At 31.4% G+C, this 58,872-nt stretch overlaps 3 protein-coding genes, 1 long non-coding RNA gene and 1 pseudogene across 7 annotated transcripts; 1 reads left to right on the top strand and 4 right to left on the bottom strand.

Moving 5' to 3' along the window:
* Positions 1 to 9,844: 9,844 nt before the first annotated feature.
* LOC112776970 (uncharacterized) lies at positions 9,845 to 16,390 on the bottom strand. The gene is made up of 7 exons (XM_025821246.3): positions 14,611 to 16,390; positions 13,795 to 13,833; positions 13,178 to 13,315; positions 12,431 to 12,570; positions 12,181 to 12,272; positions 11,671 to 11,786; positions 9,845 to 10,621 (listed from the first exon to the last, which is right to left on the bottom strand). Exons 1-7 carry the CDS (start codon positions 14,815 to 14,817, stop codon positions 10,211 to 10,213), a joined length of 1,143 nt encoding a protein of 380 aa, XP_025677031.1. The 5' UTR covers positions 14,818 to 16,390; the 3' UTR covers positions 9,845 to 10,210.
* A 3,253-nt stretch (positions 16,391 to 19,643) lies between these two features.
* On the bottom strand, positions 19,644 to 22,712 carry LOC112779398 (uncharacterized). Of its 2 annotated transcripts, XM_025823639.3 has the most exons (8): positions 22,276 to 22,712; positions 22,151 to 22,183; positions 21,451 to 21,549; positions 21,183 to 21,309; positions 20,940 to 21,011; positions 20,708 to 20,780; positions 20,562 to 20,616; positions 19,644 to 20,016 (listed from the first exon to the last, which is right to left on the bottom strand). In XM_025823639.3, the coding sequence occupies exons 1-8, from the start codon at positions 22,402 to 22,404 to the stop codon at positions 19,942 to 19,944; spliced, it is 663 nt and encodes a 220-aa protein (XP_025679424.1). In that variant the 5' UTR covers positions 22,405 to 22,712; the 3' UTR covers positions 19,644 to 19,941. The 2 variants fall into 2 exon arrangements, with proteins under 2 accessions (XP_025679424.1, XP_025679422.1); XM_025823637.3 differs by having other exon boundaries at positions 20,708 to 21,011.
* A 1,740-nt stretch (positions 22,713 to 24,452) lies between these two features.
* On the bottom strand, positions 24,453 to 42,379 carry LOC112776135 (glycine--tRNA ligase, chloroplastic/mitochondrial 2). 3 transcript variants are annotated; one of them, XM_025820158.2, is made up of 36 exons: positions 42,048 to 42,379; positions 41,836 to 41,886; positions 41,363 to 41,430; positions 40,904 to 40,985; positions 40,732 to 40,795; positions 40,561 to 40,616; positions 40,366 to 40,443; positions 40,027 to 40,101; positions 39,869 to 39,939; positions 38,926 to 39,042; positions 38,708 to 38,809; positions 36,773 to 36,899; positions 35,625 to 35,708; positions 35,363 to 35,449; positions 34,251 to 34,352; positions 34,108 to 34,171; positions 33,375 to 33,430; positions 32,569 to 32,640; positions 31,972 to 32,054; positions 31,478 to 31,526; positions 31,020 to 31,082; positions 30,824 to 30,913; positions 30,658 to 30,744; positions 30,026 to 30,097; positions 29,887 to 29,945; positions 29,255 to 29,348; positions 28,810 to 29,028; positions 28,610 to 28,704; positions 27,996 to 28,086; positions 27,736 to 27,840; positions 27,574 to 27,612; positions 27,052 to 27,141; positions 26,291 to 26,392; positions 25,434 to 25,515; positions 25,131 to 25,216; positions 24,453 to 24,758 (listed from the first exon to the last, which is right to left on the bottom strand). In XM_025820158.2, the coding sequence occupies exons 1-36, from the start codon at positions 42,291 to 42,293 to the stop codon at positions 24,660 to 24,662; spliced, it is 3,207 nt and encodes a 1,068-aa protein (XP_025675943.1). In that variant the 5' UTR covers positions 42,294 to 42,379; the 3' UTR covers positions 24,453 to 24,659. The 3 variants fall into 3 exon arrangements, with proteins under 3 accessions (XP_025675943.1, XP_072083570.1, XP_072083571.1); XM_072227469.1 differs by having other exon boundaries at positions 41,346 to 41,430; positions 42,048 to 42,355; XM_072227470.1 differs by having other exon boundaries at positions 41,095 to 41,430; positions 42,048 to 42,345.
* A 2,284-nt stretch (positions 42,380 to 44,663) lies between these two features.
* LOC112777380 (uncharacterized) lies at positions 44,664 to 46,376 on the top strand. Its single transcript, XR_003190399.2, has 4 exons — positions 44,664 to 44,974; positions 45,459 to 45,547; positions 45,788 to 45,858; positions 46,095 to 46,376. It is a non-coding gene; the product is annotated as an uncharacterized lncRNA (long non-coding RNA).
* Positions 46,377 to 56,280: 9,904 nt separating this feature from the next.
* Positions 56,281 to 57,840, bottom strand: LOC112779255 (septin and tuftelin-interacting protein 1 homolog 1-like; annotated as a pseudogene).
* Positions 57,841 to 58,872: the final 1,032 nt, after the last annotated feature.

Here is a 58,872-nt window from a genome sequence, read left to right as displayed (position 1 = left end):
TAATTTGTGATTTAACAGTGGAATATTGTTCATTCAAACCTCTCAAAAATTTAACAACATATTCTTCAGATGCATGATCTCGAACGATTTTTAATCCACAAGAGCAACCACTCACACAAGCAACACAATTAGGGATGGCATGTAAATTTTCTAATTCTTCCCAAATAGCCTTCAGCATTGTAAAATAAGAGATGACAGAGAGATCACCTTATTTGAGCGCATAGAATTCCTCTTTCAACTCACCTACTCGAAAAACATCTCCATGCGAATGATGATGCTTCAAATCGTTCCATAAATCTGGAGTTGAACTAATCCACATCACGCTTTTAGCGATATCAGGACTGAGAGAGAGGTTAATCCAAGAGAGAAGAAAATTATTGCACCTATCCCATGCTTCGAAAGTAGGATCGCCTTCGGTCGGTTTCGGAATCGATCCTTCAAGGAACTTCACCTTATTCTTTGATCTCAGTGCTCTCCACATGTCGTGCGACCACTGGTAATATTTTTGAGGCGTTAGCTGGAGCGGAATCAGAGAAGCTTTAGGACTTTCACCTGGATGAAGAAAATAAGGACTGATCGGATCAGAAATGGCAGAAGAGGAGTCGGATCTGCCAATGTGTGCTTAAAACTGAGAGAATTGATGCATGAAAGTAGTGAATCTCTCAAAATCTGCAGCGGAATTCGATGAATGACTCGCATTCGGATCTGATGACTGATCTGCCATTTCTGACTTTGGAGGCTCTAATACCATGTAAAATGGTATCAAGCTTGTAATTTAAATAATTTGCAAGAGCAAGCTTGAAGAGAAGAAGGCTTGTGATGCAGCTTTGAGTAGAGAAAATAGAGGAGAGAAGAACGAGATTGTGATTGAGAAAGAAAGGAATTTTGGAATAATTTAATTGATTCAAAGAGTCAAAGCTATATGCAGTATATATAGCTGTACAAATAGAAAAAATTAAATAACTAACTAGTGGTGTAAAATTTAAATCTAACAAACTAACCAACCTACTAACTATACAAAACAAACTCTACAGCTATACAAAACAAACTCTAACAGATTGCTATTTTGCTGCATTTCAGTTTTATTGGGCAATACAAAGTATGCAGCTGTATTATGTTACACTTTTATTTATATAGTTATTTTGTAGTCCTATATAACTGCTATTTTAAACAAGAAAAAATTATCGTAATTGTGACGGTTTTAATTGCCGTTTTAAATATTTAAAAAATCATCATTTTAATAATAAAAATTATTACGATTTTTGAAAAAACGTTGTTTTTGGATATAATGACAGTTTAAACTGTCATAATTATTCCAAAAAATTGTCATAATAACCAATTTTTTATGTAGTGAGCTAGTGGTTAATTCTAGTATTTTATATAATATTGTTGTCAAATATATTAATGAGAAACAATTAGAATTTTTGAGTTGTATGCATACGAATATTTTATAATGTATTGTCTAATTAATAAAAACATTTGCAGCTATCCACTAATATAACCCATCTTTTCCCTACATTGTTAACTAACATATAGTGATTAATAAGCTCAAATAAATAACATACCATAAAAATTAAAAATAATTTTGTAAATATATATTAAGATGCAAAAATATTTTTTATTTTATCTGCATATGAAAATGATAACCCCAACTTTCAGAGAGGAAAAAATCTGACTGTATGATTTTAAGTTTAAAATTTTTTGGACTTTTTTCTTGTCTTCAGCTGTTTCTTGATGATGACTTATTCTTAGGTTTGCTGGAAAATACTGGACTGATCTTAGCTTAGGAATCATATGAAGGATTTAGTTTTATATGTGATTGGAAATCATAATATGTAAACACTATTTTGCTTTTTCTTTCATCAGAATCAAATTAAACTCATGTAAACCTATCGTTCAGCTCTACAATTCACTCTTTTTTCAGCAATGTTTTTGCCAGAAAATATATTCAGAGCAAAGAGATTTCAAAGAGCTATAGCTAATAAGAGATAAAGATAGGTATCAAGGAGTGATTTTAATATACAGAAAATTATTCTTTTTTTGTTTTTCACCGATATTAAGGACGGAACTAGAATAATTTTTTGGAGGGGCCAACATAAAAAGTATAATTTTAAAAAGAGAAAAAAAAAATTAGAGGAACAATGTAAAAATTAAAGGACTCTGTAGTAAAAAAAAAAATAATATTAAATTGGCCAAATGTACTAGGCTCCACCCCTGCACGGTATCCTTTAATTTGGTAAGGCAAAGATTAATTTGTAACAAATCAAAACTTCATTTAAGAGTTTGTTATTAGATAAAAAATTGTTGGAAAAGTATATGGAATCAATTTTAAATCAATCAAAATAATTTAATTAATTATAAATATAGTAATTAATTTTATTTATTTATGATTTAAAATATTGATTATTAAATATTTTACCACATTCAAATTAGGAGGAAATACGTTCAGTATCATTGCAACGTGAATCACGAAAACTGATTTAATTAGCTTCCGTCTTTTCACCCTCTTTCCCTTTCTAAATGCCTAAAACATGATAAATCAGAAAACAAATTTAGAACCATCCAATTTACAAAGAAAAAAAGCACCCTAATGCCTAGCATAAACACCATTCACGTAGAGGTTTTGAATTCACCCAGAGGCATTTGGCTGGTTTTTGGCTAGAATCATCTTAGTTCCCTAGCATTATTGAAAATTGTTATATGCACAAGATGAAAATCGAACTTTTAACACTTACTTAAATAGACTAATAATTTAATATTAGACCAATCCAACTTAGTTACCCAGCAAATTATTCTTATATGCTCTAAATTGAATATATATCATTATATTCATCACTCAAATTAGGGTTTTCTAATAATTTTTTCAGCTTTTCTAAATTTTGTATAGTGTATATATGTTATGACACTGATTTACTTAAGTGGTATGTTTAATTTTACGGTGTAGCTTGAAGTTGTATAGTGGAATAGAATAAAAGAGAATAAACTAAGATGTTGATTATTTAAAAGATTCCGAAAAATGTATGACGATAAAACCTAATTCACCGGAGTTAAATATACACCGGCAAAACGTATTGAAATATTATAATCAATAATTTGTTAATAGTTTATGGTGTAAATTTTAACAATTTTAAAAGAGAAAAATAAATATAAAAAAATATGGTCAATGATACATTCTACGGTTAGCAAATGATAATTTAACTGTAAGTCTAAAATAAATTTCAAATTATAAAGATGTACATTATCTAAAGATAAAGTATAAAGTAACTCTCACTTTTTAAATTAATTTTCTGAGTTTAGTTAGATCAACTTAATTTTTATACAAATATTTTTCTAATTTAAATATCTTATATATTTTATATAATTATTTTTTAATTAGAATTTAGGAATTAAATTCTTCAACAAGAAAAAAAAGATAAAATTAATTAAATATTAATCGAACAAACACTAGTTTCCAAACTTTTTTCACTTGAAATAACATTTTTGGTGTATTGACTACTTTATAATCTCTGTTTCTATGGTTGACAATAAAATTAAAGGCATATATACTCAATACCAAAAATAAATAAATTGTTCCTTTTTCCTTTTTCTTCTTTTTCCACTCTTGGTCTTGACAAAGAGAGGAGAGCATTTTCCTTCTATAGTGTCAAATCATGTAACCAACCTTCTGTCGTGCAATAACAATGCTAGAAAATATAAAAAGTGAATGTTATAGATTCTAAAAAGTGGTACCTACTTATTAAAAAAAATTAAAAATTAATATTTAATTTAAAAGATATAAAAATAAATAATTTTAAAAAATTAAAATTTATTAAAAAAATTAAGTTAAGTAAAATTTAAGTACCAACACACTATAAAATTGACTATATTAAAAAGTTACTATAGTGTCTAAAAATAGCGTCTAATTTAAGAAAAAAATTAAAAATTAATATTTAATTAAAAAATATTAATAAATATTTTTAGATATTTAAAATTTATTATAAAAAATAAATTAAATAAAATTTAGATACTAAATAATAAAGACTATAAAATTTATCATATTAAAATAATATATTCATACCTACAAAATCTATTATTTTTGTTGTACGTGGATAGTATAATATTATTAATTAAAATTAGTAAAATAGTATTTGAAAATTTACAGTTAGTTAAAAAAGTTGAGTTGATTAATATGAATTTGAATCCTCTAAATTTTAAATTTCTATTTTAGAGTGAGATTTCTCATCATTAAATATTTTTTTTCTCATATTTTTTTTTAGTTTCACTTATGAAATAAATAGTAATAGATCGTACTTTACCTTCTAAAATAAAATTCAAAATTTAAAAAATCCAAATTCGATTAACAATTTAACATACACCTATAATAAAATAGCAAACTTATCTTCAACTTTTTTCTAATTCTCATCTCTAATTATTTAATGGAATCAAAATCCCTACATTATCCCTATTGCCTATTACGTATCTATCATCACCCTCTTCTTCACTTTCATAATCATCGACACTACCTTCTGGACTCCCTTTCTCAACCATTACCTTCGCTCTTTTTCCATTTCTCATCTTTTATCACCAAATTAAGATTTGGTCCCCTATCACACCACTTTCACCACCACCACTAAATATTTGTCCCAAACAAAAATAAATGCCATTAATGTGATCTAGCATTTTTAAGTTCGAGTCCACACGAGCATTTTTTAAAGAGACTTTTTGTAGGTGTTTCTAATGTGATCTAGCATACTGCTGGAGCCGCACGGTTCATTGTTTGACTGTGACCGATTCGAGTTCACATCATAGCTTTTTTTTTAAAAAGGCTTCATGCAGATGCTTCTAATGTGATCTAGCATACTGCTGGTCTACTGGTGGAGACACATGGTTCATCGGTTGACTGCGATCGATTTGAGTCCACACAAGAGCATTTTTTAAAAAAAGCTTCATGCAAGTGTTTCTAATGTGATTTAACATACTGCTGGTCTACTGGTGGATGTGCGCAATTGTTCGTTTGACTGCGATCGGTTCGCATTTGACCCACCCAATTTGACTGCGATCGGTTCGCATTTGACCCACCCAAGTTATTTTCTGTCCGATCGGATTAACAAACTGAAACGCCTAAACTACCGGTTTACCAGTTTTTAGTCGAACCGGTCAATCCAGTTCGAAACATAAAGAACTTAAGGACGATAGGAGAAGTACGGTGGCAGAATGACAAAGGAACGACGCAGAGCGTATGCACAAAAAGGATAAAATTAATTAAATATTAATCGAATAAAAACTTTTTTTTTCACTTGAAATAACACTTTTGGTGTATTTGACGACTTTATAATCTCTGTTTTTATGGTTGAAAATAAAAGCAAGGCATATGCTCAATACCAAAATAAATAAATTATTCTTTTTTTTTTCTCTTTCTTTTTTTTTCCCTCTTGACAAACGAGGAGAGCATTTTCCTACTATAGTGTCAAATCATGTAACTGACCTTCTGTCATGCAATAACAATGTCAAATAACTTATGTGTACCTATAAAATTTATTATTTTTGTTGTATGCGAATAGTATACAATTATTAATTAAACTAGTAAAATTATATTTGAAAATTTATATTATTGATCAAAATAATTTTAAAAGATATAAGGGAGGTGGGCGAGGAGGAGAAAAAGGAGTGAGAGTAGCAAATGATATTCAATGGAGGTGGGGTTGTGCAGGAGGCCATGAATGGTTGTGAAGGAGAGACAGAGGAGTGGGTGTGGTAAGTTTATGATTTCTATATACGCTTCCACAAATGTTAATGTCTCAAATAAAGTAGAAAGTACGTCGTTACTTTGAAAATGACTCACTATTAGAGGATAACAAATAAAGTAGTAAGTTATGGACTTGATTTTTTTGTTTTCTTTTTTGTAAAAAACAAATATATGTAAGTCATTTGAAATTTAAAAAAAAAAGGGGATGGTTAGGCAAATTACTCTTTAAAATCTCTGTATTTCATGTAACATATACTAAAATAAAGAGTTAAAATTTATTTAGTTAACAAAGAGTGAATGCTTCTTATTAATAATAAAAATAATAAGCTATGAATCACGGACACTTTGCTAAATTATCGTGTTCACATGTCAGACACATTTTGGATACTACATTTATCGGGCTCAGGATTCGGTGGTCCCAGAACCTTTAGACCACTTAGTGGTCCCATTAAAAAACATGTTTTTAGAGTTTTTTTAATAATTACTACATAGTCCTCGAACTAATTTTATTTACAAATTAACCCCATATCTTTTATTTAATTATAGAAACTGTTTTTTATTTTATAAATTATTATTTTATCAATTATCTATTATATTTATTAACAATCAAATACAAAAATAACAACCAATTATATCCTCCATTGATCCTAATAAAGCTTTTGGCCATTCCAATCTATTAAAATATTAAATTTGATCTCGTGACGTTCGTCCATGGCTTCCAAATCGTGTTTCCTTGAAATTCAATCAATTGGTTTATCAAAACAATCGATTGATTTATCAAAACAATCGATTGAATGATAACTCAATCGATTGGATTACAGTGTATCACAAAACAATCGATTGAAAGTTGTAAGGTAGAATGGTTTTCGCTTAAACCAATCGATTATTTATACTTTCCAATCGAATGTATGCCTCAAAACAATCGATTGTTTTTGTTACTCAATCGATTGAATTCACGAAAACAACATGGATTTGCCAAATACAATCGATTGGAAAGTGATGATATTGAAGTTTTAGCCAAATTCAATCGATTGGTAATGTAATCCAATCGATTGGAAGGTGATGAAGTTGAATTTTTTGCCAACTTCAATCGATTGTAATGCTACCCAATCGATTGAAATGTGATGACTTTGAATTTTTTGTCAAATTCAATCGATTGGTAATGAAATCCAATCGATTGAAAAGTGATGACATTGAACTTTTTGCCAAATTCAATCGATTGAAATTTGAAACGTGCTATGTATTAAAGCAGATAACCCTGCATATTCACACTCACTCCCCCTTTTAAACGTTCGAACGCCATTTCTGCACCTCTCTCCTCTCTCTAAAATCCAAAAAGCTTATGTCTTCTTCTTCTCCATTCTACCCACATCCACTCCAAACTATATACATAATTTCAACCCTCATCAAAATCCCTACAAAACCCACAAAACCAGTATCCCCATAATGGCCAGAACTAAGAACGCCAAAAGAGTCAGGGTTGAGGGAGAAAGCTCTGCCCACGCCAGACTAATTGCTTCATCCCATTACATGGCAAGGTGGCTGCCGTCTCGCAGGGCACTGAACAACTATGCGGAGAAGTTCGAGTCCAGGGCAATTGTTCCTCCCAGGTACATAACAGCCGAGTTCATTCAGGATAGACATTATAATTTGGTGTGGAATGCATTGCAAACACAACACTTAATTGATTTTGTACAAACTAGGGATGATTATTACCCGCACTTGGTTAGGGCTGTTTATAGTACTTTAAATTATGTTGTTCCTGAACCTGATGAAGAGGGTGAAGAGGGTGAGGAGGTAATGCCGCTGATTGAGTTTGATTTAGGAAAACAATATTATAGAGTTACTTTGCAAGAACTAGCTGAACAATGGAGTCTAGGTTATCATGGGGCAAAATTTACTGGAGGTATTGCGGCAGATGAGGAATGGAGTGAATACAATAGATTAGTTGGTTTGCAGAGTTTACAATATGAGAATCCACACATGGATGCTAGAGGTAATATAAGTTGCAGTGGGATGGGCAATATTTACTTTTTAGTATTTCTCAATTTCTATGAATTAATAAAAGATAAAAAAATATTTTTTTCTTACACAATCAATTTCACGAATAAAGTATCGAAACGAATAATTGCAAAATTAGAGATTCTATTCACTGACCTCGATTTTGTAATCAAAATAATGGTTTATTTTTTGAACACTACAATAAAAAACTTGATTGGACCTTTGCTGATTGCTGCAACGGTGATTAACGATGAAGAAATAGTGGATATTAAATAGACGGATAAAAAAATAAAAATAAAAATTGAATATTGAGTAGATGGATGTTCCAAAAAAAAATAATTAATTTTTTTATAATCAAAGAAAATGATACACGATTTCAATGGTGGGATTGAATAATTAGTGATGGATTATTCACCAATTTATAATGTTAATATTGAGGAAAAGATAAGATTAGTTTATTTACATCAAAATAAAACAGCAAAAATTGAAGATAGAATTTTAAAGATAAGATAGATGAATAATAAGATAATTTATAAAGAGATAACAAGATTGAAATATGCGCAGGACACATTTCAATCGATTGGGTAGCATTACCAATCGATTGAAGTTGGCAAAAAATTCCACTTCATCACCTTTCAATCGATTGGATTACATTACCAATCGATTGAATTTGGCTAAAACTTCAATGTCATCACTTTCCAATCGATTGTATTTGGCAAATCCATGTTGTTTTCGTGAATTCAATCGATTGAATAACAAAAACAATCGATTGTTTTGGGGCATTCATTCGATTGGAAAGTATAAACAATCGATTGGTTTAAGCGAATTATACCTTACAACTTTCAATCGATTGTTTTGTGATACACTGTAATCCAATCGATTGAGTTATCATTCAATCGATTGTTTTGATAAACCAGATTGAATTTCAAGGAAACACGATTTGGAAGCCATGGACGAACGTTACGAGATCAAATTTAATATTTTAATGGATTGGAATGGCCAAAAGCTTTATTAGGATCAATGGAGGATATAATTGGTTGTTGTTTTTGTATTTGATTGTTAATAAATATAATAGATAATTGATAAAATAATAATTTATAAAATAAAAAACAGTTTCTATAATTAAATAAAATATATAGGGTTAATTTGTAATTAAAATTAGTTCAAGGACTATGTAGCAATTGTTAAAAAAGCTCTAAAAACATGTTTTCTAATGGGATCACTAAATGGTCCAAAAGTTCTGGAACCACCGAATCCTGAGCCCACTCACCGACACTCGTCCGACACGCGTGTCTACTGTCTCTATATCTAACCGTGTCTTAATAAAAAGTAAAAAAATTTTCTCCAGGCACGCTTGGACACACTTAAATACCATCACGTATCAGCGTGTCCAGTCTTATTCTTAACATATATTCTTGAAATACATTTAGATATAGTATATATTGTTATTTATTAAAACAAAAAATATTTTAAATACTTGATATAATTAAAATAAGATATTAAAAATAATTAAAAAAATTAATTTATATTTTAATATCAATAAAATATCAAAATATTATTACGATTTATTTAAAAAATACTTTATATTTTATATGTATACGTATTCCCGTGTCTTATAAAAATTTAAAATTCACATGTCGGCGTGTCCCGTATCCATGTTAGTGTCCGTGCATGATAATTAATAAGTGTTTCCCATTACAAATATTTTTACTCAGATTTATTTATCGTTTTTTCATCATTTTGAAAACAGAACATTGTGAAAGTGTAGAACATTAAAATTATGACTTTATAACTAATATTAAAAACACAGAATAAAAGCAGAAAATATTTTCTAAAATCATATGGGCCATTATACTGTTTTGAACTTGATATTTGTCCTCATTCCACCTCAATTTTGAAGAGAACCAAAATTAGATATTTGGAAGAAAATAGGGGGCTAAAATAAATCTCAGTCATTTCACTAGATAGAAAATTGCAATAGTGCTGCAATTTCATGGAAATTCACTGCAAAAACTGGAATAAGAGATTTATATATCAATTAGATCAACAGGATATGCCTTAAACTTATGAAGACTGAGGGACTCGTGTGGCAATTAGCGACCAGAGAATAACAATTCATTTCACTACTAAATTTTCATTATTAAGAAAATACCATCAAGAGAAAATGTATGCTTGATGTTACAGTTCCATAGCGAACCGAAAGTAGATTACAAGTATTGACCTCTCTAAATACCAAAAAAACTATGATAAGAACAAATAAAAAAATAAAATAAACCACAACAACATAGGATGGCGCAGATAAATTAAGCACCATATGCACATATACCACCAACTCAAGAAAAAAAAAAAAGAAAAAAAAAACTATTCCTGTCTTTTTCTATCTTTTTTGGTACCTTGCTTTGTTACTTCAAATCATTGCTGCCTTAAATAACTTTATTTTCTAGGATAAAATGACGTATAAAGATAGCAGTAAGAACATGACTGTTATTGCTTTCGGTTAGGATTATCTCTCCTAACCCACTGTTGGGCTGGTTTTCTTGGATTTCTTACAGTTGAATTAGAATGGGGGTTACCTGCTCTCTGCTTCCTTGCACCAAAATTCCTATGTCCACTTGAGCTAGGCCTGTTTGAGCTAGGTTCATGTTTTCCTGGCGCGACTGCAGGTGAATCCTTTTCTTGTTGCTCATCAGATTCTTTCGTTAGCGTGGAGCTCGACGCTGCTAGTGATTGCGGAAGATACATACCGGGCACTATTACTATATCTCTCTTGGATTCAATCAAGCCATTGTTCTCCTTCTGTAAATTTAAGATGGTTTCAAATTTCTTCCTCCTAATGATCTCATCCTCAGATTGAAGGAGGTTTTCCTCATCATTGGCTTCATCATTTTCCAATCTCTGAATTCCAATAGAAAACAGAAATGAGTAACTTCAAGAGCAACACAAAAGGAGTTAAATTTATCAATTTGAGTTTATGGTAAAACCAATTCACAAGAAATCAAACTGTCCTTAATCCTAAGTTTGCAACTGAAATACACACTTAATTTTAAGAACTATCTATAATCTATAATTAATAAATGGTGGACGAAACTTTACTGCTATACTAGAAGAACAAAATTTTTGAGGACCAATCTTTGCATGCATCTAGGATTTTTAATAATTCGTTTTCAACCTTTCTTTCTTTCTTTCTCTTTCTTTCTTTTTCTTTCTTTCTTTCTTTCTTTCTTCTGTAAACTGGACTCAGCATTCTTTATTGCAAGTCCAGCCCATTAAGTTTTGACCATATATTTTGGATCCATGTGAGGATGTCTTATCCTCTTATGTACATTCTCTTAATATGAACCATTTTCTATAATAATAAAAAATTTGAGCCTGTTGTAGGCTAATACAAAGCTTCTGAATCATCTTTCTCTTCTGAATCATTAATAATAATAGGCTCTCCTAAATCAGACAAGCCCTACCATATTGCAACTTTGGTTGCTAAGCCAACGCACCAAGTTCTCATTGATATTTGATACTTTGCAACTAGTATGAAATAAGATATATTGTAGCTGCAATTCGTCGATGGATCCCTAAAACTAAGGGGTTTGTTTATGTAAATGATTATCTATATTGTGGTAATGTGTTCATGGACAGTGAAGATTTCTCTCATGGGAAATCAGTGATTTCAAGTTGGTATATAAGAGCCTTGCAAGTTCTGGCTATGTAAAACCTAGGGTCATGTTCTTGTTTGGCCATTCTCAAGGCAAGCACTTAGATGAGTTAGATCCAAACACCCTCACTCATGCAAATAAGGGTATAATGTGAATTATAATGTTGCAATCAGCCATCCTTATGAATCACACACATTAGCAATTAGTGATTTCAAGTTATGTAATTCTGGTGACCGTAAACAATAATACTTCGAAACTAATACGCTCATGTTTATATAAGAATAAACAACTTACCAATTGGGAAGAATGCGAGTCAACTAGGTCAAGCACATGATCCAAATCCTTTCCATCAAAAGGCTTACGACAGACTGGGCAGTTTCCAACTCCCTCTTCCAATTTTCCATTTTTATCTAATAACACAAACAGAAATTCCTTAGAAAATTGCACTCCTCATTTGTCATGGTATTCACTAAGATTGTATTACCGGAATGACCAAAGAAGCAAAAGTTCTCAATGCAAGGAGATTAGTATAGATGCCACAATGTTAGTTAACTACAAATAGTAAACTACAATCTCAAATTGTAAACATTTGAAAAAACTCTATCAAGAAAAGAACTCCTAAGGAGTTGTTTCTGAGGTGGGGTCTTGGAGGAAAAGGGAAGGAAAGGAAGGTTAGTAGTGTTAAATTTTGAATTTTTACACCACAAAGCTTGTAGATTTAATTTCATATTGTGGACTATATCTAGATCTAATTTCATATTGCAAACCATATAATGTCAAAAGTAAATATCTGATTGTCCATACCTCGGTTAGGGTGCGTAGTTGCACTTGCTGAATAAGCAGAGTCTGCTTCTTTAGAAGTTTGAAGCCAGTTCCACCATTGAATGATGCATTCACTGTCAATTATCAATAAAAATTAAAGATAAATTAGATGTTAAAATGGCAACCAAAATAAAGTTAACTACATACAAATTCTAAAACTCTAATACAATGAATAATGAAAATAAGAACCAAAAGATCAGAACTCAAAATGATACAATTAATAAGTGCGCACCTGTGGAAACAGTGAAAGCAAGACATTAGCTTCATAAAAGGCAATTTTGTACTCTGTTGATCTTCAGGGACCAAAGGGAACAAGCACAACGGACAATCCCCATCAGGATGGTTCATAGTTGACAGCTTCTCTGCTGCTTCCTACAAATATATTTTACATGGTAAATTATAAGTTATGAGATTACAAATCTATTTTGATGTGCTATCTATTTAAAGGTTACACAACTTTCATGTTACCCAAAGCAAAATCACAAATTAAACAACAACAACAAAGCGTTTTCCTATTAGATGGTCAACTACATAGATCAAACGGCACTATTGTGCCCTAAAAAAAAAAAAAAAAAAAAAAAAAAAAAAACCTATACTGAAAAAAATGAATAAGTCACAGTCAAAATAAAAGAGGGAATCAATGAGTAGGTTTACATTTTCCAACAGATTAAATATCATTTGAACAGATTTTAACAAGATGTGTGATACAAACATCTTTATGACTTAATGGTGATCTATATCCTCAAGTTATAGATTGATAGAAGTCCTATAACTAAAGTACATCGCCAAAGGAGCAAGGTGTGAAGCAACAGATCATTGACTGATCATTGGTAGTATAACAAGGAAATCAAATCTTATTCGTCATAGGGACGTGAAGCATGACAAAAATGGACGTGGGAAAAAGAGGGAATAAAATCCATAATTATTGAAGTTACTAGTTCAGAAAGTGCAGCAGATATATCAACAATGAAACCGTTACCTCGCAAAGAGCTACAAGCATTAAAGAAGGGGAGAGCTCGTTAGCTTTACTTCGTATGTAATTCAACAGATACTTTTGTCTCTGTTCATCCAGACCCTTGGAATCCACAAGATTGACAGAAGGCGGTTCTTCCGGATACTATCACAACAAAGATGCAAAAGAATATAAGCTTATCTATACTGATTTAAAAAGAGGAATCAAGATTGCACATGATTTCCAAACTAATTTAAGAATGAGATGAAGCTGGAAGATAACTAGTTATATCCAACAAAATTAAATTTCACTAAATTATTCATGCAGTCTCTCAGCAAAAAGAGGACTAGGAAAGTGCATCAAATATCCTGATCAACTTTATTTTACAGCACCCAGATAACTTTATTCAAATTCCCCTTTTTTTATTAAAACAAGAAATTCATTAAGACATCAATGAAGTGAAGCTTCCTAAAACTGCAACCTTGTTATAAGGGTACCCCTTTTCAAATGACAATGAACTTTTACATCAAGTGGAAGCCAACCACAAGACCATGCTTAAGATTCTAAAATAATATCCTAAGATACCATATTCAAAAGCAGCTAGCAAACTCTATTTGTATATGCAAATTTGCAACAAAGCATACCTGCGGGCCTGCTTTTACGTCTACAGTGGCTTCTACAAACTGTAAAGAGAAATAATACAAAAATTATTTTTGAAAATCAGAATGATACATTTGCTCCACGGGCAGTATCATAATTCATAAGTCTAAAAATCAAAACTAACAGACCAAGGGAAACAAAAATGCATTAATAACTGTAATATCTAATCATCATAACCATTAGAATCCCACATCACAGAAAAATAACAAATAAGGCCTCAATAATCTTTACAAGTCTTTGGCAACCTTCCCCTTAAATTAGTTGCACTCGATTCTAATAACATCACTATATCAGCAACACACCATGAAGATTGAATGATCCCAGGGTACTTAAGCCTTTTGCATAACAATCATAATCCCAATCAAGTTTGATGGCAAATCAAGAAATTAACATAATCATCGAAATAAATAACCAAATAATAATAATAATAATAATAGTTACTAATCCTATCAACTAATCACATCTTTTTGTGTACCACTGCCAAACTTCCAGCTCATCGAATTCATATTGAGATTATAGTATATACACTAATACCATTACTGAACCAAACTCATCTTTTGGAAATTGATTCCTATGATTTCAAAAGCATGCTTATGGTACCTACTCGAACATAAATTTAATTTCTTTTATTAAAAAAAAAAACCGCAATCAAACATAGCTCAGTTATACGGTTGCTGAACTAAAACAATACAACTGATCATCATACATGAATCGAAGCCAAAAGAAGTAAGCATACATAAAACGAAAAGAAAATAATTTACAGAAAAAATGACGATGCAGAAAGAGGAGGAAAAATTGACCTGTTCGAAGGAAACATCAGCGGTTCTTGGCTTGACGGAGATGAGAAAATGGGGAGGGAAGGATTCCAGAAGGACGCAATCGGTTCCATATACGGCCTCCACAGCTTCAACTTCAGCCACCACTTCTTCTTCTTCCGTCGCCATTTCTTTCTCAGATTCCTTGGAATGCACACGCGTATCAACAATTCGATTTTGATTATTTATCATTTATTTATTTCGAGTAACCAACAATTAACCGATTATCTGAATGGGTCGGTATTGGCTGCGGGTGCCGGGTGCAACTCTCGAACTTTGTTTAAAAAGAAAAAATTATTACGGTGGATATTTTGGATTTGGATTTACTAAATTTTATATTTTTATTCTAGAGTGAGATTTTTTATTATTAAATATTTTTTTATATTTTTTTGTTTCATTTATAAAATAAATAGTAATAGAATATATTTTACTTTTCAAAATAAAATTCAAAATTTAAAAAATTTAAATTCAAATACTTTTACCGGATGATATTGTAAATCTTTAAATAATTTGATATATTAAAAATGTTTTTTTTTTCATCTTAAAAATGTTATTTACACGTTAAAAGTTAGTCAATAAACCAAATATTATATATTTAAAACAATTTGGTTAATCAAGTTGTTTGTTTATTCTTTTCTTTTGCTTAAACAAATATGGAGATCAAATTTTGTATGCAACAATTTATTACTTAATATTATATTTTTAAATAAAATTTAAATTTATAATAGATTAATCTTTAATTTATGAAATTAGAAGATATTATAAGTAATAAAAAAATATTATATATTTATGTATATATAATATTTAATTTATTTTAATATATATTTTATACAAATAATTGATTTAGTGACTAATTCTTTATTTATACCCATAATATAATTATTGATATATTTGACTAAAGTATAACTAATGTTATTTCTATCAGAAGACATGTTCATAAAAGTAATCATCAATGACTATAGTATTATACTCACACCTAAAATTGGTGCATAATAAATTGGGATTGAATCCTTTTTAAGGAGAAAAAAATTAGATGGTATTCAGTGTTCAATTTAATTATTTATTGTTTTTTTTATTTATTTTTGGTTTCACTCATAAAATCAAAGATGAGAGATTATACTGTATTCTATCAATTGTTAAAAAAACTGGAGAGAATCATTTTCTGAATGTTTGTTTCAAATATTAGATATATTAGTTTTTATAAATTAAAATAATAAAAGTTTCTAGAAAGATGATAAAATAATCTTTAATGTTCAAAAAACATTCGGTTGGTATTACGATGGGTAATCAGAGATTAGTGGGCTGGACTCGTTGGGTTGGCCCAATCGTCTGAAGGAGGGAGCCCTTTGATTAGGTTTACGTCTGAGAGCCTCCGTCCGACTTGTGTATGTGAGAGAATGGGAGTGGTACCTGCAAAGACACTCTGATGCCTAAGTCAGCAGGGTCTAAGCAATTTTAGATAATATTAGAACTTAGAGATACCTGAGGGATGTCAGTGTATTTATAGTGGTGAACCAATAACCACCGTTGGAGTAGTTCCACCTTTTAAGGAGGATAATCGTCCCTTTATCTTAGAGAAGTTGAGATATGGCTCCTAGAAGTGAGTGAGAAATTTTGGGAGCAGTTACTTATTTGAATAAGTGCTATCTGCCAGCTAATCTTCACTTCCGACTTCCTTAATGCAAGTCGTGGTTGAAACCGACTTCTTGAGAGAAAGTCGATGTTGAGTGATGGTCAATCTTTGGATTGAGCCTCTCATTTGGACCTGGATTTTAGTGTTGAGTCAGGATATGAACAATTAAAAAATAAAATTATTTAAAATTACAAAAATAAAGTATGAATTTATTTAAGATTAATTGCCTAATTGGTCTAATATTTTAAAATATTAAACATAAAATTTGTTTTTTTTTTCTAAGAATTAATTTATCTAAAATAAAAATTATTATGGACCAGTCTAGATTATTAGTCAAATTATTCTTCCATATTTCCATCTGAACGACTAAAAGTCAAATTGGGTTGGAACTACAAGGGTGGTGGATTGGCCTCCAAGATTTAAAAATGTTGGGTTGACAAAATTTACCAACTTTTTCTATTTCTGGGACTCAGTCGCAAATTATTTTTTATATTGGGATGAGAATGATACTTTTTATAACGGTTCAACTAGGTATCCTTTAAAAATAGTATAATATTCAGTCTTTTATTACAATAATTAAAAAAAATTAAAATAAATACAACTAAAAATTATGAATAGATTTACTGTCTTTTTAAAATTAAATACACATTCAAAATACAATATAAAAAAATTGAAATTTAAAATTTAAATTTTAAATTTCTGTTTTAGATTTAATATATTTAATTATTAATATATTATAATTTAAATACATATCTAAAAATCAAATTATTCAAAATTCAAAATTTTGATTTTAAAATTATAAAATAAACCTTAAACTATCAAATTATTAATTAAACTCGTACAAAACACTCAAAGAAGCAGAGAAATCACGTTTGTGTCATGTCGAAAATCCAGGCGCACATGGAAAACTCAGAGATGCACATCGAGAAGGCATCCTCCGCTGTCGTTCATCGGTGCCACCTTCCTCTTCCGCGCTCATCCTCAACGCTGCCTTCCTCCTTTTCGGCGCTCATTTACAACGCTGTCTTTTTAATGTTTAAATTTAAATTTTAGATTTATGATTTTAGATGTGTTTTAAAAATATTTTCTGTATAACTTCATAATTTTAGATGTGTTACAATTATTTTTTAATGTTTAAATTTAGATTTTAGATTTATAATTTTGGATGTGTTTCAAAAATATTTTCTGTATAACTTCATAATTTTATATGTGTTACAATTATTTTTTAATGTTTAAATTTAGAATTTAGATTTATGATTTTATATTTTCTGTATAACTTCATAATTTTAGATGTGTTACAATTATTTTTTAATGTTTAAATTTAAATTTTAGATTTATGATTTTGGATGTGTTTTAAAAATATTTTTTGTATAACTTAATATTTTAGATGTGTTACATTTGAAAAAGAAACTACAATTGAAAATATTTTAGTTTATGTATATAATTATATTCGACCATTCATAATTGTATTATTAACATTTATATTGTATTATTAAAGTTGACTGATTTTAGATGTGTTTTAAAAATATTTTGTATAAAATATCATACTATCAGATATGTTATAATCAAAAAATAACAACACAATTTTAAATTAATTGTTGATTATAATAATTTTGAATACTAATAAGTATCGAAAAAAATTTAACTGATAATTTAAATAATAAATATTATATTCATTTGATCGAATAAAAAATCAAAAGATTAGTTGTATTATTAACGTTTAAATTTAAATATTTAAAGTTAGCCTGATTTTGGATGTGTTTTAAAAATATTTTGAATAAAATATCATACTATTATGTGTTATAATTGATAAATAACAACAGAATTTTTATAACCATATCAACTACATCTTCTCTCTTAAATTTCAGATTTTTTTTGCTTCTTTGCTCAAACTACTTACGTAGAAAGTACTTTATTTGCAACAACTTTATTAATAAAATTAAATAAGATCAACCTTGTTCCAATTAAATCAGTAGAGTGTTTTTATATTTAAATTAAAATATAATTAAAAATGTTGACCATGATATTTCTTAACAAATTACATAAACACATGTGTGAAAAATAATGATACCTTTCACCAATGCAAAATGAGAGAGTGCTTCAGCTGGAAAGTGGTGATGGTCTTCACCAATGAAGACGAGATGGAGGATTCAGCTGGCAGCGTGTTTGGGATTCACTAATGCGTGTGAATGTCCCGTAGAATAAGGAATTTAAAAAACTGTATCTATTATGTGAAGTTACGAAAGTAAAGCAAAGTCACCGTAACCACCAATGAAGTGGGTGGGTTTTAAAATTTAAATAAATTAAAATCTAATTATAGATATGTATCTACAAAATAGGAACATGTTACACTAAAAAAATAATTAAATATTATTTAAATATGATTAAAGGCTGATTAGTATTGTACAACTAGTATTTCCCTTTTTATAATTATGTAGTGTAAGGATATTAATCTTAAATGTGACATTATTTGATTTAAAATGTAAAAATTGGATCTTTCAATTTTTGGGAGAAGAATCATCGGACTCTTCAATTTTTTTAAAAACAAAAATCGAACCATCTAATCTATAAACTTCAAAATTAAAAAATTACAACAAATAAAACAGATCCTCCAATATAATATTAAGACTTCTCTTAAAAAAATCTTATAAAATAATCAGACTGTCCGATTACATAGTCCCATATTAAAAAAATAACACATTCAAAACCAACATACTTGGATTGCATTAATGTCCGAAAAAAAGAAGTGACTTGCATTTGTAATTTTGGAACCAACTTCGATATTTATTCCTATACTAAAATATAGGTTTTTGGTTTAACTTCTATGAAATTTGCTTATAAAGAATTAAATTAGTAAAAGACATCTTTGATAGCATGAATACTTTGATAATGATAAACGGTTTCGCTACGTTACCAACAGCATATCTGCCAACTTCTTCCAACTCTTATTTATAATTGTGTTTCATAGAAGTGTGTTCGTGGATATGTCTAATAAAAATGTCTTTTTTATAGCTGTGTTTAATAGAAGTGTCTTTATAGATATATTTTCTGGATGTGTCTCTTTATATATGTATTTAAAATATATTAATTATTAGACACATCTACGAACACACTTCCATAAAACACAATTATAAATAAGAGTTGGCAGAAATTGGTAGATAATATGTTGGTACCCTATACTTTTCCAATGATAAATTAGAAGATACTTGTCAATAGGAGGGGCAAAAACTATCTTGATAGTTGTAAATTTGTAATGTATCATCATCAGCTTCTATTGAAGTCCCTATGGCTATGCTGCATTGTAAAGATCTACGGAGAAAACATAAATCCAGACACAAGTTTTGGTTCTTTGAAGTTTGAATTAATCCCGATAAAAGGCTAAAAATTAGCATTTAGTGATCTTACTATTTATCCACAAGAATAAACATCCCACAGTTTTCTTTCATTGCAACACCCTTCGTGTGCTTATTACTTAAAATTCTGTTGATAAATAACTATTTCTCCAACTGAACACCCTTTCACTTCTCTTCTCAGTCAAAGAGTTAGCACTTGTTTTTATCATTTTCAATGGTTTCAAATCTTGAATATATTATGAATGAAATACAAAGAAATAATTAAATTTAATCGCACAACATTAACCAGCTCTGAATATGATGGAGATAAATAACCGATTTGAAATTCACCTAAGCCGTGGATAAAGCATTGCATAACGACTTGTATGCATTTACACATAGCTTGAACTTCTCTTCAGCCATTGCCTGCTATCACGTAAAGGCGAAAATGCAAAAAAGAGATCCGTTAAGGAGAAAGACAACGCGGAAATGAGAAACAAATACTGTAATCAAAATTTTCATGTTTAGAAGGCACTATTATAATATAAGGTATACTTTTTGCCCTTCAAGTTTACTAAAAGTTTTAATAATATCCCTAAGTTTCAATTTGTCTCAATTTTGTTTCGAAAGTTTTCAGTTTGTATAAAAAATATTCCTGACAGCTAAATTTTAAAAAGATTTAGGACAAATCCAACAATGGATGATAACTATGTCTAATTTACTTGTGTTGAAGGTTGTTCTTGTGAAATTATTGCTAAATTGGTCATAAATTTTTTGAAAAATTAGCCGTTAAGGATAAATTTGATGCAAATCGAAAACTTTTTGGACAAAATTGAGACAAATTGAAACTTAGGAGTATTTTTGGAACTTTTAACAAACTTCAGGGATAAAAGGTATACTTTACCCTATAATATAAAGCAATGCCAATTTCTAAGACATAGATATAGGCCAAAAAAATATTTTTAACTCACCTGGGAAGGGCCTTGATGCTTATCAGGATGCCATTTTAAAGCCGACAACCGGAAACTACACAGGTAAGAAAGAGCTATGAGAAATTTTAATGTGTGTATATCCAAAGACAAGAACCAGAACTGAATAAGGAACCCTGAAGACTTACGCATTTTTAACATCTTCGATCTTTAGAGGACCTGTGGCAGGTAGACCAAGAATAGTTCTATCAGAACTTGATCCTACATAACATGATGAATCATCATCATCAGACTCTATGTCACTCACGCTTCTCCACTTGTTTGTCCTATTTGAGTGTTCCCTCCACTCAAAGTCAGACGTGGAAGACTCAGAAGAAGATCCCCTCAAATTAGTAAAAGACCATGTGTACCACTTTTTACCAAATCTTGCTTGGAAGATTTGCTCCGGACCATCATCAAAGTCCTCGCAGAAACTTTCTCTTCTGATCTTTCCTGAACTTAAAATGGAGATCAATGATTAGGAAAATAAAAGATAATATCATTAAGATAGAAAGAAGATTAATGCAAACAAGAGAATAGAAAACAAAGGACCTTTACATATTAAAAGTTGGAACAACACAGGTTATGGAACAATGTAATAACTAAATACTAAGAACAACTCACGTTTAGTTTTCTTTTGTGATTTTCCGCCAAACCGCTGACCAGAACTTGGTTGATCTTTATTGGAAAACCTTTTTGAATCATGATCTTGATCTCCATACCAGTCGGAGTTCCATTTTGTTTCCTTGTCCTAGGGAAAGGTGCGTAAACAAAAATCATCACGCAAATTGTCAACAATAAGCAATTCTAATTCATACAAACAAAGCACAATATGAAGTATCAGGTATAACCAAAACATAAAACATTACAACAAAGATATTAGAAAGCATACCTCAAATGAAATTTTAGAGGAACCACTATTGTAAAGGAGATTTTTTAAAGCTTTCTTTGCATCAGCACGCTTTTGCCGGGTAACATATTTGATATGAGTCTGAAGTTCACATTTGCAAAATCAGTGAAATAACTACATCCAGGTAGGGTTGTAAGTCCTAAACCACCTAACAAGCATGGTAAAGAAAATCGAGATTTTATGCGGAATAAAAAAAGTAAAGTAAATACGTAAAACAATGAATCGTAACAAGATTTAAATCGTAAAATCATCTGACCTAGTAGAAATTTTATAAAACCGGATGACTCATTTAAAATCATAACATGGAAAGATTTTAATAGTAAAATCAAGATTCTAGCTACTATGCTAACAAGTTTCAATCTAGAATAAGAATTCTCTATGAATCTCTTCTCTTCAGATATTGCATACCGCACTGAAAAATTGTTCATTCTTCATATATATATAGGAGTATATAGATTAGGAAATTCTATCTATGTGCACATTAAGAACATTAACACGTGTTATATCAAAGTTGAGTTGTGATGCAAAGAATCAAAGATATTAATAAAGAACAACATCAATGCTTAGCTTAGTTTACCATATAAATGTGTATTGAAACATCAATTTTAACCGCATTAAAAAAATTAAAAAATGGAACAAAATATTCCACGGTTATTGGAAAAATGTTAGCTGAAATGCATACCTTAGATGGATGATGACCAGTACTTCTTACATCCTGCAATGCAAGACCAAAAAAAATTATCAAAAAAGAGACAAAAAAAAAAAAAATCGGCGCAATTGAGAAAAAGGAAGAGATAATAAACTCACGGAGTTCCATTTACTCTTCCATTTGTCATAGGAACACGGGGTTGAATGAAACGCATAAGAAGATTGCTGTTGAAACATGTAAGAGTTTATAGAGAACAAGTTTCGCCATCGTGATGAAGCTCTTTGCATATTATCGAAGGAGATCAATGGTTCTGAGTTCTGACCAAAAGAATATTGAGGTCAAGGGTGCCTTTCTTTCAATTTCAACCTTCCACTGCATGTAGACGACGGTGTCGTTTTGAGTTTGTGGAGTCCCCAGTCCCCACGCCAAGGTTCTCTCTTATCGGAGGAAACTTGTATGGGCTTAAGGCCCAAATTTAAGCAGGCCTCATTCCCATATCTATAGGCCCAAAACCGTTGTGCGTGAGTCTGGAGATTTGGGGGGCGCAAGAGAAGAGAGGTTTGGGTCTTTAGGATATGGAAATGAGGGCAAGAGAGGAATGAGAGGCGATAATTATGTATAGTTTTATAACAATTAAAATCATCACATTTTAGTCGATTCAATCCATAATTAAAGTTTGAATAAAAGTAAGTATAAAAATATGTAATAAATATACTTTATTACATAAATACTTATCAAATTTATGCTTATACAGGAATAAAATGAGTGATGTTACGTGTACAAGTCTTTTTGTAACTAAGTCTAAGTTAATATAAAGTCTAGCAAAAAAAATAAAATGAGTGATGTTATGTGTACAAGTCTTTTTGTAACTAAGTCTGACTAAGTTAGTATAAAGTCTAGCAAAAACAAAAATGCTTGTATATATTACTAGTTCACTACTCCTTTTTCTTTTTGGGGGGCTTTCTAAAGCACATCAATTTTTGTTGAAGAATATAAAAACTTATTGATATAACACAAATTTTTGAAGCAAAACACAAACTTATTGATATATCACGAATATTTTTCACATAGAACACAAAATTAGAAACATAGCACACACGTTTTTGCATATAGCACACATTTTTATTACGAATGTATTTTGTTAGTCGGGTGAGTCAGTTCTAGTTATGTAATCCTCTAGATTTCTGTGGTACAAATCAAAATTTTTGTATTATGAATTAAAATTTTTGTGTTATACACTAAAATTTATGTATTATATGAATGAATAACGAAATATTTAGATTATAGAAAAAGAAAATAAAATTGTGCACTAGATGCAGGAAAGAACTACAACAGAAAAAAACTAGATAGAATTGAGTTATGAAAATAAACTATTGTATCCCCTACAACTAAGGACGCTTATAAAATATACAAGTTCATCTAAGACTAAGTCAAGGAATTAACTACAACTTCAATAGAATTTAACCAACTAAAAAATCGAAGAACCGCTTCTTGGATTTCTTGACTTTTCAAGTTTGTAACTTGCTGTGATATATACATCAGTACCTTGTATACTATACGTATTTTATTGGTATAGTATACAAATTTTTGCACATAGCACACAAATTTTTAAAGCATAGTACACAAATTTTTGCTGCATCAAAATTTATGTGTTGCGCATTAAAATTTCTGTGCTTTAGTTTTCTGAATATTTATAGGGAAAAAAGAAGATGAAGACGAGAACAATGATGATGATAAAGAAGAATGAGGAGAAAAAAAAGAGAGAAAGAAAAAATTAAACAACATCAAGAAGAAATCAGCAGCGACGACGACAACATTAAAAAAGACAGTGGTGGCAGCAACGACGACGATGACACGATGACAGTAATGGCAGCGACAACGACATTAAAGAAGAAGAAAAAGAAGAAGCAACAACGCGAATAATTTTTATTTTTAACAACTTAGCTACTCAAAAGACTTGAACACCTAATATTTTTATAAAAATAATATAATAAGTTAATCATTTTGAAATTTAATTCAAATACTATATATTCAATAAACTATGCAAAGAAAATTTAGAGTATGTATTAAATGAGTATATAATTATATTTATCGTACAATAATAAACCACAAAGTAGTTTACCTCTAATTTCCAAAGAATGCCCAAGTAATTGCTTTTCGGGCATATAATTCCATTACTTTAATTCAAAAGTAATTAATTCTCAATTTTTTTTTTCAATTTACCAACACTTATTTTAGAAAAGTCGTTTTAATTTGTATTGTTTAAAAAGTTGTATAAAAAAATTGAGTGGTTATATTTATCCATGAAAAAGAAATACATACGAAATCAAGAATATAAAAAAAGTTTGCGTTTTTTATTTTATTATATGATGATGAATGAAGAATATCCAAAAGGATAATACATATGCTACAACTAATTTACAAACTAGCCCCTATCCTCAAGAATAAAGCCACAAGGTAGCATATACAAACTCGAATGAAACCAAGAAACAAAAACTAATTGGTCTATCCTATGAGGAATAAATATTATGTTTATGGATCCTTAAAATCCTGGAAGAACCGTGAGGTCTGCTATTCCTCTTGGAAGCTCAGAAATTTCTTTTAGCATAGCTAGCCTGTTTTTTCTGATCTTATCATCATCCTGCATTGCAATAAAAAGATTAGAGACTTTTATACCATTCCACAATGAATATAGATATGTTTTTCATTCTCATTCCACATTAAATATTTCTAGGAGTTTATACAACTCAAGTTACAAGAAATATAGAAGGAAACTTTTTAAGTTCAATTATACAATTGTGCTAACCAAAGTTTTGCAAGATTAATTTTGATAGTGTAGTGTAAAACTATTATTATCGATAGTGTATCAAAAATTCAAAATTAAATTAAATTTGTTGTTAATGGTTCGATCGAGTTTTCATGCTGTATAAGAACAACAATAGAGGCATTGTTGAACAACAAATATATGAAAAACAAAAGCCAATCCTCTAATTGAGCAGTAAGATTAACATACCACCATAACAAAGACATTGTTGAAAAAATCCTCAAGCGGCTGTATTAGCTGAGATGAAATCTCAACAAAATCATCAATGTCAAGACCTGTGAAATTAAGACAATATCAATATCATGATAAATAAGCAAATTGAAAAATAAGAAAAAAGTTCCGTGTAGAAAGAATTATATGCACAGAAAAAAAAAAAAAAAAAAGGAGTGCCAAGCAAATACAGAGACAAAAGACAATCCGTAGTCATGAAGATTGAAAGGTAGCAACATTAAATAAATATCAACAGTATACATAGGAGCTAGAGATATATACCAGGATTAATGCTCTCTTTAACTGACAAAAATGTGCTCCATAAAACTCTCTCTTCATTTGTCTCAAAAGCAGCCTCATCCACCTAAGTTCCCATATTGAGAACATGCCAAAAGTATTAATTGTAAAATAAAAGTCAATCATACATGTGGTCATTAATTAAAGATCAGCTATAGCATAGAAACTAGTTGTCAATTTGGTTTTGGGTAAAACTCATGGTAAAATTTATACACATTTTTTTTGGGTATGTTTTCACTTATAAAATAGATACATGAAATTCAGACCACCATTTTTACCATTTTACCAAACTAACTGTAGGAGGACTAGCTACATGGATCAATAACTGATCCGGCATTGTTATCCTTCTTGTTTTTGTATTCAAAAGAATGAGTATAATTTCTATGCTTCTTGAGGATTACATTTGAGTTAACAATCATATATCCTAACTAAATACACTAGTACGCAACTTTGCTACTGATTTTTAAATTCTTGACGAAAACCACAACAAGAACCAACTAGAACTCCAAGGTTTATGGTTATCATTACCATGTGAATTATTGCCATGATGTATATTATGCCTTGGAATGCGTATAGGCGTTCATTTACTAAATACATCCCCAAATATTGTGGCTTTAATAATGCTATTTATAGCTCCTTCAAAAATTGGGTTTAGGATTTGACTGTTAGAAATAAGCACGTGTTAAGCATGTGTCTTCTCATATTACTGAACAAATCCTAGTTTATATATAGTGTTTATTAATGAAACATTTACTCCATACATCATATAAACTTGATATATGAAAGGGAAGCCCCAACATACAGTTTTGAAACACAATTAACTGAAATAATAAACAAAATACCGTCATATTAAGTTCGCCTTCCTTCCCACGGACAATTCTTGTTGGTCGAGAGTATGCTTCAACCACTTTAGGGAAAAGTGTATCTCTTGATAATTCTTCCATCTAAATCAGTCAATGTAAACCATTAGGACTGCATAAGTTGTTCAAAAGTACTTACTATTTTGCTCCCTAGATTTGTATTAAATTACGCCTTTGGTTTGATATAGGTTCCTACAGTTTTCGACTATTTATGTTGTGATATTTCAGAGATCAAAACCAAAGTAAACTAAACTATCGAGCTAAGCCTAAAATATGTAGCAAATATAAGAACTGACACTTAATTGTAGGAACTAAGAACTAAAGTATGATATTATAAAGACTGAACCTTAAAATAAAATGACTGGGACTGCCAAACCCCACAAAAAGAAAAATTGTAGGGACCAATCTAAATAATTTGCTTCCAGTTGTACAGAAACTAACTTCAATAAACAAATGAACAATGAATATGTGCTTGTTTCTTGTAGTTCAAAAATTATCTTTAGTGTTAGGGAACAATGAAAACAACAACTACTAAGTGTTGTTCACTAAGTGGAGTTGGCTACAAGGAGTGGACAATGCCATAGTGCTCCATCATAGATCATTAGAGAACAAGAAAGAGAGAACTTAAACAACAAACAGGTCAATTCATTAATATTATTGATAGGTACCCTTATATACTAACAAATAATACACCATTACTGTGTCAAAGGAAAAATGCAGTGAAATGAAACAAAGTTGCCTACTTTATATGCTGACTTTGCTGCTAGACTGGGAAATTTTGCCCTCTCAGCAAGGACAGAACGAACAAATTCTGCACTCACTCCCTTGTCAACCTGTTAACAAAATAAAGTATTGTGTTAATGATCTACACATGCCTGACAGTTGTTAAAATTATGTTTGTCTTTATTAACCAATGCTGGTGTAAAGTTAATTATAAAATTGATGTTGTGCTCTCTAAATGTAGTAGTTTTGTGGGGAAAGGACATTATAGTAATGGTTTATTTTTCCTAAGTGTTTCTTATGTTGTGAATGAAAATGCACATTCTAATATTTGACTGATTCTTGTGATTTATGGCATGAAAAGTTTGAGAAGGTAATGTTCGATGGATATAACGTGAATGATTCTGATAAGTGCATTTATAGTAAATTTGATTATGATTCTAATGGTGTTATTTTGTTTGTATGTGGATTATTTGCTTATTCTAGGAACTAAAATAGAGGTGACGAGTGATACTAAATATTTTCTATACAAACATAATACTTACCAGAAACTGCTCTAATCTTCGAGTAACAAACTGATGTACCTATACATAAATCATAATCACCAAACTTTAATGTCATAGAAAGTTGTAAATCAAAATCAAAATAACAATTAATCAAGCAAGTAAAATAGTGAATTAAGTAAGGAGTGAAGGTTTTCGTCATACATCATCTATTACATGCGGATCCACTTTGATGGATTGTGCATCTGCAGCAAGTTGCAGAGCCTCTTTCAAGTTAAGGTTTTTGTTCTTTTCCACCAACAATTGTACCTGAAAGATAGAGTAAATGAATGCAAACATTTAAATTCCAAGGTGTTGAATAAATGCCTTTTAAGTCCTCACCCCCCAAAAAAAAGAAAAGAAAAAGGAAAAAAGGAATTAATGAAAGAAAAAAATTAAGTTGAAAAATAATATTTAATACTTACAAGACCATAGGAGATTCTTCGCAGACCAAATGGGTCATTTGTAGAACTAGGTTGACATCCAGCAGAAAACAAACCTACCAGGCTGTCTAATCTGCAGATAACTATCATGTCATAAACACATTCAAAAGTTCTTTGAGAGAAAGTTCCAAATAAAAGAAAAAGAATGTTAAGGAATTGGGGAAGAAATTTTGCTTTTGCCAATGTCATGAGAAACAAAAGTACTATCAACAGCTAAAAAGCAAAATCCACCATTTGATCACAAGAAGGCAACTAACACTTATTTAAATCAGATACCCTTTTAGTCTTTCCAAACTGAATCTCAACTCCCAATTTTGGAAAGTTTAAGCGTACCATAAGCAAAGCCATAGTAAGTCAGTATCTAAAATCTATTCTATGAAATTGACTATGCCTAATTAATAGATTATATAAACATCTATTTAATAACTAATGTAGCTATAGATTATATATAAAGTTCTACATTTGAGCATTATTCATTAAAATGAACCTATGTTGCTTTATTTCTTCTAGTAGAAATGAGTTCTGTTAGTCTGCTAGATACATTTTCTACAACAAACATGGAAAAGTCCACATCTGCCATTAGTTATAACTTGTACCTATCAGCAATGGCCAAAACTATGCCAGCATCACTCTTAGGTAGCATGTCCCCAGAAAATCTAGGAAGCGTGATCTCAAACAAGGCATCTGCAATCTGCAAAGATAAAGAGTGACAAGGAAAGAAGCAATGTTATGCAAGGAGGTTTTGCAACATGACATCTAAGCTAGCCAAATAATAACCAACTTAAAATTAAACAACCTGCTCCGAATATCCATCTCTAATGGCATAGTGACGCCCCATTATTCCTGAAAGTGAGGTGAATTCAGTGACAACAGCAGTGGCAAGATCAGACATAGCAAGCGAGGCAGCATCCCGGATGATTTGTTGTTTATCTTCACTAATATTCAGGATGCAACTTAGCATAATCACCATGTTTTCTATACGAGTCATCTTATCCAACATGGTTCCAAGCTTCTCCTGTTTCGTTCAATGTTGCGCAAACAAACAAGCTATTAAAGGCTAAGCACTGTGTCTCCAACAACTTACACATATCAGTATTAATCTCTAACTTTTAACCATGTTGTCTTCACGGTATTCACAACCACCTTGTATGAATTTATTTGCGCCTTATTTAAAGAAAAAGGAGGGGGAAGGTATAGTAAATGGCAAGGTTTTTTAGCTATAAGTTTTCTATACAACTCACATGAAACAGAATATCTTTAAGTTGCTTCCGGAATTCAGAGAATTTTTTACGAGTGTCCATCTCATAAAAGAACTTGGCATCTTCATAGCGAGCCCTGAAAATGTGATTTAACATGTTCAGTTAAAGTGGATACCTTATGGAAGAACAAACAAGATATGAGTACATCTACATTTGTGCAAATCTTCAAGTTTTTGTTCTTGAGAGCAAATAATGGAAGCAAAAGATTTCACACTCCCTCCAGTATAGGATCATTAGAAACTGCTTAGAAGATTAATCAGGGTGATCTTCATTGATCAAAATAGAGACAAAAGATGGTTAGAAGTTCAATCCTCCTCATCCCCAATTTTAAAAATATCATATTTCGTCACAAAGTAGATTGGAACTCAGATGGTCCACGCCGCAAGCCTAACAGACTATTGCAGTGTATGAGAAAGATAAACCATTCAAGGGCCTTCACCTTGAAGAAAGTTGGTCCTAGACAGACACAACTAACCAACAACCAACAAATTCTTAATAACTCATCACGGGCACTTGTACCAAAGAAAGGAGGCGGAATATCATACGAACTCCCTTTCAATGAACTGTATGTAAGGTCATTTACAATAGACAATATATAAATGATGGGAGAACACCTGAGGACAGCTTCATTTCCTTTCCTCACAGTAGTCTCATCAATTGCTCCATTTGCAACCTAAAAGAAAACCCAACCCCATTTAAACATATAAAAGCATGCAGTTATACAAGGAGATTGATCTATTGGAAAGAACTTACAGCAATAAAATAAGGCAACAGCTGTCCTTCATCATCACATACAGCAAAATATTTCTGATGCTTTTGCATAACCTGCAGGCATGGCACACAATAGCTAGTCACTGTTTCAACTTTCAATATCGATTAATGATTAGTCTCTCGTTTTTTATAATCAAGATGCATTAAGTATTCCATCCAATCTAGTCTTTCAGCCAGAGACCAAACACAAAAATAATGATTGCCATTTCATCCACAAAAGGATTCTCTTTGTAAACATCATTGCATCTTTTGTACTATTAGAGCCCCGCTTTGCCTAAAGATAAGGTCTAGCAGGTATTGGATAACAAACTTAAAGGGAAAACAAATCTTTCTCTCAAGTGATGAATTGATGGTAAAGGGAAAAATTGTTCATTTTCCCCTAAAACTATATTATTGAATATTGAAGATGGAAACAAACTTAAACAACAAGCAGTTACACATTTAAGCATTACAATCAGATACTATATGTTACATTCAAAATTCAACAAAGAATGCATAAATCACCCTTTGAACTAATTCAGCTAGACATGTCCCTACACATATCATGTGAGACAGAATTATCATTTTAACTAGTTTAAAGAAGAACAGGATATGAATGCCAACGAAGTGCTCACCATGGTCAAAAGTTCTTTTGGAAGGGCCAAGAAGGTTTCTTTAAACTTTCCAAGCACGGGAATAGGTGCCTCAACAAGATTTACAACCTAAATGTAAATGGAAGTAGAAATTCTTAGAAATGCACATATGCAACAATATTGCACAAACAGAAGATAAAAATCCTACCTCATCAAGCAAGCCTGTTGGAATAACAATTTGGCCATTTACACTTTCTGCTAATGCATTAGATTGCTCAACAACCATTTTCTTGCGGTCCTGCCAGTTGCACCGATTTTATTATAAAATATATATATATATATATATATACACACGCGTGCGTGTGTGTGTGCTACATTTATTTTCACAACTTATCTACTCATACCTCAACTGCAACATTGATTCCCGCATGTTTCATTGCAACTGAATAAGATTCTGCACTTTCAACCTGCAGATCAAGTTTAGAATTATTTTTATAAAATAAATTTATTAAGCCACAAAATATTACAAAGATAGAGATCATCAGCAAAAAGGGAAAAATGTTTTCTTGACAAAAAAAAGGAGAGAACAATGGAGAAGAAGAAAACACAAGCACACACAAATATAACCAGAAAAGACATCAAGCTATATTAATGTGAATGTGTTTCTTAGGAATGTACAGATGATGTTCAAAGTACAAAACTATCATTGATATGTATAAAAACCTGATACTGTCGGCACAAAATAAAATGCAAATAAGTAAAACAGTCTATTAATGATATCATTATATCTTTGGGTCTCTTATTGACCAAACAAACTAAATTTGCAGCTGCAAAATAAAAATAGTTCAGCTTCAGAATGCACCTGGAGGATAGCTGAAGAAGTATTGCGAAGACCACGAGATAAGTTTCCACTACATTATACAAAGAAAATAATAAGTATTATTCACCCATCAGATAATTTTAAAAAAAGACGGTGCCAAAGAGAAGTTATTATAATTAGTATTCTTTATGGGCTGGATTTAGAAGGCAAGAATGAATTTTCTTGGTTTTACTCTTTGATCTATTTATGGTTTCTGTTCTGGTTTTACTCTTGGATCTAAAACTAACTTAATCCTAGACATGTCAAATTATAAATTATGGATGAAACTAATAGTGAACAGTCAGTCTTTCAACAGAAGGTTTCAGGTTTGAAACTAATCTCAAGAGACAAGGAAAGAGTGTTACATGTGCAAACTACTGCAAATAACAATCTATTCAAGGGTGCTTACAAAAAAAATGAAAAAGCTGAAACTTACTCCTGAACACATGCATTAGGGGATGGGATAGTAGAGAGAATATCCAAAGAGAATAAATTACCTCAATACCCCAGCAAACATAAATGGGACTACTACATCTCCATGCATAGCCAAAATCCAACGGATAGGCCTACTAAATATCACCTATATATGAAAAGGGACCATGTTAGTTATCCAGTTGCCTCCTTTACTTCAAAATAGGATCACATATAAGCTTTGCAAGTATTTTATAACACCATGGAACAAAGAATGATTGCTTTGTCAAATATTTCCTCTAGGGCTGAATAAATCCAATTACTAGAAGATTCTTATTAAATAAAACTGAGCAACAATGATTCTAGTTGTTTTTCATTGAAACATGTTTTTTCCCCCTTGTTATGGAAAACAATCCAAACATCAAATACGGTTAACTACGCACTCCTGTATCTAGTATAATACTATCATGAACGATGAACAGTATGGAAATTGAATTAATAGCTGCAATAAAGTACAACTATACTTAAATGGCCCTATTGGCCAGCCTGAAGTTGACTCAAAGTATGAGGCCTAATAAAACTATAATACTATTCAATGTTTAGCGTTATACTTTATAAGATATTGTTATCATTTTATTATAACATATCATTCTAATACAGAAAACACTTCAAATCCCACATACCTGAGAATTCCATTTCATCGTCTTTGGAAATGATATTTTAGAAATAGTAGCAGGCAAATCTTCAGACAGAACCTAACAAGAGTATAATTAATAATCAGCAATGACATTTTCTTACAAAGTGTAATAAAGTAATAAACACAAATAAATCATAGATGAATACATGAGCCAGTGGTCTGAACAAATCCTTGTGATCTCAAGGGAATTAGCCTGAAATTTTCCTTTTTTGAGTTTTTCAGTCCTCGCTCATTCTATGAATAAGGATACTTCTTTATAAACCTTATACCAATCTAATCCTCCCCCTAACATCAAGTATTTTATTTAAACTGCAGTACACAATTGTATTAACACTTAACAATAAAGACAAGTTCCCTAATAAACTACACAAGATTATTTCCCCTCACATATGTGTAATGTCTAGTGCTTACTCAGAAATTGTATGACACTTGTTCTTCCCTTGTTCTGATGCATTTCCTTATGGAAATGAGGAAACACGTTTTTTGGTATTTTATGTTGTGTGTCCTGGCTCTGTGGTCCAGATCATAAGGGTTGAATTTCTTGGGCATTTTGCTTCAATTTGTTTGAAAAGTTCAGTTGACTCTAAATCATTTTGAAATTATTTTGTTAAATATGTGTTACTATATGGAATTATATATGTGGTCTAGAATCAAAGCTACCTGTAGGTTTAAGGAAAAAGCCACATAAATATTTGATATATTATATTAACCATGGAACTTGCATCCTCGGAAAAAAAAAACATTAAACAAACATAGACGGCAAGATTTTTTAAAGATAATGAATAGAAAAACCTCTAAAGAATATCTTGAAAGCTCCTTCACACGAGCATAAACATATTCTGTTTTTCCTGCAATGTCAAGAAGCAACAGTAGCATATTAACAGGAAAACTGACTGGAAATTTAAATTGGGAGAGAAAGCATAATCTAATAGCATAAAGTTTCCTTTCCATAAAAGCAGCAAATGATGATGCATCAAGCCAATTAATTTTTCTGCATTATGAACTAGTGGCTATGCAAATGTCTCGTCACGAAACCACTTATCACAAAAACTTAAGACTGTTAAGTAAAAGCACATGAATAGTTATATATCTAACAGCATCCTCATATGCAGCCTTTTTAGGCTTAAAGCGTGAATTACCATAAGTCTATTTTTTGCCTTGTGCTGAAATTCTATCCCGTTTTTTGGAAGAATGGGGGCAACAAGAATCAAACTTGAGACCATTGGTCACAAAAGCTCTGATACTATATCATGTAACCACTTATCCCAAAAGTTTAAGTTAGGAAGAGACACATGAATTTGTTTTTGTTTTTGTATTCTTTTGAAGAAAAAAAAAACATATTGGACCACTACAAAAATGGAAAAAAAAAAAGAGGGGGGGACAGCAGTCCTTGAGGAGCTACAAACAACATAAAGCATCAATCTGAACTACTTACAATTCGTAACAATGTACTGAGTACGACAAAAACACAAAAAAGAAACACAATCAAACCTACAACACAACTGCTTTGTCTTCAGATACTCACCATCAACCTTTCGGTATACCAAGTCCAGTGGAACAGAGTATCTACGGGAAAATCCTTCAATGGCCTGACATGAAATAAAAAAATCAAGGCAGAAGTAGTTGACTGCAATTCATGATTATAAAACTACTCAGACAGAGTAAAACCTTTGTTGGATTTCCTTCATGATCAAACGATTTTGAAACTGGAGGACCTCGAACCTCAACCTCCACTTCTGCTTGTTTTGTGGAAAGATTTTCAATGACAACCTGTGGATTTCAAAACAGGAAACAGACACAATTAATATATGTTTTACTTCAACATTTCTAGGTATGCATTGTGATAACAGCTTATAGAAAATTTCTCATTCTGTGTACTAAATCATAAGTTGGAACTTCTGCAAATTCATTTACATTATATCTACTAGTTAGAGAAAACTGAAGTAACAACTGCAGGAAGGAATTAGGGTATAAACTGATTGGTTTCGTTCAATATTGTGCAAAAAATAAATCAAACTAATTTAATTTAATAATATTGATGATGATGATGATGAATTGATGAGATTGATGATTATAATTATCATAATAATAACAACAACAACAATAATAATAATAATAACAGCAACAATAATAACAATTATAATAAATAATAAAAACAATAACAATAACATCAATGATGACTATGACGACGATGGTAGAGCTGGTTATGAGATGCTTAATAATATTGTTAATAGACTTAGAAAAGAAATTCAAAGTGATTTTATCAATAAAATTTAAGTGAAAAACATTAAAGCTTAGAAATAATTTTAAGAAAATCAGGATCTTATTGAGTATTTGAGCAATCGAGCTGAAATATCATAAACCTAAAACTGTACTATGAATAATTGATTTAGTTGGGTATGACTTCATAAAATGAACCAATTACCCAAACCAACCCAAGTAATTTTTGTTGATATAATTTCAGTTTTCAGGTTTTCCGGATCAAACTGATCCAAGAAAGCATCTAGAAGAAATGAAGGATAACAAGTAAACAATAAAGAGAAGAACGTTGTAATCAAAAGAGAAGAAACTGCAAGGAAGTTTAAAATATCAAGAAGAATAGAAAGCTTCCAATCTCTTCATATGAGAAATGATAGCTCCCACATAATAGTTACAAGCAGAAGATCAAAGATAAGTGAGAAATGCTATCCCTATGGCATGTTTAGGGGGAAATGCAGAAAATAAGAGCTATATCCCAAAATATCTAGAGACAAAAGTTGTACATAAGTTTATTCCCTCACCACTAATCTGCGTGGGGTGCCAAAAACTTGCATGTTGCCATGCTTTAACCTCTGTTTCTCTAGTAATTGCAGCATCAAATCTTTCAGCTACAATAACGAGAGGAATCAATATTTGATGATAATGAAGAACAATTAATTTAATAATAAATAATGACAAAACTGGATGAGAAAAAATATACTTATTAATAAAAGATAAGTTCCACAAACAATAAATTGGAGAAAAGAAAATTCCATGATTTTAATCACATGAAGAAAGTTATACTTGCTTGCTTGCATCTACAACATCTTGAGGGGGCATCTCTTCTGTTCCAATTTCAAGAACAAATGCTCTTGACTGATCATGCACCTGTAACCAAATAAAGCTTGAATTTCATATCTAAATAAAAGAGAAATGCATATGCAATAAGACACTCATTCAATTTTTTTTTGTTTCCTTCTTCTCTAAAACATATGCAGCTTAGAAAACATTATTCAAGCCTGAATAAACCATATAACTCTTAGTACCAACATTTTACTCTAGGGACAAATAGCTCATATTAAGTTTGTCAGTTTGTGTTAGATGGTATTCCTTTATCCAACCTATAAAGGTATTGTCATGCTTTGTTGTATGGTTTTTCCCCTAAAAATGGAATTTCTTCCTCTGTCCCAAAACCAAAAAACATAATGTTAAATAAACAAACAAACAAATTACCTCCAGCAATTAAAACATCAAGCCACATGAAAGTAAAGATTTCATAGCTCTTCCAAACCGTGATACCCATAAATCTTAAGTATTTCTACAGGATATGTATTAGACCCTCAAAATATATCTCAAACACAGAATATGAATCCAGAGCAAGCAAGTTGTGCTAATGGTACAGGGACCAGTTCCTGTTCAAAGTTGAAACTTATGTTTGTCAATAGAGTTAGGGCTAATTTTTAATATCGCTTTACATTGCTTTAATACTCTAGGCGATAACACCATAGCTTTCAATTCTAATTGACACAAACAAATATGCAATTGTCCCTTCAATGGACTACAAAAAGATAAATCATCTACTAATAAGTCATAATCCCTACTATTAGTAAGCTTTTCTGATCCACTAAATCATAGATGCCCTAATGTCAAAAATCCACTCTCCTACAAGCTTAAGATGTCAAATGAAGGCCAAGATTCTAGATCTCTAATCATTAACAAAGAAAAAAAAAGATCATTGAATGCTGAAGATGAAAGTGTAGACAAAAATGATTAATAGAATAATGACGGCATTTCTGATGAAAAATAACTGGCTCAAATACTAATAATTTAAAATTTTTAAGCAAGGAGTGCTTAGATTAGCTTATGGATCTTACATAAAGAAAGTAAATTTTCCATAAATCTTAAACAAAACTAAACATTGAGAAGGGACTCAATTGACCCACTTAACTAACCTTCTCACAAGCAGCCTCAAGAACTTCTTTTGGCAATACAAAATTATCAGGTTCAGAGATGAAACCAAGAGGGAAGCCAAGATTCTCCCTAGTCTTCAACCAAAGTTGTGCACACTGGCGAGCTAAACTGAAGAAAACCAAAATAAAGTAAAACATCACAAAATACTGAAATCAAGACAAAGAAGCATAGCTAAAACTGTACCAATAACATTATGCCATGGACTATTAAATCCTAAAAATATTGAGAAATCCTCAAAGAAACAGAAGCTAGAAGAATAAAAGAAAAACAGGAGACCCTAACTTGATAATCATTTATACTCTATTCATGAGAGTATATATAATTGCAACGAGTGTACCACAACATACGTAACCTGTCCAAGTTTGGATCAATTTATCAGAAAACACACTAAAAGCTATATTACTCTACTAATAATTATCTTAGACCTTATCTTAATGAAGTATAGATAAATTTATTTACATGTGAGGAAAATTTTACATGATGCAACTAGACTAAAGATGTCAAGAACAAAAAGTTCATAACAATTTGCCCACAAAGTGCACAACAGATGCCATAGCTGGTGTACTTGGTAGGAGTGTGACTCTTGCATCTAATGGAAGGCTTTCAGACAAGCAGGTCTTGCGGGATGCAATTCAGCATCTTGCATCTGCCTGGTGCAAGTGTACATAGTGTGTTTTAGATAGATATCTGTTCAGTATCTAAGAAAGTGAGAACCGCACCAGCTAGCTATTAAGAGAGAAGAACCACTCTCTTTAAATAAACATCAGACATTCATACAACTCGATGTAAGACTTTGGGAACCCCATAATACTCATCCCTAACAATGCACCTCCCCTAGAGAGTTGATGTCTATGATGGCTTCACTCTATCAATACTGACCCAGCAGTAGCCACTTGGCTATTGGCCATCAATATTCAGTATTGACCTTAATCCAGCCAATAGGTAGCCCTTTCCATGGTGCCGACAACCTGGCTCTGGAACAATAATTAACCTAACAAAAGTAGAGAACCACATCTTAAAAGCTAGCTATTAAGAGAGAAGAACCAACATCCTTAAATACAACATCAAGTATCTTAGGTAGCGTTTGGAAGAGAGACAGAGACTGAAAAACAAAGACGGAAATAAGTCTCAGTATTGTGTTTGGTGTAAAATGGGAGACAGAGACTAAGATAAAGATGAAACTCTAATTTAATTTGCACAAGGGGTAAAGTTGGAATTAATTAATTGAAATGAGGGTATTTTAGGTATAAAATGTTATTAAAGTTTCAATCTCTGTCTCCAAAAATTTCAGTCCCTTGTGTTCCCACTTTTTGGAGGTACTGAAATACTAAAATTTTAGAAACAGTGACTGAAATTTTAGTACTAGTCTATGGGCCAACAAACATGATACTGAGTTCTAGTCTCTCAGTCTCCGTCCCAGTACCTCAAAACAAACGCTACCTTATACTACTTAATGTGAGACTTCAGGCACCGCATAAAGCCCAAGTCCTTAACAATATCTTTTCTCTTATATGCAGAGAAATCGGATAGCTTTGCTCTTTTAATGTATTTTTTATTCACGTATCCTTCATCCTTTGTGTAATGTCATTCCGTTCATGTTAATAATATTTCTTCTCTCATCTAAAAAATAAAAAAGTTAACACTAAAAGGGAATCATCAATTTACTTTTCCTTTTTTGGATAGAAGAAAGAGAGCTATCAATTGCACAGAAATGAGTATATGACACTCATATTAAAGCTAGGAGTTGAGAACAAATTACTATGTGCCGAAATCTTTCATATGAGACTTGCACTGAACAATATTGTGAAAGATCTCAAGGAGTAATTCTCAACCAAGATTAAATTCTTTCATAGTGATGCAATTAGATATAGATCTCCTTCAAGAATCCAAGTTATATTTCAGGAAACAAGCATTACCTACGCATTCGACCAAAATATCGAGCACGCTCTGTCACCCCAACAAAGCCTCTGGAATCTAATATATTGAAAGCATGAGATGTTTTTAGAAGCTGATCATACCTAGCATGTAGAGATAAAACATACATCAGAAGTAAAGACAGTGAAGAAGCAAACAGAACTCAGAATAATAAGAGCAATAATACAATACACAGTTAAATTAAATAGCATAAACATACGCAGGGATTGCTAAGCCTGAAGAAAGTAATCTACGAGCTTCCTCCTCAAAGAAATCAAAATGTTTTTGAACATGATCAACACTGGCATGCTCCAAGTAATATGCACTCATTTCTTTCCTAGAACAGAAAAACAGAATATCATCACCATTAAGAGATACAGAAGTCTAGATTAACAACACAGAAACTAGATAGCACCAAATGAACAGGTTCAGACTTATAAATTACAGGCAATTTTTTAAAGCATCAATATATACACAAACAAAATTTATGTTGAAATGTATGCAATTTTGTTCGCTGCTTACTTTCTATTTCAGTATCATGTAACTTTTTATCTCTTTGGCATATGCTATTAAACATAAAGACATTTTTATTCCTCTACTGTACAATCAAGGCTATGTTATGCTTCAGTGAAAAATGATATAACTAACTTGAGGAATAATAAGGAGGCAGTGGCATAAAGTTATCTGCGCTGCTCTGGTCTTCCAGTCATACTTAGTGGGCCACTAAGAAATTGGTATTGCACTCCTATGTTGATAGGGGAAGATACCCCTTTTTTTAATTTCCTCCACTGAAATTTCCTATGTACAAAGGACTAGAGGAAGAGAAATCCTCAACGTAGAAAACCAGGAAAAGAAAACTATGAAAAGAAACTCATAAAACTAGTCACTTTAGAAGACCTTTCCAATCCCTCTGCATATCTGAAACTGGTTTCTTGCTTTACAATATTTCACCTTATCTTTTCAACATTCACAGTTTATGTACTCTATTCTCACTGAGCCATGATAATGGTCATTAGAATAGAGTAGTAATAGTCCAAAAGAATAAAGAGATTTAAAAAGAAACAATCTAAATGCAAAATAGATTAAAATAAAATAAACAGTCTTGATGATAACTCAGAAAAATCAGATGCAACTCAAAAGCAAGTAGTCAAAAAGTCAAGTACTCATTCTCCAAGAACAACTCTCCATATGTAATTCCATCGGAATATTTGATCTTCTTGAAATGATCAACTCCCTGTCAAAAAAATTAAGAACCTTTTCTAAAATTATTTAAAAGATGATAGATATTGAGAGAGGAGAAAAAGCAATTTAGTCTACAGACCTGTAGTAACATAATGATACGCTCAAGGCCATACGTGATTTCTACGGAAACAGGTGATAGCGGGAGACTTCCTGCCTGGAGTGAAAGGAGAAATAAGAACAAGAAGGTAAAATTGAAGGGTTTCATTTTTTCAAATGAGTCAACAGCAAAGGTTGCAATCAACATACAATAAGAAAACCATTAATCTTCTTTTTTTTTCTTTTTTCATTCTTTTTATGAAAAATTCCCATGTCAGTTACGCAGGATATATCGTCCTCTAGCTCTTTGATAACTTTTCTTCTCTGGAACAATTTCTTATGTATTAAAAAATAATAATTGTCTCTAGACAACAATGAATACCTGCTGGAAGTAGGTGAATTGCGTAATCTCCATCCCATCCATCCAGATTTCCCAGCCTAAACCCCAAGCACCAAGAACCTACAATACAGTTTCAGTTCACACTCTTTTCACAATACGTCAATATGGAGATGGCAATTTAAATGCCATTCCATAAGCAGAATTAAAATGACTATAGACCAAAAATATATATCTTACCGGACTCTCCCAATTGTCCTCCACAAATCGTATATCATGAGCAGTAACATCAATACCTACAACAAGCATGCGCTCCATTAACCAAATGCTAATAAATTAAAACAACAGCTACTAATCAGAATAATATAATCTATTTCAGTCAACTTGGACGATATTAGGCTCAATTACTACCTAAAGCTGATAGGCTGCGGATAAAAAGGTCCTGTGAATTTCCAGGATCAGGCTTCAATATGACCTGAGATTTGAAAGCAACCAAGAACTCAATGGTAGAAAACAACAAAAATTATTGTTGACACTAATCTACAACTTGAATTCCCGAATGTGATTGACATATAAAGCTCACCTGAAACTGAGTGTGTCTTTGGAGCCTATTTGGGTTTTCTCCATATCGGCTATCATCGGGGCGGATGCTAGGCTCTACATATCTTCCATCATAAAATCAACATTGCCAGAAATTTCAGAAACAAAACCCTCACACTATATAAGATAACCAAAAAAGACATTTTAAAAGAAGAAAAAAGTTACACACTCAACTCAAGTAGGTTTGGAAGCAAAAGCTTTGCAGAGAAAAAGAGACACTTCTAAATTCCAATACAATACCATTGTTCAGCACCAGTATATGCTACAACTTTCGGATACTACAGTGTGAAAATGACATATACACCTCGAATCCCATTGTTTGCAAGAAGAGGATAAATTCAGTTATTTTCAAAAGTAATTTCCTGGAAACAACTTCTATTGAACCAAACTGATATTCAAGTTGATCCACACATCATTGAACTTACATCTAAAGCATACTTACGCAACATTCCATGGTTCTGGACCGAGAACCCTTAAATATGTAAGAGGATTCATAGTCCCAGCTCCAACCTGCACCGTAGCAAAAAAAACACGATGCCAAATTTAAAAAACAAAAAAAATCTAAGAGCACATAAAGAATATTACAACAAAAAATTAAAAGAATCGTGATTTTTACCAACAGAAACAAATAAATCAATATTACAATGTAATCAGTAGTAGAAACAAGACGAGAAGTAAATACAATCCCACAATTGCAAAACATTTTCTTTGCTACAATTGAATTTTTAAAGTTCAAATTTTTTACTGTCTCCTGAGCTCAAGAAGAAGAAGAAGAAGAACAACAACAACAACAGCAATTGAAGAAGAAATAAGAAGAAGAAGAAGAAGAACAACAACAACAACAATTGAAGAAGAAAACAACAACTTAAGTGGATAATAGGAGGGAACAATGGCACCACAACAAGTAAATTTTACCTCTGTGTTGCTGCATTGCATAATGGAGCATCCCACAGAAGCCCAATAGTCCTGAAAACACCAATGAGAGAGAGAGAGAGAGAGAGAGAGAGAGAGAGAGAGAGAGAGGTAAAAAATAACATAAAATAAAAATAAAAAAGGCAATTCAATTCTAGTAAAATTTTGCGGTTATCATAAACCTCAAGAAACAAAAATGGCGGGAAAATTAAGACCTGAAGGCGCTGAATGGCTTGTTGGAAAGTGAGGGTGGGAGCTTGCGGGAGAGTGTTGGGTTGTGCCGAAGAAGAGTGAGGGGAGACGAAAGTGGGAGGAGTGGAGGCGGAGGCGGGGAGGGAGGCGAATTGGCGACGGCGGAGGAGAATCGAGGGGAGGCGTGTGGCGGCGAGTGGTGCACGGCGGAGGAGGGAGGGGCTGGGCCTGAGAAATGAGATGACAAGTGGCAACGCCAAGATAGCCATGGCTGCCGTTGTTGATGGAGCGGAAGACTGTAATCAGTTAGTTTGCTTCGTCTCAGAATCTGGGGATAAGATAGGGTTTAACCCTTGCTTTTTTTTTTTATTAAATAATTATATAAAATTATTTTTTATTTTTTATATAATATATATTATTTTAGATGCAATTGAAATTTAATTTTGGATAGAGTGTTACAAATTACGGATTAATAGTCAAAATCGTTCTTAACTCATTTTTTAAATTAGTCTTTAAAAGATCTTTTTAGTCATATTAGTCCTATAAAACGTAAGTTAAATTGGTCCTTTCGTTAGTTAGATAATGATGTGTCACGTTAAATACCACGTGACATGATGATGTAATAGATTAGTATCACGTGTCACAAGATGATTGGTTGGCGTGTTAAATTAGTGACACTTAGTACGCCACATGTCACTTGACATGTAAAAAAGTTTTTTATAATAAAAATAGTCCCTAAGAATTCAGATACAAGTCACTCTTATTCCTAAAATTTTAGAAATTAATCAAATTAATTCTTATATAAATTTTTTTATTTTTTGTTCATAATATTAAATTTAAAATTTTTTTAATAGTACTAATTTTAATATTATTTTTAGACCTTAATAAACAAAATTCTCTTTACATAAAAAAAATAATTAAATTATTATAAAATTATTTTGTCAATTGTATTTTAAAATTTTACATTTTAAAATTATAATTTTTATAGTAAAATTTTTTTATTTAAACGAGTTTATCAAATTATTGTTAATTATATATTTAAAAATTTAATATTTTAAATTTTACTAAAAAATATAATAGTTATTTTAAACTTTAAATTTTTTAAAATTATAATTTTTATTATTGTGTATCTATTTAAAATATAAAAGTTAAGCAGTTTAATACACGAGGCACAGAACAGTATTCCCCCAATTTAGCATCAATGGTGATGACCACACGTTGCAGCAAAGAACAATGTTCCTTCCGGTGCGCTGAAGCGGAGATTTTTTTCGCACAATTACATTCTCAAAATCAAATTGCTCTCTTTCCTTTTATTTTTGGTGACTGAAAATTAAAAAGTAACAAAAGAAAAGAAACTTAATTTTTTCTTCATCTCACCACCCCCGCCACCCCCCACATCCTCTGATCATCCTCTTCCTTCTCATTTTTCTCTTCATGTCACCAACTGAAAATTGTGTTTCAAGTCACCAAGATCGGCTGCGCAGTCCCGTTCATCAGAATAGTGCTGGAAGTTGCAAATGTGGCAGCAAGAAAAAGCCTTGTGTCGAAGGAGAAAGAACTGAGTGAACCCAGATAAAGAAGAAGTTTTAGCAGCAGAGCCTATAGCACAAGGTGAAGAGAGCAGCGGACGGTATCCCAGCAACCAGTAGGGTCGATATTGTAGTTGAAGATTTGAAGTTTATCTTAAAAGTCAGACTAAATCGAAAAGGAGATTTTAGAAGTCCAGGGAAGTAGGGCGACCCAGAGATGGAGGAAGCACTATGGGGAAGAACGTGCCACCGCAGCAATAAACAGAGATTGGACAAGTGTTGGAATCTGCTGCACGTCATGCGCTTGAAAGCAGGAAAAGATCCTTGCATACTTCTTCTTCCTCCTCCAAAGGCATACTGTTTCTACTGTTAGTTATTTATTCCAAAGTGGGATTAACCCTATTGGGCTTCAGGTTTCAATACTTTGTGTTCTTTTCTTTTGCTGACTTTTTCAAGTTTTCATTTTTTGTTTGTTTTGCAGTTTAGGGTTTCAGACATATTCAAATGAGTTGTAACTTAAAGTGTTGTGGGTAATGGTTCTATAATTCACGGGTAAGCATAGGATTCTTGCATAACTCAAGCGCCTCGATCATGACATCAAATTCCTTCAGGTTCTTTCTTTCTTTCTTATAATTTTGATTTGCTTACTAATAAAGTGGAATCTAATTTTGTTACAAGCAAACTTCTTTACAAATTCTGAATTGTCTATTATCTATCAGAATTTATTGCCAAGTTTATTGCTATCCATTTTTCTTTTAAATTCATTTCCTGTATTTTTTTAAACTATGCAGGAAAAATTGAAAGAGTTTGAAAAAACAGATAATGTGTATCATTTTCAAGGTTCTGAAAACTGGATTGGACCGACCAGTTCGACCGGTTTAACCGTGAACCGGCAATGCAAATGATCCGATCCTTCTCTAAAAACCGCACTCAGAAGAACCGCTGAAGAACCGGTGAACCGACCAAAAATCGGCCGGTTGGGTCGGACTAGTGACCGGCTGGTTCTGCTAAACGACGCCGTTTTGATTTTTAAAAAAATAAAATCGTAAACCGACCCGACCCACTCGTGGAGCACCCCACCCCCCCTTTCTTCTCCCGACCCCCATTCATTCCTGATTCATCTCACGGTGAGTGAACCCTAGCCGCCCTCTGAAGTCTGAACCCTAGCCGCCCAGTCGCCCTCCATCGTCGCCGCGGTCTCAGGTGGTCAGCGCCACCGCCGTCGCCTGGTCCTCAGCCCCAGTAACCCTCCATCGTCGCCTGGTTCCCTGCCCAGTAGCCCTTCATCTCCATCGTCTTCATCTTCTCAACACCAGCAGGCAGTAGCCTTCCATCTTCGCGCGGTCATCAACACCATCTCATCGTCTTCATCGTCGCGCGGTACTCAACAGTCAACACCAGAAGCCTTCCATCGACCCCAGGTGAGTGACTCGTCCTCTGCTCATCTTCTTTGTTCTTCGCCTCTGCTCATCTTCTTTAGTATAAGAAACATGAAGTTGATACTCTGTGAACTTAGATTTCTGTTTAATTTCTGTGAACTTCCTTGTGAACTTTGATTTCTGTTCAATTTCTGTGAACTTCCTCTGTGAATTTCCTCTGTGAACTTCCTCTGTTCAATTGTTGGTTAGTATAAGAAATAAATAATCTGAAAACTGTTGTTATTCCATTGTATTCAATTTGTGAACTTCCTCTGTTCAGTTGTATAAGAAATAAATAATTTGAAATCTGATCAATTGTTGTTCAATTTGTGAACTTCCTCCTGTTCAATTGTATTCCAAATTGTTAATTTGTGAACTTCCTCTGTTCAATTAAATTCCAATTTGCAATTTGTGAACAAATGGTTTAATTTTTGTTATGTTTAGTTTCTGTGTGCTAACTACCTGTATTGTTTAATGAGGTTTGTAGGTATTCAGAACCTTATAAAAAGAAATGAGCAATTATATAGCTCAGAAAACCCTCCCAGTGGTGTATCTTTACCTTTTATTCTGGTACAGGTATACCCGCATCACACTGTCTCTTGTTTTTTGTTCAGTAGAACATGTCATTTTTTCCCCTTGGATCTTCATCTGTATAATCATTCTTATTCTATATTTTGTTGTTGTTAACTCCCTAATTGACATGTAGCAATCGGTTGATTTTGAAACTATATGAAATATATGAGATCTCACAGTGTTGTGACCCTTGTATTGAGTTTTGGTAGATTTCATACATCTGACTTTTTTTTTAAACTGTAGACACGTCCTCATGCAACTGTTGAAGTGGAAATATTAGAAGATATGCAGCTTGTGCATTTTGATTTCAATAGGTAAGAAAGCTTCAACTGCATGTATCTCATTTTGATGTTTTCTTGTCCCAACTTTTCAATTCATATATAACTATATAACTCTCTCTCTCTCTCCTTTTGAGCTGCATGATGACAACTATGTGCTAAAGGCAATGAAGTTCTGTGGGAGACCACATAGTCATAGTATATTTAGTTTCTAATTATTTTTTAGAATGTTGCTAGCTTATAATATAATGATAAGATGTCTATTTTATTAGGTGAAATTGATGCTGATTTATATCAAAGTGGCGGTGGTAGTAGTGGTCTTTATGCTGCATCTCTTATTCTTCTGCTCAACAGGGTGTGAATGAAGGTGAAAATCATCCCACCGAAGCAGATTTGCAACAAGTTCTTGCGGATTTTGATGATTGATAAACCATGATGTTGGGATTTAATATTTAGATATGCTTTTATTACTATTTAACTTTTGAGTTTGGATTTTGATAAGATCATATGTATTTGGTTGATGATATTTTATGTAGTGTTTTAAATTTCGAAGATATTTTAAGATTTATATTAGACTATAATTATATTTTAGGATGTGTATTTATAATTTATTTATTATTCTATTCTAAAACGGTTTTTTCGGTTGAACCACTGGTTGGACCGGTTAAACCAATAAACCAGTGAACCAGTGACTAAAACAGTTTGATGACCGGTCTGGTTTTCTGAACCTTGATCATTTTATTAATATCTCTGCCTCTCTTTCTTTTTTTTTTTTTTGTTCTTGACCATTTTCTTTATCTTCCCTTAGGAGGAACAAGGTGTAGAACATCTCTTCAAACACTTGCAGGATTTTTCAGACAATACGTCACAGCATTTTGATATTGTGTGCATTCTTTTTTTATTTCCTACCATACCTATTATTCATTTGTTTGTTTCAAGTCATTCATGTTTGATAAAGTTATGTTTTCAATGAAAATTGTGAATCAAATAGGTATCTATTTAGAATCACCCCTATAGTGTTTTGACAAATCCCAATTCAATTTCTAATTGGTTTGGCTGAGCTAATTACTCCTTCACATACTTGAATTTCATATGCTTTTTATTGCTCTGTAATACATTCCATTATCACATATAAAAAGTTCTCATCGTTTCATCAAGTTTATTTATTTATTTAAATTCTATTATTTTGGTGACTTTGTTTTAATTGATATTGTGCATGCTCTGTTTTCAGGTCCTTTATTTATTTAATTAATTTTGTTCATTGCAAGAGATTCGTTAACTCTTTCAAACCTCTATATTTAGGAAGATAGGTAGGAACATGGTAACTAACTTCATCCATTCTAATAAATTTCTTTCATCAAATCTATAATTGTCCTTTATTTATATATTTGGTCATTTATTTGTGTTTTGGCTTCTAAAAGTTCAAGTTGGAGGATAACCTTTGTACAAAGTTGACAGTAAATTGGGTGAAAGTGAGCATCTATTGCAGCCTCTGGATTTTTAAAGTTATTTGAAACTTTTGGTTTGAGATTAATTTTGGTTTTAGTTGACTTCTACTTTTTATTTCTCAAATGGCACTAAAATTTGGGATAAGATCAGCAAAGACAAAACATATCTTGATTTGGCAATAAATTTGGGCACTATAACTATAGCGCTTCTTATGAATGGCAAATTCATTATATATTCCTTTAATATCTTGAGTTTAAATATCCTTCATTGCACATTTTTATATTGACGAGGTAGAGGATACTAGCAGAGATAGAGACAATTGACAAAAAAGGGTCAATAAAGTTTGTTGTCATGTCTGTGTATTACAATTTTCTTTAAGATAGGTATCTTTTTAAAATGGGATTTTATCCAAAATGATTGTATATTCAAAAATATTAGAAAATACTAATTTTTTTTATCTTACAATAAAATACATAACAGAAAATGAGTGAAAATAGAGAATAAAAATGCGAGATAAAAAGAGATAATACTGATAATTTTTTATCAATGATCTAATTCATTTAAATTAAGAAAAAGCAACAGTAAATATGGAAGAATAATTTGTAACTGATGATGTTATTGCAACAATTGATGAACTCAAAGTACTTGAAATGCCACAATGTGGTTACTATTTTGTTTCATTGTTTATTTTTCATTAGTTGAAGTTAAGATGATGGCATTAATTGTTTTTAACTTTTTTTTTCTACTAGGTGCATCTTTAATTGGTTCATTTGTCAAATCAAAAATTCTTGCTGCATTTTCTGTTCTTACTGAAAAGAATTCATGCAATATTTTGAAATACAAGAGTCTGATCTTGAAGTAATTTCAAGACCTTTGCTATTTTTTAGATTTCATTTGATATATACATTTTCTATTTAAGAGGCATAATCTATTGAATTTGCATTTATGTATCATTAGGTAAGTACTTTAATTATTCTGTCTCTTTGATAGTGTGATTGCTTGAATTGGTGGCATGTTTTTTGGCTATGATACCCAGGTATTTATTTCATTTCATTTTGGATTTCATATACACGATTAAAAAAATCATTATTCTTTTTTTAAATTCGTGTTTATTATGCCACATCTGCCTCTAATGATTCTTTCTGTTTCTGATTGTGTGCGTCAAAGTTGCTAATTTCATCTGATTTCTTACTTATAGTAGTTCATTTGTGAAATTCTAACGTGTGTTGACTGAAGATACGAGAGATATATCAAGACATTTTTTTCCCCTTCAATCATATTCCAAGTGTAATTAATAACCAAAACTTCTATTTTACAATTCATTCTATTTTAAGCAAGAACTGAATTGTCACAATTTCAAAACAAAAAAATTTTGATGCAGTTTTGTCTTTGGTGCATCTATTCTTTTATAATTGTTTTTATACATAAAAGAGAATTGTAATCTTACTTTAAGTATTCTTTTATAATATTTGTTTTATACATAAAAGAGAATTGTAATCTTACTTTAAGTTACTTACATATATCATATGTCTAGATTGATAATAAGGTAAGTGAGGTGATATAGAGCTTAAAATAGTTCAATTATGTTATTCACCTAAGGTCCGTACCATCCCATCTAAATTGAACATTGCTAATTGCCATTGTAACTGATGTAATTTTCAATTCTCATGGCCGCATTCAAGTTTTTTTACATTTTTGAAACTTCTCAAATATCAGTTTGTTTATTTATTGTTGTTTTTATTAGTGTCGAATGACTAATATGTGATTAATGACCCAGCTTTGTCAGGTTGAAACTTAATTGGTCATGAACCTCATCTTGCACAATACGTTTGATGAAAATGCTCCCTACACGTTCGCTGTGTTATGATTTTGAGTTACGGGCTCTGAAAACATTGTTTAAGTGGCTAAAGCAAATTACAAATTCCATAAAAAATATTTTTTTGTTGGTTTCATGGTTTAGTTGTTAGATGCAGAGGATGATCCTTAGTTGATAAATATAATGGCTTCTTAAGATATGTACTTTTTTTATCAAGAGAATATTGGAGGCCAAAAAACAGGCAGATTAAAGTCCACATGATGCTTCAAATGAGTCTTAGGTAAATATTGCAAGTTTGTTCTTTTTTTTTTTGTTTCTTCTTCTTACATTTAATTTTTGTATTTTTAGAAATACACCCTGAAGCTCTATTCTTGATGATGACTTGATTATAGAGAAGTTCTCCGCAGCAACTAGTGCGTCCATCATTGGTGTAATTAGAATGGATACATCACTTGAAAGATATGACATTAGGGATGTTTTTGTTTAGTTTGTGAAGGATTACCATATGTTCATAACACACAGCGGAAGAAAAGAAAGTAATCTTTAAAGATCTATTTTGTGCTTAAACTTTATTCCAATAATATAATATATAGATCAAATCTAAATACCTTTAGACGCTTTAGTAAAAATCATTTTCTTCTTCGATGGTACGAAGGCGCTATGCGTATCCACACCGAGACCAACCTTTGTTGTCAACTCCTTGACCAATGGACATCTGATCTAAATTGAGAAACCTCTTGCAACTCTTTGCACACCATAAAATTCTTCTCCAAGAATTAGGCTCACATACATTTATGTGTATAAAGGTAAAGGAATAAAACTCTTGTTATTCTCGTTTTATTCTCATCTTCTACTCTTGGCATACATATATATAGTATGAGATTTGTTACTGATTTTAAATTTGAATCTCAATTCAAATTTAAATCATATCTTGAAATTATAAATCTGAATCCTTCAAATTTATGAGTCATATCATAACTCAATTTGAAAACAGAATCAGTTAGGATCTCATCCAAATTTAGAAATAGAATAACTAATTATTCTCAAATCTCATTTAATATTCTCAATTATTATACTATTATTATATTCTTGGTACTAGCAAAGAATATAATAATATTCTATTTAAATTAATATAATTATTTATTTGATCAACTCAAAATAATAATTAAATAATTCTACAGCAAAGATTAGAACACTCGTTAGTGTGTGACCTCATAAGTTTAATACTAAGCGGGTAGTAAATATTAGTCATACTAAATTTACTAATCAAGGTTGGTGTCTAGCAACACTCCTCAACGACCCGATAGTATGAAGTAATATATTTTTACTAAGAACCTCAGAAGAACAAAGTAATTCCTTCCATCTTTCCAGCTCTTGGTTAACCCTTAGAGTATGGTTTAATTGTCAAACTCTAACTTGTTACCATTATTATAATGAACTGTGAATGACCTAAGAAACTCATTTCTTCATTCATTCAATCCCTTAGCCAAGGTTTTATTCATCTCAATCATTATAATCATAGAGCTCAAACTCTTTACCGAGAGTTGACGAATTCCTTATTGACTAATCATTAATTCTACAAGTATTTAAATCATACCCAATATCCATTCAACTAGCACCCTAGAGTATTAAGTGTCCGGAATCAAAGTATAATAAATACATTGTTAATTACTATGATAGTCGCAGGTCAAAGGAAACTCTATCACCATGTTCATCTTGAGAATATCCTATTGACAAATATGTGGTAATTATAACCATTAGGAATTCTCAAAGTGAGTCAGTTCAATGGTCATATCTCTATATGCACCATCTATATATATAATTTAATAAATGAGATCTATTAATCTTCATCCAATGAAGACCATTATATATATATTGATCTTTTCGGATTATTAATGTCCTTTTTAATAATCCTATGACCAAGAACAATTTAGATTAAATTATAAAAGATTTATCTCTCAATATTGTGATCACTATCACAATGATAAATCTCTAAATTTAATCAAGGACGTTATTATATTAACATTTTAATATAATAACAATAACAAATTATTTGACACGTGATTGATGGATTGTGGTCATACTACTTATTCCCAACAATCTCCCACTTGCACGAGAGCTAATCATGATAGATTGGATCTTAGGCAAACTATTATCACAATAATCTCCCACTTGCACTAGAGCCAATCAATCATGTGTACAATTTTTTAATGCACATTTGTGTTTATAAAAACTCTTTTGACCTTAAATACCTTTGCTCTTTAGCATGTTTGCTTGACCTTTTGTAAAATATGCCTAGTGCATAATAAATATCACGTTTTTTCAAAACATGAAATCTCTCACTACAATAGTGCATAATTTTATTTTAAGAACGATCCTTATTGAACATGATTATAAAAAATCTAAGTAATTATTAGATCTATCTTTATAGAATTGTATCATTATACAAATAGGCTACTTTTTCAAAAAAGTTAGTTTGACGATCAAACATTTTATACTTTCAAGAGAAATTATATCCTCTATTGAGTGGTATACAATTCTAATAAAAGTATTTGTACTTCCACTCTTTCTTTAAGATGGAATCCCTTTTCTAAAAAAGGAGTTTAACCTCTTATCACAGACACTTTGTCATAAGAAGAGTGATAAAAATAATCTCATTATTTCTTCAGGGTAACCAATAAATCTCATTTATCGGACCTAGTGTCAATTCTATTGTTGTGCAATCTCTTAACACATGTAAGACATCTCCAAACTCTAATGTTCTTGAGTTTCAGCTTATGCCTTTTCCATATCTCATATGGATAAAAAATTGATTTGGTGAAAAATTTGTTAATTTAACAATATTTCTAAAACGTAGTCTAAATATTTAACAAATAGTGATATTCAACTAAATCAAATTTCATGTTTTTTAAACATGATAGAGTACATAGAGTACTAGTATTTATGCATAAAGAGAATCTCATTCTCTATTCAATAGAATATTAATTAGATATTAGAGATTTTACTTTAAACTCTTATAATAAAAATACTCAATATTTTTATTATTGGTCAAACCAACCCTTAAGAACAATTTTGATTCGCATCCTCAATATTCATGTTGAATTTTTCTAAAAAGATCACAAACCTTAATCATATTAAGGAAATTTTTGTTTATAACAAAATAAATATCCAAAAATGGTTGCAAAAACAATTCTCGCTAAAGCCATTTGTCTAATGGCATTCCAACTTCTAAAGTTGTTTAATTCAAAATATATTGTCCAATACTCCCACCAGTTCAAATAAAATCTTTGATAATCATACTATCTTGCTTTGGACATCATACATCTTCTCAAGATGTTTAATAATAAATAGTAAGTTGTCTTTGAAATTGGAACTCATGGTTGTCAAAACAACCCATATTGCAGTAAAGTAATATTCCAAATTCTTCACAACTTCTAACTATTCCATAACCAAATTTATTAGACAATATTATTTCAATAGGATTATCATGTCCATGATAACCTTTTCATACATAAGAACAATTCTCAATGTATAGTCAATTTATTACTTTCAAAGTATGTCATACGAAAGATGGACATATTTAAAAATTTTAAAATATGAAAGTAAATAAGAAATCTGTATTTCTGACAAAATGATTTAGAATCGTGAATGAGTACCTTGGTTGTCAAGTTGTTACTCATACCTATTCCAAATAAATATGATTAAATTATATCACATACAATTATAATCCTAAATAATTATCTGGTTGTCAGACAATTATTTAACTGAATTATATTTTATACCCCTAGGTTGTCTAGATTCAAGTATAAAATTAATTCTCCTTATACATCATCATATGCATAAATAAATTCTATCTTAGAGTACAAGTCTCCTGGTTGTCAGGTTGTTCCTTGTAAACAAGAGATAAATTTATTTTTTTGGCAAACTCCTAACTTTTAGGATTTATCTCAATTGTTAGATAATTTATACCAGTATTCGTGGATTAAATTTTATACTCCTAGGTTGTCTAGGTAAATATAAAATTAAATCCTTAATACATCAAATATTTATACTGATTAGTATCTTGAAAATAAAACTCCTGGTTGTCAGGGCGCTCTTTATAATCAAGAATATTAGAAAAACTAATTTCTAAAATTATAGTGTTCAAAACACATAATCAAATCAAAATTTGATTGTTCATGTACTAACATTTAGCCTTAAAAAGTTATCAAATCAAATTTGACCTTTATATATACACTTATATATATGAGAAACAAACAAAAAATATTTTGCATCTTATTCCTTTTATTGTGATCAAAATCACAATAAAATTTAATCAATAAATAAAATCAAACAAAATATTTAATTATAAATATAACTATTATATTAAAAGGATGATAATTTAATCATAATTAAATAATCAAACTTCAAATAAATTAACTATTAATTTATTAAAAAATCATCTCAATGAAAATAACTACATCACATGCTTAAAAAAAATTTGAATTAATCTTATTAATTCACAAATTTAAGAAAATGGGAATAAAAATTTAAACACAAAAAAGCCAAAGCTCTGATACCACTGAAGGATTACCATGTGTTCATAACACGCAGCGGAAGAAAAGAAAGTAATTCTTAAAGATCTATTTTGTACTTAAACTTTATTCCAATAATATAATATATAGATCAGATCTAAATACCTTTAGACGCTTTAGTAAAAATCACTTTCTCCTTCGATGGTACGAAGGCGCTATGCGTATCCACACCGAGACCAACCTTTGTTGTCAACTCCTTGACCAATGGACATCTGATCTAAATTGAGAAACCTCTTGCAACTCTTTGCACACCATAAAATTCTTCTCCAAGAATTAGGCTCACAAACATTTATGTGTATAGAGGTAAAGGAATAAAACTCTTGTTATTCTCGTTTTATTCTCATCTTCTACTCTTAGCATACATATATATAGTATGAGATTTGTTACTGATTTTAAATTTGAATCTCAATTCAAATTTAAATCATATCTTGAAATTATAAATCTGAATCCTTCAAATTTATGAGTCATATCATAACTCAATTTGAAAACAGAATCAATTAGGATCTCATCCAAATTTAGAAATAGAATAATTAATTATTCTCAAATCTCATTTAATATTCTCAATTATCATACTATTATTATATTCTTGGTGCTAGCAAAGAATATAATAATATTCCATTTAAATTAATATAATTATTTATTTGATCAAATCAAAATAATAATTAAATAATTCTACATGAAAGATTAGAACACTCGTTAGTGTGTGACCCCATAGGTTCAATACTAAGCGGGTAGTAAATATTAGTCATACTAAATTTACTAATCAAGGTTGGTGTCTAGCAACACTCTTCAACGACCCGATAGTATGAAGTAATATATTTTTACTAAGAACCTCAGAAGAACAAAGTAATTCCTTCCATCTTTCCAGCTCTTGGTTAACCCTTAGAGTATGGTTTAATTGTCAAACTTTAACTTGTTACCATTATTATAATGAACTGTGAATGACCTAAGAAACTCATTTCTTCGTTCATTCAATCCCCTTAACCAAGGTTTTATTCATCTCAATCATAATAATCATAGAGCTCAAACTCTTTACCGAGAGTTGACGAATTCCTTATTGACTAATCATTAATTCTACAAGTATTTAAATCATACCCAATATCCATTCAACTAGCACCCTAGAGTATTAGGTGTCCGGAATCAAAGTATAATAAATACATTGTTAATTACTATGATAGTCGCAGGTCAAAGGAAACTCTATCACCATGTTCATCTTGAGAATATCCTATTGACAAATATGTGGTAATTATAACCATTAGGAATTCTCAAAGTGAGTCAGTTCAATGGTCATATCTCTATATGCACCATATATATATATAATTTAATAAATGAGATCTATTAATCTTCATCCAATGAAGACCATTATATATATATATTGATCTTTCCGGATTATTAATGTCCTTTTTAATAATCCTATGACCAAGAACAATTTAGATTAAATTATAAAGGATTTATCTCTCAATATTGTGATCACTATCACAATAATAAATCTCTAAATTTAATCAAGGACGTTATTATATTAACATTTTAATATAATAACAATAACAAATTATTTGACACGTGATTGATTGGATTGTGGTCATACTACTTATTCCCAACAGTTTGTGTATAATTTTATATTCCATAAATGATGTTCTTTTGTTTCCAACTTACCAAGTGACTACAAGAAAGAGTATGTTAAACAACAATGTTGAAATAATGGAGTTAATTTTGAGAGTATTTGGAGGTTTTTAACAAGTTAGAGTTTAATAAAATGTTTGAGAGAATTAAATTAATTACGGAGAGAATTCTTTGATTAGGAACCAAAAGAATATAATTGAAATAGAACATGTAGAGTGTGTTTAAAATAATTATTTTGTCCTTTAACTATTACCACTAACTCTTTAGTGAGGATAATTTTGGTAATATCATAACTCATGATAATACAATTGAAAATTAGACCACTTTTTGTGTGATTTGATTTAAATTGAATCATGAAAATTATATTCTTACTAGAAATCAAATTTGCGTTACTTTTTCCTACTTAAGTATAAAAAAGAATCCTAATACTAGAGTGAATTGAAATCATAATGGTATTATTCATGTTACTTTTTCCTACTTAAGTATAAAAAAGAATCCTAATACTAGAGTGAATTGAAATCATAATGGTATTATTCATATTATCACTGCATCTACAAACAACACTAGAATAGTCTAATATTCTTCATGTCTTCCTTCTTTTTAATTGAAATGATTACAATTTACTTTAAATTTTACAAATACTTTAAAAATAATAAAAATGGTCGTTTCTTTTTTACACTAGATAAAATAACCAACAATTCTTTATATTCACGTCATTCTAACTTGCGTATGTGTTGTCTGCACATCGCGCGGGTATCTTGCTAATTTATACGATAAAACACAATAATTGAAAAACTAATTTATAGGATCACTTGTTGAATTTTAATATTTTAATATAATTTTTTTTAAATAACTACTATATTTATTTAGTGAAATCTAAAAAATTAAAACATTTAAAATAATTACTATATTTATTTAGTAAAATCCAAAATATTAAAACTCCTCTCGTTGAAGTTATGATTGTTCTTTCTTCCTTTCTGCCTGACTGGACTTCTCAGATGCATGCATTAAAGACCTGTAAATAGAAAAGATTCCTGTAGGGCTGGTAATTCAACGGCTCCCTTTGAGTTTTAATATTTTGTGTTTTAATTACACTACAATACAGAAATCAGTGTCTTTTACCAAGGGATTTATTATGCAACTCTAGCAATCCTTGGAGAGATTCCAAGGACCATGTTTCCTCATGTTGAGCATATACCTTCTGATGTAGCGAGTCTATTATTATGCTGACATTACTAAACCCATATATTTGGTGACCGTTGTGCATTCTACCAGGCTTAATCTTGAACAACAAACCATGATGCTGGGCATGAGCCTCAATGACTTCTTTCAAGCTCAAATCATGCACACCATTTGCGTTGGCACCACCCAATGCTGCAACAGCTTGCTGTTGAGCATAGGTTGCTGCTTTCTGTTGAGCCTTCCGTCAACAGAGGACTCATCATATCTAAACCACGGTTTATCTGGAATCGGATACTTTCATTTGCCAATAGTTCTTCTGGAATAAGCTCCTTCCATCCATTATACCACTTCATAACTTCTTCCAAGTTAGGATTTGAGCACAACCAGTGATACAAAACCTGAAGCCACTTTGTGAAGAAGAACTTTTCCATCATGTCCACCATGATATGAATTGGAATCACAGGAGCCCATTTAATTACCCAAAAAAATTGATCGAGCTTCTAACTTGCTGGATTGACTTCAAACTCTTGCAAGACAAGTTGCAACTTAGGCACAATAAATCGAAGCATAAGTTGCTCCCAGCTTACAGCATCAAAGACAGTCTTCCACGGAGACAATATGGTATATGTAGAGGCGTCACTTCGATGCCAGGCACCAACAACAGAACTCAATTTAAAACGAATGACCTGGTAAATACCTTCCAACTTGCTCTATCCTCGGTAGCCATGGATGCACCCAAGTGTGGATAGGAATAGTCTCTCGATGTGGTTCCCAAGTATCTGCAGCAGCTGACAATTTTGGCAAGACTATATTGTCCAATATGGCAGTGAGGACTGAAAGAGGAAGCAACTTCTCCCACAAATCAAGAAATCGTAGCATTAGCTCAGGATCCCCACGCCTGCCATGTCACTCCAGATATTCTGACGGCTGGCAACATCGAAACCAATTGTGTATAAGGTGATGATATATCCCATATATCAAGACATTCTTTTCCTTGAAGCAAGGTCTTCCACGTAGATCCCAACTCCAACCCATAAGATGGATTTCGAAGAGGATCCCAATCTTGGAACACACTAATAATAAACAAAGGAAGAGCATATGAGCAAGCAATGCAGGACAAATTACACAACTTGTAGCTATCCGCATATCTCTCATGCAAGTCACTGAAACATCTAGCAAGGAAATCTAATGCTAGGGTTCCAGAAGTGCTCTCTTCGACTACTTGTACACTCATTATTTCCTCCATGTTATCCAGTTGACGCTTTTGGAATGCTGCTTCAGATTCTAACTTCTCTCTTGTCTATAAATCTTTTATTAGAGAACTCAAGTTACAAGTGTATTGAATACATTAATATAATTAGGAGTGGTAAAACTCATTATCAACTCGAGAACAAGTCAGTAACAGTTAAAACTCATTATCAACCAATGAGCAAAGCTAATCAACCAGTGAGCAGAGCCAATCAACCAGCAACCAACAACAAAAATCAAAGACATTCTCAATCTTAGATTACAAAAACAATCATTTAACAAATTAGAAAATTAACAGTTTAACAAAAAAACACAGCAATCCAATAATCCCAAGAACAACCATAGATACACAATAACAGTTTAACAAATTAACAAGTTTAAGAACAGAAAATCACAGTAAAAAAAAGAATTAAACACAATAGAACAACAACATAATAGATTCAACAAAAACATGATCAACAATCAACGAGCAATGAAAAAGAAAAATCACAGATTCACAGTAATAACAACTTAAGAATCCTAAACCAATTAAAACAACAATTACAGCAAAAAAGAATACCTTCCAAAGCACAGGGGTGAGGGAGCTCAACGGAGGGAAATGAAGGCAGACGGCGGACGGCGAGCTTGAGGAAGAATCTGCGCTTGGTGAATGAGGAGAGGGGTTGTACCGTTGGAGACTTCGACCCCGACGCCCATTGACGGCGAGCTCGAGGAAGACGAAGACCACTGACGGCGACCTCGAAGAAGATGCAGTGACGCACCGATTGATGAATGACGAAGCACTGCGGACGACCGGACGAAGATACGGTGGCCCTGAACACAACGGACGGCGGCGCACTCCTTGCCACGGTGGGGGAGACCTAGGGTTGTGTTTTGGACGTTTGGGGAATGAGAGAGTTGAGAGTTGAGAGGGGGAATAATGGCTCGAGGGATTCAAACTTGAAGAATCATTTTATCCCTGAACGCAAAACGACGACGTTTCAATAGAACCGGCCGGATCCCGGTTCAATCCGACCTCCCGGTTCTCAGCCGATTCAACGGTTTGCAAACTATTTATTGATATAAATTTATTCTCTTCCCATTACTAGTAAGTAGTAAATGTTATTTAGCTTCTAATTTTCAATTGCATCATTGTTGAAGTCAATAATATCATATCCATGA

Source organism: Arachis hypogaea, chromosome 19 (genome assembly GCF_003086295.3).
Source record: "Arachis hypogaea cultivar Tifrunner chromosome 19, arahy.Tifrunner.gnm2.J5K5, whole genome shotgun sequence".
NCBI lineage: Eukaryota > Viridiplantae > Streptophyta > Magnoliopsida > Fabales > Fabaceae > Arachis > Arachis hypogaea.
The sequence above is the reverse complement of the archived record's forward strand: the minus strand, read 5'-3'. Positions and strand labels throughout refer to the sequence as shown.

Bases quoted from the DNA above. Each gene is read 5' to 3' on its own strand.
- LOC112776970 (XM_025821246.3), bottom strand. From the start codon at position 14,817: ATGATAAATAATCAAAATCGAATTGTTGATACGCGTGTGCATTCCAAG. The intron at 13,834-14,610 runs GTCAATTTTTCC...TTCTCTTTACAG, and splicing joins CTGATGTTTCCTTCGAACAG to TTTGTAGAAGCCACTGTAGA. The intron at 11,787-12,180 runs GTATGGACAATC...TTGTGTTATTAG, and splicing joins AACTACGCACCCTAACCGAG to ATAAAAATGGAAAATTGGAA.
- LOC112779398 (XM_025823637.3), bottom strand. From the start codon at position 22,404: ATGCAAAGAGCTTCATCACGATGGCGAAACTTGTTCTCTATAAACTCT. The intron at 21,550-22,150 runs GTATGCATTTCA...TGTGAACTTCAG, and splicing joins CTGGTCATCATCCATCTAAG to ACTCATATCAAATATGTTAC. The intron at 21,012-21,182 runs GTGAGTTGTTCT...TTTTAAGTTCAG, and splicing joins ATCACAAAAGAAAACTAAAC to GAAAGATCAGAAGAGAAAGT.
- LOC112776135 (XM_025820158.2), bottom strand. From the start codon at position 42,293: ATGGCTATCTTGGCGTTGCCACTTGTCATCTCATTTCTCAGGCCCAGC. The intron at 28,705-28,809 runs GTTGTTTAATTT...TTATCTTTGCAG, and splicing joins GAGATGGATATTCGGAGCAG to ATTGCAGATGCCTTGTTTGA. The intron at 27,142-27,573 runs GTAAGTATTATG...TTTTGTTAACAG, and splicing joins GAAGATTAGAGCAGTTTCTG to GTTGACAAGGGAGTGAGTGC.